Here is a 72,089-nt window from a genome sequence, read left to right on the forward strand (position 1 = left end):
GATCGAGCACTCCTCCTCCACCACCGTAGCATCTCTACAGCGACCAACCTCATAGCACCACCGACACACACGTCCGTCTCAGTTCCCGGCCGTGTTCTTACGTTGTTTTCTAGCAGTACGTTGCTCTATTTCATGGCACCGCCGACGCCACCTATTCTTGTTCTGATTGTTGACTCTGACGGAGGCATCAGGATTATCTGTATTCAAGATGAGGGCACGCAGTAGTAGCTGGTGCACATATCCTCTGCTATCTTTATATCCAAGCTGGAGCTCACTTTGCATGGTACGTGTGCAGATCGATGCGAGTAATTGATCGGTTGTTTCGTTTCCGTTGCCTTTGTTATGCTTTTGATCCGCCGAATATGCTTTCTGTAAGATGCATGGTTTGCTTACTTCAGTGGTTGTGAGCAAATGTGGAGGCTCGGTTTTGCGAAGTGGACTTACTTAGCATTTCCTTAATTAGAAGTTTCCTAGCAATTATTAGCCAGTCTGTGACCGGTTCTCTTTGATATGCTTGTTAGTTATTTCTACTAATTCATGTGGGTGCTTCACATTAGGGGAAATGTTCAAAGAATATTGTAACATAGTTTTCTTCTCTTTTGTAAGTGTGCTTACTGCTCAGTTTCATGTCCCTTTAATTATGGACTTTCAGTAATTCATGTTTGTTCTCTCTGAAGGTATGGAAACTTTCTACATGCCGCTGCTACACGATCGATACACATCGTACAGGGCAGCGCGGAGGTAAACGGGAGATTCTGTCCACCAAAAATCAGAGCCGTCGTTGCTACCGCAACCATATCGTCGACACTGCTGCCAGGGCGAGCACACATCTCATCGGTGGCTGCATATCCTGGCCAACTATCCTGCTGATCTGATGCCGAGGAGAGTTGTCTTGATGGTGTGTATCTTGGATTGTTGAACTAGCTGCAAGAAATTGACTTGTAAAATATGAACGGTTTTTCTTTTCTGTATTCTGTTTGTGACATATGAACTGCTTGTGAAGTCATCAGTTTGTGAAGCCATATTTACTTTGAAAGTTTTATATATATGCCAAGAATGGCACTATGACAACTATAGCTTACACATAGGTTTGCGTTTTCTTTCTCCAATACCTAGTAATATTTTTTTTTGGCAAAGATGGTAATGGTCATATATATTAATGCCTTTACGAGTGGAGGTCAACTTCCATTTCCACGACCACAAGAACCAAATGGTGTCTCGGAGCGCACATATCGTCTCGGTCATGCAGGTGTTTAAGTTCAATTTCTGTAACATCGCAACTTAAAAAAGCCTTGTCATTTCTTGAATAAAACTATAAAACCCTCACGGTAGCAACACATCTCTGAAAGGCTTGTGATGGCGTGCAACTTCCCATCGGGTAACAACAATCATAGGAAGCCGCTAGGCATCAGACTAATTACTAATTGCTCGTGAGAATTACAAATTATAGTACAATCACATGGTGAAGTCATCCATGCAACTGATTCCGTCAGCAGTCGGAGTAACTTCCTCCACAGGTAAGTATAAGGTGCAATACTACTTCTCTTTTTATTTACTCTACATGTTAGATGTACCCTAAGTTAAATTTTATAAAATTTGACCAAATATATACTATCAATGTAAACTAATATGATGTGAAAACAATACAAACATATACAATAACAATGTTGAAATTAGTGGTATTGGTTTGATATTGTAGATATTAATAAGTGGTTCTATAAACTTAGTTAAAATTGACATGGTTTTACTTTAGAAAAAACTGGAGTAATGTGCAAATTAAATAAAAGTGAGTAAGTACGTACGGTAGCCGCATGTCGGCTAGAAACTTCAAGTTACTTCTGATTTCCACATTAATACTCCCTCTGACCTGAATACTTGCCGCAGAAATGGATTGAAAACCTCATGTTGGCTAGAAACTTCCGAGTTACTTCTGATTTCCACATTAATACTCCTTCCGACTTGAATACTTGTCACAGAAATGGATTGAAAGCCTCATGTTGGCTAGAAACTTCCAAGTTGCTTCTGATTTCCAGGTTAATACTCCCTCCGACTTGAATACGTGTCGCAGAAATGGATTGAAAGCCTCATGTTGGCTAGAAACTTCCAAGTTGCTTCTGATTTCCACGTTAATACTCCCTCCGACCTGTAAACTTGTCGCGGAAATGGATAGAAATGGATGTACCTAGAAGTAAAAATACGTCTAAATACATCTATTTCTGATTTCTATCCATTTCAGAGACAGGTAATTCAGTACGGAGGGAGTACAAAGTACAACAACATTCGTAAATCTGTGTTTTTTAACTATGAACAAGAATTTCATGCGAATATATATACTAACAGCTTGATTAATTAAGATGAAGTAGACTGGTTACAGCCTAAGCGTTGGTTACCTGTTCATTTTCTAACAAAGTCACAAGATCTGACTACCGCGTGTGCCCGACCGCTGATGCTGCACGCCGCGGAGAACACGCGTCGGCATGTTGATCTCCCCACTCACGGCTCGCTGCTCCTTCCTGGAAGCGGCGGTCGCTCAGATCACGTCACCCCCGGCCGTCCCCCCGAGCAGGTCGATAAATCATGCTGTTTGACGTACGTCCACCTGCTGCACATGCTGGGCTGCTGCCGGTCATGGCGATGTACGTACGTATGGAACGTTGGTGCTGCTGCTTGGCCTGTGGCACCTACGATATATACCGGCACCGCCGACGGCTGACCCAGCACAAAACTTAGGGCATCTCCAGCCGCACCCCAACAGGCCCTTCCCAGGCAATTTTGCCGCGCCGGCGCCAAAAAAAGGCCTCAGTCGCGCCCTCAGTAGGCCGTTTTTTGCCGGCTCGGGCCAAAACTGGTGCCGGCGGACCCAGGCCGAACCCGGCGCCCTGAGGGGCGCTTGGGGAGCCAGCACAAGCGAAAAAGGCGCGTGGGCCCGCCCTGGAGGTGACCCGAGGGCCTTTTCCCGCCGTTTCTTGACGCTTTTCCCTCGCATCTCTCCCGCTCGCTCGCCTTCCTCCCGCCATTCTCCCCCTTTCTCCCGCCAAACCCCTCCCGCTCGCCTTCCAGTCGCCGCCATGCCGCCGAAGAAGTACGCCATGCCGCGCGCGGCGGCAAACGCGACTGGCGCCGTGGTCCAGCCGAAGCAGAGGAAGCCGAGGGCGCCGCCATCGAAGCCGTCGGGCCTGTCGAACGCCGAGTGGAGGGTGGAAGTTCAGCGGCGTGAAGCAGTCACCGCCGACAGGCGGAACAGGGCCATCGCCAAGAAGGCCCGCGATAACGCGGCGCGCGCGGGGGCGTCTTCCTCATCGGTCGACCAGGCGGGGATGAATCCACCCGTCGTCAGCCACGCCCAGTACGCGCCCTGGGGACAGCAAGGCGCCGGATCTCCATGGGGTTCATCGTCGCCCGGCTACGCCGACGGCGATGCGCACGGTGGGTTCAACCCAAACGTGGCCTTCCCTCATGGTCACCCTGCTACGCGCACGCCCTCACCCGCCTTCATCGACGTGCAGTACCCTCCATACAACTACTCGCCGCCCGCCTCCTACGCGTTCACACCGACGCCCCATCTCTAGCGTGGACCGCTGCCCTTCTCGCACCTCGGCGACGCCGACGACACGGGAGCCGACATGGACGACATCATCGCGACAGGATCGACCGCGGCCGCCGCCTCTCCCGGGTTCGCCACCCAGGACGAGGTAGTGGATCTCAGCGGCGACATGGAGGCCGAGCTCGGCTACGTCTACGGCGAGGACGCGCAGGAACCCGAGGAGGAGGAGGAGGAGCCGGCTCCTGTTCCGACGAAGGGGCGCCAGAAGAAAAAGAAGAGGGCGGCCAGGTCAGGCGAACCGCGCATCAAGTGGACGTCCAAGGAGGAGGAATGCCTCGTCGAAGCATGGAAAGTCGTCTACCTCGACCCGACCACCGGCGCGAACCAGAGCTTGAAGACGTACTGGGACCGCATCAAGGCCGAGTTCGACTAGCGGAAGCTCGTCGACCCCTACTACCAAGGCGTCTACATGCAGCGCAGCTCCAAGGCGATGGCGAACCATTGGGGGCGTGTCCAGTTGGCGTGCAACAAATGGCATGGAATCGTCGAGGAGGTCGCGGCTCACCCGGAGAGCGGCGCCAGCGTTGAGGATCAGTTGCTGCGTATGTTCGCCATGTATCGGGGCGACAACCAAGACGCCGACTTCAAACACCTCCACGTCTACAAGCGCATTGACAAGTGCGAGAAGTGGGCGGAAGTCCGACGTGCCCTCGACAAGGCCAAGGAGACATACAAGCCGGACGCGACTACTCCGGGCGCGTCAGAGGGGCGGCCGGACGGCCACAAGTTGGCGAAGAAGGGGAAAAACGCCGACGCGGCAACCGCGCGAGTGCAGGAGTCCATCGAGCATTGCCTCGCGGACGCGCAGGCCCGGGCCGTCCTGCGCGAAGAGAAGACCGAGGCGCGGTGGTCGTCGCTGATGAGGAACAACGCCATCAAACTCGACCTGCTCCGGACGAACGTCGCCGCGAAGAAGAGGAACACCGACATGGCTTTTCTGATGGGCGGGACGGACATGCTCCAGAGCAATGACGAGAAGCTCAAGGCGTGGTACCTGGTGCAGCGCGGCCTCATCCTGAACGAGCTGCTGACGGCAACGCCGACGACGCCCACGACGCCCACGACCACACGGACGCCAAGCCCGGACGACGCCTCTATGCCCAGCAGTGTTGAAGGCGCGCCGACACAGTCCAGCACCGAAGCAGCTCCGACACCGCCGAGCCCGCGCACGCCGACTCCGCCAACGCCTGGAGCCGACCCCGCCGAGTGAATCATTGCGCACGCGAACTTTCGGCAACGCCGCTCTATTTTTTGTAACGCCAGACTATGTCCGATCGCCGGATTTGCGGCGTCTTTTGTGACTGGGAACGCCCAAGTTTAAATTTCCCGCATCCTGGGGCCGGCGCGTGAGGGCGTGACTGGGCGCTAGGTCGCCCCTAGGGGCCGAACTAGCGCCGGTACGCCCCCAGGCCGCTCTATTTAGGCGCCCTGGTGGGCCGAACGGCTGGAGATTGTAGAAGTGCATGCTCTAGCCAATGCAACCAAAAGACCGATCTGAGAGAGAGGGCCGGACATAATACGTCAACACTCCCCCTCACGTCTATGCTCATTCAGAGCTATATGACGTGGGCAGCGGAAGCGGGGGCGGGCCGCAATTATTTATTGCGTTTACCGGGTTTTGAACCCTGGACCTCTTGGTTGTAAATTCATGCACCTAACCAGTTCATCCATCAGACCGATCTTATGGAAGAGACTAGGCAGCATATTATACGTCAACACTCCCCCTCACGTGTGGCTCCCTTAGGCCTAAACGTGGACCGAAAGTGGGCTGCAATTTAATTGCGCCAGCCGGGTCTTGAACTCAAGACAGATGCCCTTAGGCGTCAAGCATCGAACGTAACATCCCACCGGCACGACCATCACCTACGCATGCATGGGCAGGGGGGTCGTACCATCGTACGTCACGGAATGGAAAATGGAGATCTCGAATACGGGCTCCACGTCCACTCCGTGTCACCATACACGCGGCAACGGAGACCATGACCATGATCATCACAGGCAGACGAGAGAGAGCGAGGAGATAACTCACCGTCTCCTTGAGCTGGCTCCTATATATGCATTCCACCGTCCACATCCACACGGCAGCAAAACCAGATTGGAGACAAAAAAAAAAGATCTCGGCAAAACCTCGCAGCGGAAAAGAAAGCAGATTTATCATCATTACTTCACAAAGTCACAAGACCACATGTACCCAACCGCTGTTGATGCCGCGTAGCTCGGCACATTGCCACGTAGGTTGATCTCCCTAGCTCGCTCTGCCCTCCCTCCACGCGCCCGTTCCCCCGAGCAGATCCATCAAGCTCTTGGACGTCCATCTGCTAGCTGCATGCTGGCGTGCTGCCAGTCATGGCGACGACGTAAGTAACGTCGTTGGTGCCGCTGCTCCTGCTTACCCTGTGGCACGATATATAGCGCTGACCCAGCACGAAACTTACGGGCCAAGCAAGATCAACAGGCATCACCTACGCATGCACGGGCAGTACAGTCGTACGTCATGGAAGGAGGGAGATCTGAGATGCGTGTTCCACGTCCACACGGTGTCACCACATACACGCGGCATCGGAGACCATGACTCCATGAGCATCCCAGGCAGATAACTCCTTGAGCTGGCTAGCTGCCATGCGTTCGAGCGTCCACATCCACATCCACACGGCAGCAGCAGCAGCAGCAGCATGGAGCAAATCAACATCGGAAGCTTGCCGGGCGCGCCTCGTCCCGTCGTCAGCCCCACCGCCATTCACCAGATACTCGTCGCTATTACAAATAGGCAACCGCATCTCTTCATTCCGTCCATTCTCGATACTCCTCCCCCTACCCTACTACTCCCGGCTCCTCAATCTCCTCATCAGCCGCGCAGGGACGATCGACCTCCATACATAGGACGATCTCAGCCGTGCGGTGCAACGGTAATACGGTATTCTCCTAAGGATCCTTCCTTCTTCTGACTTCTTGTGTTCATGCGTGCTTTGCTCTGGTGCTTTATAGACGCGCTCTATATGGCGCCGCAAACGACGGGTCCTATCTACGACCCGGCGCCTATTGATCAAGTCTGGATTATTGTTGACAAGGATGGAGGGATCTATATTGGCAGCGATGACACCGAATAGCCGGTGATACTTTGATCTCTCGTCTCAATTCCTTTGCTATCTATTATGTTTTCATCTGCATACGGTATCGCTATAAGTAATCAGTTATTCCGTCTGTGTTTCCATTGCCTTGTTATGTTTTTATCCACTGGAATATATATGCTTCATGCATACACATATTTGCAGCCTATACAAGTTACAGTCAACTTGCTTGCTTAATTCCCCGAAAAAAAAACTTTCTTGCTTAATTATGAAGTTGACTATGAGCGCGAGTTGATTAGCCTGTGTGTGACTAGTCGTTGTCTCTAACATGCTTGTTAGTTTATTATCCTGTCGGCTGCTTGTTCCACAGGCGGGACCTACAGTTCAGATTACACAAATATTCAGTGAGTATTTCCGTTTCTTCTCTTTATATTAGGTGTGCTTTCCGCTCAATTTGGTCTCGTAACATCTATGTCCTTTCAGTAATTCGAATATTTTTCCTCTGAAGATATGGAAACTTTCGACACAGCGCTGCTACGCATACGACGACATACCAACCTCTCTCTGGTGCCCCCTCATCCTTTGTGGCCGATGAGGTTGCATCTCGCCAACCGGACCTGCACAAGGATTTGCGGTCCTCTGGAATGCCCACGAGCGTCCCAACTCCCAATCCTCATATTTTTCGTTCGTCGTCATTGCTGCCATGACCATGCTGTCATCGTCGTGGTCACCCCTTCAACCACGCATCTCATCATTGACTGTATCAGCTATTCACCTGTCCTCCTGTCATACCTGCTGATTTGAGGCCGAGGAGAGTTGTGGTGATTGTGTGTATATATCTTGGATTATTGAACTAGTGGCAAGAAATTGTCTTGTAACACATGTACTTGCTGTTTCTCTACTCTATTTGCGACATATGAACTGCTGGTGGAGCCATATGTACTCTGGAGTGCGTGCGTGCGTGTAAATAATATGGCATCATGGTATATCTACGAAATTTCGTTCTAGTTGTCCTCTCTATTCAGTGCTACTAGTAGTTGAATATGAGATACCTTCATTTCATATATAAGTCCTCAAAGAAAAACAAGAGATTTCTAAACATCTTCAGAACACATAGTTTTTTTTTTCGAATATCTTTAAGAATACACATAGTTGATATTAAACAAGCGAAATATAGTACTTTGCAATAAACGATGAAGACAAAATGTTCACACAACATTTGCAAATTAAGCAACCTAGATTGAGGAAGGAAGGTTCCTCGTAAGCTCCCTAGAGCTAGGGAGACGATACTTAACCACCAAGATTCACGGAAGGAGAGGATAACTCTTGGGAGCATCACCATTCATGAGAGCGTCCGTCACAGGCAGCCGCACGATAATACGTCATGGAACAAAAGGAGATAACTACTTCTAGAGCTGGTTGTATGAGGATGCCCGTATATACGTTCTCCTCGAATAATTGAATTTCTCTTGTGGAAGCAGTTTCCCACAGTTGAGTATGCGACCGGTTGCCTATGAAGATCCCTTCTTATTCACTTGTAAGGATATCCTTTATTTTTCTATATTCAGTATGAAAACGATGTGTATGACTGGGAGCATAAAAATAAGGGAACTATGTGCATATGTCTGGTATGATAGTAGCCTTGGATTTCTGATGTGTTTGTTTTTTTAATCTTGGAGCTGATCAAGAAGCAAACTTGTACTACTTCATATAACTAATCATATGCCAGTAGATGCTCCAAGAATAGTTTTAGATTTGGCCTTATATATATTTGCTGTCACCAGTGCGCGGTGATGTTCACTAATATTGGTAACCGTTTTGTTATTTTTGCGTCAATTGTGCTGCAACAACTTCTTATCTTTTGTGTGTGTGTTTGGTTAGTCTCATATGTGAGGTATGTTAATAATCTGATATACCGATGGCAGTTGTATGGACTGATGCTGACATGTAGGCACAGCTAATTGTATGTTTTCATGCTCACTTGCTCAGGAAAGGGCTCGGAGTTTTTCAACAATGTATATACTCAGGAAAGGCCTCAGAAAAGGGTTCATGGTGCAGACCGGACACCCACATGGTGTTCTCATGAATACGGTGTTGCTCTAAAGAGGGAGATCGGTCCGTGAAGTACTTAATTTGGTGCATCACAGCCGAAAATAAAGTAAAGCCAATACAATACAACTCTCCTATTATGAGGACATAATTTATCAAACATTTATGTTCAGTGGGGCCGCTGAAAATCTGGGATAAGGCCAACATGATTTGATCTGAAAATACAAGATCTCCTTGAATTTTGTTTTCCCTTTCTTTTTACGTCTGCTCCTTGCAAAGTTACTTATTTGTCACTCAGATACCAGAATGTGCCACTGCCTAACAAGTAAGGCTTGGCGAGCCAATTTTGTTTTTTGATTGAGGTGAGTGAGCTGGACGGAGCTCCTGCTCGACGCTCGCGAGCGTCAAGTTGAGGAGGTTTCGCTGATAGAGGTTGTTCGCAGGCTGGCTTGTTCGCGGAATCGCGGCCCGTTAACTAAGTTTCCCTCGTTTCGTACTTTGTCGTAGCTGTTTCCATAGTACTGCTTCGCGTACGTGTACGCTGCTTCCCTATTCTCAAAAAAAAAAAAAGTGTACGCTGCTTCCTGAACATTTTCACGGCTGTTTCCTGTACCTTTTCGTGGCTGTTTCCTGAACTTTTTCATGATTGTTTCGTGGCTGTTTTCAGTTGTTTAAAAAGTTGGTACTATAATTTTGTTTCTGAATTTGTACAGTGAGAAATGCAGACCTGAGAATAATAATAAGAATCAACAACTTTTAGTACAAGAATTTGTACTAAAAGGTGACTTTCATAGATTTTTATTTCTGAATTTGAAATAAAAGCAACTGTTTCATCAACTTTTAGTACAAGAATTTGTACTAATTGTTGTTTCTGAATTTGCAGCAATATATTTTCTAGTAATCTGAAGAGTAATCAGAATGAGAAAAAAAAACAAATATTCAGTGTATATATAAAATTGAAGAGTAAAGTGAACGGTAAATTCTTGTGTTGTTGAACAATATTCAGAGACAAAAAGAATCAGCAAAAACATTGTTTTGGCACAACTTGCTACAAAATGGAATAAATGTTCTAAAAAAACTAGTTTCACGAGTGGGCAGATATTTGTTTGTTCTCTTTGCAATCGTAATTCTGTCCACTCATACATCTGTTCATCCATGTCTCTATGCACCTGTAACAATTTAATTTATGTTTAGTTGTTGGAAAAGAACATTATCAAGTGCGAAGAAAAAAAGATTACTCGTAATATCAGCGCAAGTAGGCTTATGTACCACTACTGTATTTCCAATGAAAATATGTTCCTCGTGAGATTAACTTGAATATGTGGAATCCCTGAAGAATAGGAAGAAATTAAATAAAGTTAGGCCACAAAATCATATCTAACAACCCTCTGTTGCTGTAATTGTTGAATAAGATTAGTGTGTACATGTTCATGCATGAATGATTTCACCAGTGGCAGATGAATTTCATTGTCTTTACAATTGACTATGTGATATAAGAACTTCTCATGAATTTCTTTAATAATAAAAGTAGCTGAACCTTTTTAATGATCAAGTTTAAAAAAATGGAATGAACAAGAATTGGTTTAACAAATGTTGAGCCGATTGAAACAGGTTTAATAAACAATTGTTCAACCATAAATAAGTAGTTGAACATCTTTTTTGTTAACAAGTTGAACAAAAAATAGATATGTAAATATATTGAACAAAAGAGCCAGGCAATTAATAAAAATGTTTAACAAATGTTCGAATTTTTTTGTTTAACCTGCTAAAAACAAATGTTCAGTTTTTTTGTCAGAAACAAATGTTCCATTTTTCATACAAAAATGTTCATCCTATATTACAAAATTGTTCACGGTATATTTAGAAAATTTTAACAATGCATTATAAAAATATTCTCGAATATTAATAATATGTTCAACAAATACTACAAAAGTTCACTGTGAATTTGAATTTTTGTTCAGCGTATATTACACAAAAATGTTCAGTGTGTAGTTCAGCATCAAGTACACAAAATGTTCAATGTGTATTAAAAAAATGTTCAACATATAATAAAAATATTCAATGCCTACCAAAATTGAACAATAGATTTTAATAGGTTAAAAATATATGGAACAAATGAACTCTTAAGAATTGCCATTGTTCATTCTTTATGAATTTAGTTGGACAGAAAGTGAATACGTTTAATAGATGATGAACAAATGTTGGAATGTTAATAAACAAAAACAATTCCTTTTTACGCTGAAAGTTGATTAGTTAAGAGACAAATAGACAGAAGGACAAGTTAATTAGAACCATGCTTAAGTAGATGATATTCTGCAGGCAAACTCAGCAAAAGTCAATAAAAATTAGAATATCCAGCACAAAAGGAAACATCACTCTGTTTCACCCTTTCTCATAAATTTATGGGACCAAACTTCACTGCATATGGAAGACATATGTCATGTTCAGATTGAGAATGATTGAAAAAATAGCACCCATGCAGAATAAGGAAAATTGCTTAACAAAATAACACTATGAATCACCTTGCACATACTATTTGGGGACCAACCTTCACTAACTATGGAAGAACATCATCACATCAGAACTGCCAAATTTGTGAGAAACGAAACACATCCAAGCACCAATTAGTGTTCAGATTGAGAGGTTTTGCTTTTACATTTCACTTGATCTACTCTAATTCTAGACTCAGGTAACCAACCGGACCAGATTATTCTTCCATAGCGCATATGTCAACCATATCTCGGGCGATATGAATCACTTTGTTGTTGTGCTCGAAAATGCCTACTTAACCATAGTGCATATGCTTTGCTAACCATTGCAGCAAATCCATGGGCACAACCACATGTTCTCGCACATTCAGAAGATGTTTGAATTAGTCTGGCATAAAGCTTCTCTGCAAAGGAGACATCTTACTAACAGATTTGGCCATTGAAGAGTAGAAAACCGTGACTGGAAAGTCGCAGTGGACCATATAGGAACATTTTGTCCTAGAAAAAGAAATAGAGGGAGGTATAAAACTCGGAGTCATAAAACAACACCAAAAGTGAAGATAGTGCAAGAAAAACTGATAGATAATATACAAATGAATTGCTAACAAGTAACCTATTAAATAAGGAAAGTGATTACTTAAGAATCATATGAGTTCAGGTCAAACAACAAAAACAAAATATGTAAACCAAACACTATTTTTAACCTTTTTGTCACAGGAAAATTGTTCATAAGTCATGGACAGAGTGGATATACTTTTTCCTTAGGAAACCAACTACTGTAATGACCAATCCTTAAAAACACATGTAAGCACCAACTACTGGTATGAGCACCAAAGTATTTCCAAAAATCACACAAATCGACAACTGGTATGAGTAATCCCTACCAGAACGAAAAAAACAACAACTAGGATGAGCAATCCCTACCAAAATCGAGCAAAACAACTACTGTGATGAGCAATCCCTACCAGATCGAATGCACCAACTACTTGGATCACCAATCCTACAAAAAAGGAGCACGAGATTGATCTAGGGGTCAAGAAACAGGGACGCATTCCAACCAAAACAAAGCAATCCCTAGCAGATCGAACGACCAAAGCCGCATCAACCAGCTCCCCACTCCATACGTAACCCTAATCGTAGAACTAAATGGATCGAGATCAAAACAGCAACTACAACCTGCTTCTCAATTCTGCCATGGAAAAGATGGGAGATGAACAACGAACCTTTCGCAGCCATGGCGGCAACCAATTCCGCGAAGAGAAAACGCCGGCCTGGGAGTCTCGAAGATAAAGAGAAGAAGCAAACGAAGAGAGAAGAGATACGCTGGCCAGGGAAGCGAGACAAGAAAGAGAGAAAAAGAAGGAAGCGAAGAAGGGAGAAAAGGACTCGAAACAGTACAAGAGTCGAAAAGGGCCGCAGCCCGTCTAAACGCTGGCTTCAGCGAAGCCACAACGTTCTGACGCCTAATGAGCATCAAATAGGAATCCACCCCCCTCCTCCCCCCTCCTCCTCCTTGCGTGCTGCAGGTTCTGTGGGCTGGCCCAATTCGGCGTTTCAACCCCAACTGTATTTGGAAATGTTCTAGACCTTCCTTTAACCAGGTTTTTTCTATTTCTATTTTACAATTTTCTTTCTTTTCCTTTTTTTTTGTTTCTTGTTTTTCTTTTTTGTTCCTTTTTCTGGTATTTTTTATTTATTTACTTTTTTATTTTCATTTTTATTCTTTTTTTAATTTGAGAAAATATATTAAAGTCATGAATATTTTTTTAAAATCATGAACTTTTTATGAAATGATCAACATTTTCTAAATACACGAATATTTTTCAAAACCGTGATTTTATTTTTACAAATTCGTGACCATTCTCTTAAATCATGAATATTTTTTAAACCATTAGTTTTTTATAAAACTCACGAACATCGTTTTGAAATTGTGAACATTTTTCAAAATTCGTGAACATTTTTTAGAAATTTGTGAACATTCTCTTAAATCATGAATAAGTTTTCAAATTCGTGAGCCTTTTTTTGAATCATGAACATTTTTAAATTCAAGACCAATTGATTTGAAATCATGATCAATTTTTTAATTTTGATCATTTCTTACAAATTCATGAATATTTTACAATTTCGCAAACATTTTTTGAAATCATGAACATTTTTTAAATATGTAAACATTCTCTTAAACTCTGAACAGTCTGTTAAACCATGAATATTGTTTTTTGAAATATTGGAAAAAATGAATTCATGATTGTTTTATTAAAAATTTGAAAATGTTTTCTGAAATTTAGAACTTTTCATATCTGAATTATTGAAAAGGGAAAAATCCAAAAGAAAAAGGAAAAGAAGGAAACAAAATAGGCGGTGTCCCGGCCCATACATGGGCCAGTCGAGACGGCCGCCAAGCTAGGGGAGGGGGGGGGGTGCGCGCTCGCTTCATTCGCAACGCGTTATGAGTCCAATAGGAGGTGAAATTACTAACTAAGGAGCACTCTTTCAAAGGTCATACCCCCATGTTGCGACAAGTGACGCCCTGCATATACGCCGCTTGTCGTAACTTGTGAGTTTTCCCTTTTTTCGTAAATTCATTTATTCAAAACGTTTTGCCTCTTAAACAGTGTGTCCAAATATGAACCGTTTTCAACATTGGATATTTGCGTCAAGATCTTCAAAACTAGACCCCATGTTAATAGATTTTGACGAACTTTGTTTTCACGAAAAAAAAACTGGATGAAAAAACCTGCGCTCTCGCGAAAGCAAAGAAAAATGCACTTTTTCTGTTTTCGAGAGACACAACCGTGCCTCTCGCGAAAGCAAAAAAAGACAATATGCTTTTTCATGTAAATATTTTTTTAATTTTTTTATCCCAAAGCTAAAAAGACAACCGAAAAAATCTATCTAAAAGTTTGAAAATGCGTGCGAAAAAAAAACAGGAGGAAGCACCCAGAGCGCGACACGTGGCAGTGGCTGAGAGTGCACCAAGTGGCACGCTCTTAACCCACCCCCAGTGACCCTTGCGGGACCCTCGGCTTGTTTGCACCTTCGGTCAGGCCTGATGACTCTGATGGCGGCCCAGCACAATTCCCCAATTCACAGCCCATTAGCCCACCTCACTCTCTTTATTAGTCATTGCTCGAAGAGATAAGGTGATCCGAGACCATGTGCGCTTCTTGCCGCCGCCAGCTCGCCTCTGCTCCCTCTCGCGGGCTAAAACGCCGGTCACCGGTCCGGCCGCTACCCGCAGCACTGCAGCAGCGTAGCATTCGCCCCACACCTTACGTCTCCGGCCACCACGGAGCCTGCAGTCACGAGCCATGGGGAAAGGGGAAAAACACCGATGCGGATGACGCCCCCGGCCTCCATCGTCATCCCGGAGCCCGACGACCCTCACGGCCACTCTGACTGCGTCCTTCGCCGGCCAGAGCACCGCCATGCATCTTTGATTCTTCGCTGACAATTCGTGTTTATGCGCGCATGCATATTCGACCGATCTTGATGTTAGGTTGATTTCTTTTGGCGAGATTTGTGAAACTCATCCCGATTCGCGGCATACGCCGTGAAAGGATGCCGCTCCCCGAAGGGGGAATAGACACCGATTGCTATGGCTGACCCCAGCCGGACGCGATCCTTGTTAAGAATCGGGCCCGAGCTATGGATCGTGATGTACCTGGTCACTATGTTGGCAGTGGCGCAGGCGATCCGGTCTCATTCGCGACCCTCCTCTGGGTCGTGTTCCGGGTAAAGACAAAACTCTTCCTGATCTCTACTCACTCTGCCGTGCTCACGTGTGTGTATACACTGCAGATTACTTACAACGTTATAGAGACACTACATCAACATCAAACTAGGTAAAGCATATAGAAATATACACACAAGAAAGCTGTACTCGTCGTCGCCTAACTAAGAGTATCATCAGTGCATTGGCTCCCATAAGAACAATCGCTGATGATCCGATGATCCAGGTAGTATGAGAACAATAACTACAACAGCTACGAGTGCAAGCCGAAACTTCTTAAATTTCCTTCCTTGGCTTGCATCTCATTTCGGCTGACATCTTGATTTGAAATTGCTTTTCATTAATTTGAATTTGCTTCTCATTGTGCATCTCGGGTGTGCATTCTTGAACTTCTCTCTGAGTGATCGATAGTAGTAGTCTAACATTTGGTTTACATAAGACTTTACAAAATCAACCCATATCCATGTGTGTAATTGAATCCTCTATGCATGTGTAATGTTCTAAGCAACGAGATCTGCACACCTAATTGCAAACATAAAGGGATTTGGCTTAAACCTTGCTTTCGCAACCATCACAAGCAAAGAAGTTTCGCTTCGGATTCCTTTGTGTGTATGAGGCTTTTTGAACGACAACGAGGGTACTTGCAACTACAAATGAGCATGGAGGAGAGGGGACTCCCCAAAATTATGGCAACATCGTCGTTGGTGTTGTATGTTTGCGGGTGGATCTAATTGATGTGTTGCTACAACGCGGTGATTCGGTAAAATGCATAGGGTAGGGAGCTCAATGTTGAGCCAATTGAAACGACGGGGATCTCAGCCATAACAACGTTGACGAACGACCGTTCCGGCATTGCCGATCGGCGGGGGCTTGCAAGCTGTGCTTCATCCACTTCCCCAACCTCATGCGGCTTCAGTTTCAGAAACATCGGGCCTCATAAGAGATGAATTGAACCTCTGCAATGATGGCAGCGATGATGACCAAACCAATTGAATCTGATTCGACGACGAAGGAGAAAGAGGGGGAAAGGGTGCCAGCGTTAGAGAGGCACCAAGGGCGACAGAGTGGCCCCTAAGGCTGCCAGAGGCAGTGGCAGCGTCCTTGAGGCCATCACCCAAGTTATCCTAAGAGTTTCCCATGTTGAACTAAATTTAGTTCAAAGGACAGCTTTTTACGTGATGGACAGCTTTTTACCTAAGGGTTAAATCACTACACACACAAAACCCTTAAAAATAACTTTGAGAGGATCTGCTAGAGCTACTCTTACAATGGACTAAGGTGTCGGCTTACAATGTACTAAGGTGTCGGCACACAGAGCGCCGACTGTTCTGTCTGTTGAGTCCCACCACTACCTTGGGTAGATGCGCTGCTTGGAATAATTCTAAAGGATGGCATCCTGCAAATCAAACATCTCACATAAGGATACAACATTGTTTTTAACTTTGTAATCCTATGAAAATCCCATGAATCAAAGCAACCTAAAGTTGTCTAAGCTAGGAACTCCCTCCATTCCCTTATACAAGGCACTTCATATTTATATGTCTAACTTTGACCATTATATTTTTACCAATAAAATTGAGTTATATGCCATAAAAAGTATTTCATTGTATGCACATTTCAAAGAAATTATATTTTTATGACATTTAATTCATATTTTATTGGCCAAAATTATAAGTGAAAGTTTCACATGAAAAACGAAGTAGTCTTGTATACAAAAATGAAGAGAGTAATTTATATTGAATACAACAACACATTGTATACATAGTTAACAAAATCAAGGAGATACATGCCCGAAACCCCCTTCCTACCTCTGCCACCACCCACATCGCCCCTCCTTGTCCCTCGCTGCCACTGAAGGATGCCGTCGGGCTGAGCCCCAGCGGTGGACAGCGGTGTCGCTGTGGCAAGGAATACCGTGGGGTCGTCCGTCCCCCCCCCGCGGAATCAGGTCGGGCTCCTCCCTGTTGACGTCTGCTTTTCCTCATGTGTGGCTTCCGGCAGTGCGGTGTGCTGCTGCTACTTCGTCGGTGTCGTGGCAGCGTCTTGCGAGCTAGACGGGGCCAGCGGCCATGACGTCCTTCCTGCTCTTTTGTGGCTCCGACTTTCACGGCAACAGTGGATCCGCAATCTCATCCTACACCTGTTGCGCGCCTCATCCGGTTTTCAAACATGAAGGAGTAAATGTCAACCCCAAAAAGAGAAAGAGCCAGTGTAGACTTTTTGTAAATTTGAGGGACACAAATATACTTATTCTTTAAAACAATAGCAACCCAGGAGTAGGAGCACTAATTTGCGTTTGTAGGTGCTTCAGATCTAGTTAGCTTTGACTAGAACAATTGAACAAAGCCACCTTGCCTTCCCCGCAAATCTCACGCCTCGTGCGCCGAAATCTGATGTTCAGGATTTCCAGACGCTGGAGGATCGCCCAAGCGGGCCAAATAAGACACGAGCCGTACCTAACACCTAGTAGAAGCCAGGAAGAGAAACAAGATGAGAATAACCTGAAAGATGGCGAGGAATCATGCATGTGGTCATTGCATTAGCAACCATGTTACGGCTGTTACCAGTCGTCCTTGCATCTTGCTGACCAGCTCATGGTTTGGTAGTTAGCTGCACAATACTAAATTTGGAATCAGGGGATTGGCCGATGGGTAGATAAAATAGTCTCAAGCATGTGCCTATGGGGCAATGCCCCCATTCAGAGTGGAATAGTCAGGGCTGGATCTGGAGGCCAAGGCAAGGGGATAAGAAAAATGGCAGAATAGAGTTGTTAATTAACAAAACTCATTGATTGAATTATGATCTACCTAAGTCGAATGTGATTTTCTAAGAAGTGTTCTCTACAAATTAAATTATGATCTACCTAAGTCAAATGTGATTTTCTTGTTTCTAATTCAGGTGCTAACCATCTGATCGAATCTCGATCCTCATGATCTCTATCTGAATCCCGATATAAGTAATAACATTTCAGATATCATATATAAACAAGATATGCAACATTTCAAATTAGTCTTAGACTTAAATTATTTGTTAAACATTACAAAATTGCAACTACTAGTATCATCTGTATAACATTTCAAATGTTATATATTTATTGTAGCATAAGTAATTGCTTGCCAGAGCATTAGTTGAATTATTAGTTATACTAACCAAACTACAATAAGAGCACATATATTATTATCAAATTAAAGTACTAACCATAGCATAACAAGAGTTAATGACAGCTAAAAATTAACTACTAACCATAGCAAACACGTTAGCGGAAGTTTATTTCTATGAACGTGTCGAGAGGGCCCACGGCACTCCGGCGCCACTCGAGAAAACACCGGGAGTAGGTTGAGAACCTCCCTACCTCAGCCACTACCGCACCACCTTTGATCCCTATCACCGGAAGAGTGAAGGATGATGGACGTAGGATCCGCCATTGCAGCCACACAGTCAATGCCAAGTTGTGCTTATCGACCCCTGGGTCAGAAGCCCAGCTACAACCGACCTCGACCCTGGGACTACACACTACATTATCCACTTACCCGCACTAAACTGGAGAGGAGCACCACCACCAAATTGATCTGCTACAGAGCCGCCTCTTCGGTAATCACCACCATGCAGCCCGAGCCACGACAATTAGGGCCGCCACCTCACCGTGGGAGAGAACCAGCCTGAGCTACCACTGTTAACCGAGTGAGCTTTGCTTGGTGGCCTTCTCAGGTGGCGGCGAAGGGACCGAGGGAGGAGGATGGGGACATGGATGGCAGTGGCAGGGTATCGCCGATGCTGCTCGATCCCCTAAGGACGACGCGAGCAAGTTGCATCCACTTTCCTTACACATGATGGTAACATGCTTACAGGCATGACTTGATTGAATTATACTACATCATCTCTCTGGGCAACCGATGCTTGGTAGATGTATTCTGCCATAAGCCACACGATGGTGGTCAGCTCGCCACCACTGTTGAGCTTCTGGGCATGAGACTCCCTGCTGCACTTGTTGCTAGCGTAGACGAGAATGTCCATCCACACGTCAAGGACAAGGTTCAAGGAGTTGGCGGTGCCATCCTTCTCCTTCTCCAGCAGCTCCTTGGCGAGTCGAGCCATGTGAGTGAGACGAGGAGCAAGGAGGCTGAACTCTCGGTCCTCGTATGCATCGTACAAGTTGTTGGCGAGCTCCTCCCTCTCAGCAACCCTAGAAATGCTAGAGTGTGGGGCATCGCTCATCCGAAACAAATCCTTGACGACGCGTGCACGGCTCGGGTACCTAGGATCAGCAGATCGCATGGTGACCAGCCTCTCGCAGGTCCGTTGGTACAACCTTTTCTGGGGCTGGCCCGGCAGCATGTAGGGACGTTCCACCAGGAGGAACATGAGGTAGTCCGACATCACCCTAATGGCATGCACGGTAGGCATGGCGTCGATGGCCTTGGCCTTCTCGCTCTTGGTGAGGAAGACCTCGGTGGCGATGTGCCAGATGATGATGCCCTCTTGAAACTCTACGCCGAGGGAGTCCTTGAGGACGCCGCGGTAAAGACCGCGGCGGTCTAGTGGGTACTCACCCCACTTCTTCCCCAGCATGTCAGTGTTGAACCTCCCCTTGCTGTACAGGTGGCTCATGTACACAGCTATATGACGTCTGATCACATCCGTCATCTCGACGGTCGCCGAGTAGTGCTTCCTGTTCCACCACTCATCGAGTGTCAGCGCCCTGGCCAGCCTCCCGAGCAGGGGGCTGGTGAACGGCGTGTCGGCGGGGCGCGTGCAGAAGTGCAGCAAGTTGTACTGCCCGATGGTGTATGACCACCTTCGTGACTTGTACCTACTATGAGCGGCGATTCCTCCCTTGACGAGATGGTGAAGCCACACAACCACATGCCGGAACCTGTCCCATCTCTCGTTGCAGAGGGTGGTGTACCGGAGCCAGCTCCAGCTGGTGGTGCTCAGGAACGCGAAGGTCCACGACGATGCCAACGCGTTCAGGAGCGACGTCGTCTCCATGAACACGGCGCCACCCAGCAGGACGTAGGTGATGGCGACGTCGGCTCTGGTGTGGTCGTCCTTGGCGGTGAACCAGAACAGGAGCAGGGAGGTGGCGACGGTAAGCGGCGAGAGGACGCGGATTAGGTAGCCGGGGAAGGTGTGGACCACGGCCGCCTTGGTGTAGAGGACGTCGTACATGAGGGAGAGCTCGATCTCCATCAGCGTCCACAGCTCGACGCCTTGTATAAGCTTGCTGGTGTACTCTTCTAGGCCGTCCGTGGAGTCTAGGCTGTCCATGGAGTCCTCCTCGACCACCGAGGAATCGACCATGGTGCGCTTGCAGACGTGGAAGAGCGAGTGGGCTCGTCGCAGGTTGAACTCCTCCTCCGTGACTCTGTCCTGAGGGTGGTTATGCTTGTGGATGGCCGGGCGCTTCACCTTCAGGGAGGCGCCGATGCTCTCCAGGGTGCTGCACTTGAGCGACCACGTCCTCTCCACGTACTTTACCAAGCCAACGGCGAACATCAGGATGGAGGCGACCAGGAGAAAGTTCCTGTCATGTCCGCCAGCGACGGCGATGTGCTTTTTGAGGACGTAGCCCGCCCCGAGGACCTGCACGACGAGGACGGTGAGGTGGCGGAGCCAGAGCTGGTTGTCCTGGAGCGCATAGGCGGTGATGTTGTCCGGGCCGCCGAGGTGCAGCAGCAGGAACGGCGCCCAGAACGCGACGAGCTGGTGCCCGAGCACGGTGCTGCTGAAGGACAGGTGGCCGAGGGCGTACACGGCCGTGGAGTCGGCCATGAGGTACGCTAGCCAGAGGAGGAACCTCCGCACGGGGAGGTTTTGACGCCGCCGGATCCCGGCGAAGACGAAGAGGACGAGCTGCAGCCCCAGGCTGAGGAGGACCAGGATCTGTATCGACCGGTGGTTCCAGAGCACCAATGGCCCTCCAGCCATACTCTTGTTGATCCTCTCCTTTTGGCACTCTGCAATCTGCACTGCCTGGAATGGATGAATTTTCACGGTTTGTTTCAGGCACATACAATCAGGAATAAACCAAAAGGATCCACAACATTCATGGATAATAGTACATCAATATTATCATGTTCAATGAACAAACGGATTTGCTAATTCTCAGTTGCCTGAAAGTTTCCATAAGTCTGTATCATCTAAAATTGCATAATTGCACAATATACATGTGAATATTTACACGCACAGCTAGCCAAAAAAAACGGACTCCTAAAAAGTGGAGTACTTATGTAACTAATAATGCTCGTGATCAAATACAGTTGAACAAGGGATGGTGTATGCAAAATTACATACCGGACAGGCAGGAGCAGCGGCGCAGCTTCGAATTCCAAGACTAGTCGATCTTGTCGCTGAGACGAGGGGGCGGCGAAGCAGGAAATCAACAAACGGCGGAGAAAGGCACGGAGGAGCAGTGGCCAGTGGACGGCACTACACACTGACCAGTGACATGCCAAAGCCGATCAGAAGTTCGTTGGATCTGCTTCTTAAGGGATAAGGAAGCTTCGTGGTCTGTAGTTGTAGATGTAGATGGATCACTGAGTGCTAAGCTGGCAGGACACTTGTAGATGTATACTGGGCACACTGGTACATATCTTTTCTATTTTCGATTAGAATTATTACTAGGGCACACTTGTAGATTAGACTAAAGTTGCAGTTGCAAGTAGATTAGATTAAGGGAGCTACTACCCAGTGGCATGCCGGGGCTGCATCACGCCGCTCTTCACTCCAGGATCTCGCTTATTATAGAACTATAAGTGGATGTAAGTTTTGCTACACTTACGGACTAATCTTATGGGATTAAATTTATAGGATGGGGTGGCAACATCTGATTGGAAGGGTTAGTGGAGGGATTAGTCCGTAGGAGTAGCGTTCATGAATATAGGACTTTGCAATTTAGCGGAACCGCTTCGTCTGTATCAGTTCCCTGGTGTCATCTACTATTTTAAGGGGTGTTCTTCACCAGGTATTGGGTGGTAATTTACCTGACGATGGATGTCATATTTTGTTACTACTATAGAGTTTTTTCTAAAGTAAATTGCATCGATTATTATCATTTATTTTATTACCTTATGAACACCCATGATTCATATTCTTTACCTTACCTGGAGGGCAAAGAGGTTAGAACATAATTCAACGAATTCTGAGCTCTAATAGATGTGCTCAATTTTGAATATGGGCCTTCCCATCACCACATTTGTTAATTAAAAACTATAGTGATCAAACCGAAACAAGCCCCCAACTTTCCCTATACACAGACACAAAAGGCAATAACAAGACGCAAATGACCTGCTGCTGTTCAGTCCTTGGCACGAATCTTTAAGGCATTGGACGCACCGGATAACAGGGTGTGTCGGGGCACCCGGGTGCTATGGCACCTTTTCGCAATAACAATGGTGTCACTGAAGCTTGCCGCCTGCAATGGGAACTACAACTTCCACCTCCGCTCACTCTTTTGCTCTTTTGTATATAACGATCACATGGTGTTTCTCCTGGACGGCATAGGAAGCGAACCATATGTAGTACAAGAGCAAGCCGAAGTTTATCACAACAATATATGGGAACTTTATTCATAGCATGATTAGCTATTTTAATTTTTAAGTATTTAAAATATTAAATTCCTAACCAAGTTGAGAATGAAGTCCCAACTTATCTGGCTGGTAAAACATCAACTTGTGATTGCATCATTAGCACGACAAGAGAGGTTAGTAAAAGATAGTGATATTTTTATTTTCAAATTTTGATAGAGTAGATTAAGAGGGAATAAAAGATGAGGGATATAGGTAGTGGACATAGGCATGACAGCATTTAAATTGACATAGCCATGATCACGCTTGAATTAACTAATAGTTAGCCTATGCTTAACCTATAGCTAAATAAATTAATAAGAACCTAATCAACCTAAACCTAACTAATCTAATATAAAACAAAGCCATTGCATCTAGTTGAATCTAACTAACCATGGCAAAATTAGCACTACTAAGCGTAGCAAAAAAAAAACAATCGACACAAAGGTGGGTACCACGCAGATTATACCTCGTCATGGGAGGGCGGCAACAACGCAATGATCTTTCCGTGCGTAGAAATGGTGTCGGGGACTCCCCCCCCCCCCCTCCGAGCGGCCTACATGCATGGCATCATGTAGGGAAAGAAGAGGTGACGGCTACAACGGGGTCTAGTTCTCTAGAGACAATACATGACTTGTCGGTCTCGCCTGGCAAGCAGCCTCATCCACGACGAGGAAGCCATCCTGCCGATGGTGGACGTGAGGGGCTGTCTAAGGCCACATCAAGGGAGGGGGTGGAGAGTGGAAGGCCCGGTGGCGACGGCACGGAGGCTCGGACTAGCAACAATGCGGGCGGGATCCATATAAGGTGTCGGTGGAGGGTGGCACAAGCAGATCAAAGGAGGGCGACGCAAAGAGAAGGGCTTAAAGGTGGTGGCGCAACACTAGCAGTGTTCGGTAGCAGTGAATGGAGAGAGGGACGGGTCAAGATGAGGCTAGGCTTTGAATATGAGGAAGTTGTTTCCTTATAGTTGTGTTTTTTTCCTAGTATTATCCTTGGCGGTTGGATAGAAGAAACGACCTAAGTAATTTATGCATGTGTTTTTTTCTTTTTAGTTACGTTCTTTTTCCCGCTATCATCCGAGGTGGTTGGATAGAAGAGACGACCTAAGTAATTTATGCATGTGTTTTCTCTGCGGATCCTTTGAGTTTGGTTTCTTCTAAAACCGCCATATGTGGCTTTTATCGGTGCCAGCTGAAATTGGTACGCTGAAAACCGACTAGATGGGTCTGTTGGAGAACTTGAATTTCTACTAGTCAAAATTTCAAGCTTATATGTTGAGTTATTTGGGAGAACAAAAAAGAGAATTTCTAATAGTGAACTAGTATGATTCACAACACAAGAAGGGTGTTGGTGCATAGGTGTTCAGAAAACCCACTCTAAAGAAGAGTTGATAGCATGATGCATCTTGGAGCATATTCCAGTCAGATGATAGGTTTGTCTTGCTTTTATTTTCAGTCGCGGCTCCCTTTGGAGCCAACAATGGTTGTACCGGCAAGAGCCGTTACCTTGCTGGAGGTATCAGGATTGCATTTGTTGCCTTCTTACCCGAGATGCTCTAGGAGAAACTTTTTATCTGGTTTTTCTAGGATGGGACGATTGTGGCGCTCAACAATTTGTTACCTATTGGGGGCATAATTTTGGACATGGATCTGGCTAGAAGGTCCTATGGTTGGAGGTGTTTGTCGATGGGATGATCGAGATTGAGTCGTTGCAATGGTTTGGTTGTTGGATCTTTGGCATGCTTGTGGGTTCACTGTGGTCTGTTTGTTGCCATGGAATCAAAGTTGCAGTGATCATAGAGATAAAGATGATGACAAGCCAAGGTGGCCTGGTGGTGGCGAATCTAGGATGTAAACGCAGGGGTGGGCTCAACTTCAAGGATGCTTTTTTTTTTTGGCATGAAGACAACACACAACACGCGCACACGCCTTCAGGCAACCTCATCCGACGGTCTTACACAACACACACACAATGTACGACAATAAGAGTGGCCCTGGAGTGCAACAATAATCTGGATTCATATATAAGAGTGTATGACCAACTTAAATTCAGCATGGAAGAGACAAAGGGATACCTTGCTAATTTAAAACATCTTCTGATATCTATGTGCATTAGATGCTCCAATTCTGAAACGCCATGCCATCTGTCAAAAACTAGTTTATTTCCATTACATTGGACAATTGTCAGTAAAAAGATGGTCTAATATTAATATACAATAGATGACAGTTGGTCAACTAGTAGATTGTTTTGTTCCAACTTTGTCCTTCATTATGATCCAGCAATCCTTCCTTGTGTTGTGAATTAACACCTGTTTATTTGAATAGCTCGCTAGATGTCTGAATTTATAATAGCAGTAAGCAAATAGTGAGAATGCGATACACATATTCTGGATTAACCGAGAACAATCATGTCCTTGGATTAACAATCATAAGAAACACTCTAAAGCATAAAGACATATTTCAAGACAAACTTGTGTGTTAAAGCATGTGCATTTTGGATTAACCAAAAACTGTCCTGACTGCAGATTCACAAACGTAACGAACACTACAAAGTCCCCATTGCAATTTCAGGGAAAAAGCTGCTTGTTAAAGTAAATGTGGATGCATTACAAAAAGCCACACTGTTCAAATATGAAGGATGCAATTCACCGTTCCATTTCCTCCTGAACGCGCATATCCTTCCCTTCACCTGTATGCATTGCAACATTTACTCCGCGCGAATAAAGTTGAATCGCCTTTGCTAAATAAAATTACAAGTGAAGCAGCTTTTTTTACCTTTGTTGTTGGATCTTGGGATAACAAAGAGTGCTCCCAGTATAAGAAACACATGGTTACTGAATCTTTATCGTCTGAAAAGTAAATTTGAAGAGATATACTCCCTCTGTACCGTTTTATTTGTCGCTGGGGGATTCTAGTAGAAATTCCGTCACGTTATAAACTTTTTGTCGTTTCCGAAACTACCCTCCCACTCTCTCGCTCACTCAGTCGCTCACTCGCTCGCTCGCTCGCTCATGCCTCCCCCTCACTCTGCCGAATCCCTAGCTCGTCGTCGCCGGTGAAGAGCAGCGCCTCCGCCTCTCATCGCACACGTCGCCGGCGCCTCTACCCCACACGCTGCGCCTCCGCCTCTCTCTCTCGCGCCGTCGCCGCTTTTCCATGTTGACGTACGCCGTCACCTCTCCCTCTTCAAGATCTCAGTTTTACTCCACTCCGGCGGCTGGATCCGAAGCGCGGCGGCTCGATCCAGCAGCTGTGGTACGCCAGCCCCTCCTCTCCAACGCCAGCAGCTGCGGTACACCACCCCTCCTCTCTCTCCCTCGTTGTTGCTCATCCCCGATATGAGTAATCAGATTTAACTTGGCCGCAGGTGCCTAGCCGCATCAGAGCAGGTTCAAGCAGCAGCAGTAGCTTCAAATAAGGCGCCTCCCCGACGTGTGGCAACAGCAGTAGCTTCGCCTTGCTCTCTTCTTCTCCTCCTCACTTCAAGCAGTAGATCAGCGAAGCAGAGCAGGTTCCCCTCTTCTCCTCTCTTTCTCTGTTTGATGCAGGCGCCCCTGAACTTGATTTGATGTTTTTTTTGAATTGGACTTGTTTTTGATTTGGCAAGCCTTGTGTAGATGCCTCATCAACCTACTAGCTGCACCAACGAGAGGTGGGAGACGAGATGTAGCATCTCTGTACTGATGCTCACATTGCTCAAGTAAGTTAACATTGAAATTCAGTTCGCTTTCTTAAATTCAGTTTGGAGTAAAATTCAGTTGGGAGTAGGAGTAGTTATGCCACTGCTGCAGTACTGAAATTCAGTTTGGAGTAGGAGTGGTGTGTTGCACTGAAATAGGGAGTACAAATCTGCAGCTTTGCATGCTTAGTTAACTTCTGAAAAGATATGGCAGTAGTACTTGTATCTCTGCATGTTTGAGCACTCGAGGAGTACTTCAAAATGGAGTAGCTTAATTCACTGAATTTGGTTGTACTCCCTGTTTCACTGAAAAGATTCAGCAATGAGTTGAAAATGTGATGATTTAGCTCACTTTCTTAATGTGATGCTATTGCTGCTGTACTCCATAAATTACTGAACATTTGTTAACACTCCAAAAATGCAGTATTTGCTATTGGCCTATTAGTGTTAGCAGTATTTAGAGATTCAGTTTCCTACTCAAAATTTGCTGCTTGAGTATTTGCATCTTCCTACTGTCAGCATTGATGCTTTCGTCGAATTTATGAGAAATTAAGATGCATCATTAAATTAACTGAAACATTTTTTGTTAATTAAGATGCATCATTAAGCAGTAGGAGTACTGTATGTGTGTACTCATTTAGTTGGAGTACATCAACAATATACTCAGAAGTAATCTTGCATTTTCTTGATCTTTTTTTTTGAGTAAAATCATCTTGATCTGTTTTTGCTTCATGTTCCTTCTGTAGATGGATTATTTGTACTGCATGAGTAGATGGATTAGCTGTAGATGGAGTAGATGGATGTTTACTCCTATCAAATAAACTACTCCATGTCAAATAAACCCTGCTATGTGAATCTTTTCCACTAATTAAATTTAACTGAAACATTTAGGTTTTAGTGTAGGGCTTGCAAGTACTCCCCTTTTGCCCTCCATCATTTTCAGTTAATTAACTGAATTTTTTTTCAGTTATTCCTTGCTTGTAGGAGTGGCAGCACTACTTTCCTTGTTCTCTTCTCTTCTCTAAATTCACTCATCTCCTCTCCTACTACTCTCCTATCAGAGAATGATCATAAAAATGGAGTAAAAATATATGGATTAGAAATACACACATACAAATGGAGGAGTTTGGAGAAGTCATCTGATACTCCCTAGGTGTAAGCATGACAAGACTAATCTGTCATTCACACTTTTCACAATTTTCATTCTTATTTACTGTCAAGACTGTTGGCTTTTCTTATTGTTGGCATCATTCATCAGGATACACCTTTTTTATAAAGTTCTTTAAATATCCAAGTATTGATCTCAAATGGTGTATTGAATTTGTTTCCATTGACTCGCAGAAACTTTAGGCATGTTTGCAATTGGACAAATGGTGTATAACAATGATCATCATCTCTAAATTGGACAATCGGACAACATCAGCAGGAGGACAGCAACAACAACATTTTCTCATGCATTACAGGTTTCCCAATTGATCATTACACTCCAGTTATTTCTTCTGATGCCAATTGTGAGGGTGTGGTGATCTTGTCTGATTGCTATAATTATTGATCTTAACAAATTCTTCCTGATTGAATGTCTCCTGATCAATTTTACAGACTATTGTACCTAAAAGCATTGACAAATTCTCCCAATTCTGCTATAAATTTCAGTGCACCTGGCGAAAACTGATAAGAATTGGGAGCGGTGAGGACCAGGCGGGGGAGCAGCGAGGACCAGGCTGGGCAGTGCGGTTGAGAGGACCAGATTGGTGCAACGAGGACCAAATTGGGAGGAGCGGCGGCAGCGGCCAGGCTGGGGCGGCGGCGATCAAATTGGGAGCGGTGGCGACCAAACTGGGCAAGGACGACGGGGAAGAGACTGGCGAAGGAGGAGGAGGAGATGGCCGGACTAGCAGCTGGAGGAGGTGGAGGGCGGAGGAGGAGGTGGCCGGCCTGGGCGCCTGGAGGAGGAAGACTACGAGGAGGAGCCTGGCGGAGGAAGACGACGACTTGTTTACAAATCAGGGGTATTTTTGTACTTTTGCTCGTTTTCACCTGGTCGGAAAATACCCTCCAACGACAAATAAAACGGTACAGAGGGAGTACATGGTTAACTGCCTTACTGGGTAACTGTTCTAGGCTCCTGACAGGCTGGCGCTGGACGGCTGGACCTCCCGTCGGCTTGCTGGCGTGGGCGCCTTGCGGCGTGGCCTCCTCCTTCCGGCGGGCGGTGGCCCACTTCCCGTCTCCGACCTGCCGCAGCCGAGTCCGGGAGCGGCTGCTGTGGAAGAACGGCAAAACCCTATTTGAGGCCTACAGCGACGCCAGTTTGGCCGGCCCAGTCAGCGAATATCGCTCACAGTTGTAGGCTTGTAGCGTTTTCTCGTTGGTTTTTTATTCTGCTCAGATCAGATATTTCGTTCACTTTTTCCTTTTCCCATTTTAGTTTCTTATTTACTAGCAAAAGGGCCTGTGCAAAACAGAAAAAATTATAATCTTTAATGGTCATTAGCACATTTTGTTGCATCACCGAGATACTATTTGCAAATATTTCATTAAAATATTGTGAATATTTTTTAAAACAATTTTCTTGAATCGGCCAACATTTCCTGAATCGATGAACATTTTTTTGCAAATTGGTGGAACAAATTTTCTAATTTACGAATATTTTTCTGATTTAATGAACATTTTTAAAAATGCATGATCATTTTTTAATCGGCGAACATTTTATGAATGAATAAACTATTTAAAAGTCACGGAGAGTTTTTGAATTTTTAGGATATCTTTCCATTCATTAACATTTTTTGAATTGGCAAAATTATGTTCAATTTTTTAATATTTTTAATACACAAACTTTTTAAAGAATTCATGAACATGTTTTGATTTCCGAGAATTCATTTCAAAATTTCTAACCTATTTTTAATAAGAAAACATTATTTACAAATTGCGAACATTTTTTAAATCCAAAAAAATTTCATGATTTATTGAACATTATAATTTTAAAATTATCATTGTTTTTATTTTTTGAACTTCTCTAAATTTCCAAATTATTTTAAGTAAAATAAAAAAAAAGCAAAATAAGAAAATAGAAAATGAAATGTAAAAACAGGCTTCCCGGACATGGGCCGACCCAAATGTGTGTGTTGCATCTTCTCCCAGCATGCAGAGCGCAGTATAGGAGGATGTCCCTACTGTATGGGCCGGCCCAGGAGGGGGATATCTCTGTGTAAAATGTTTTTTTATCACTTATATGCTGCATTGCTATTTCTCAAAAATAAATTATATGTGGCATTGCTGTGTAATATTTTACAACTTTGTGGGCAACTTCTGTGCCGTACCAGAGAAGCAATAGCCCCTTTATTATTAGGTATGTACTCCCTCCGTCCCAAAATAAGTGTCTTAACTTTGTACTAACTGTAGTATAAAGTTGTACTAATCTTGAGACACTTATTTTGGGACGGAGGGAGTAGTTTTTTAGGTATTTATTTTTTTAATTTTTGTTTCATGTTTCCTTTGGGTATTTTCCTTTTTAAAATATATGGTGGACATTGTTTTAATACGAGATGAAATTTTTAAATGTAAATAAACTATTTTTAATATACGGTGAATAATTTTTAAATTCATAAGATTTTTTTAAACACACGCCAATTTATTTTTTGTTTTTGAAAAGATCCGAAAGGAAAATGTTAAAATTTACAACTGACAAAGGAGGAAAGAATGAATAGAAAAAAAAAAGACATACCGTTTAAGTGAGGTTGCCTGAGTGGGGTGAATTGGGCGTCTAACTAGGAGACCTCACATACGGTTAAAAAAAATAAGGAGATCTACCTGAAATGGGGTTGTGGTCTTGTGACTTCTGACTGTGGTACTAGTTTTCTGGGCTGGGCTATTTAGAGGCGCGGCGATTTTCTGGCTTTGGGCTGTTTCCAATTGGATCAAATTTCCCTGAAACTCTCAAACCGGTTAAATCACCCCCAACTCTAGCAAAACCATATCAATGTCCCCCTGGATGGTATTGGATAGGATTTGAAGTGATACTAGACAACAAAGTGCCCACCACCAACTCCTCCCCTACCTCCGTCTCTCTCATGTGTGGGGTGTGCATCGTGCACTTCCGCCACTCTAAATTTTGATTCAATTGGAAAGGAGAGAAGGGGGTGAGGGTATACTTTTCTCTAAATTTATACTTGTGATTTTGGAGGCCAGGCTCAAGGCCGTCCCTAGAATTCGCCACTGGCTAGTGATCCTTCCTATGTCGAAATTGCACGATTCTCCTTTATAGGTCGCCTTCACACTCGGAGCTGCCCCTTCGCCGACACCGACTATTTGGCAGTTATTAGTGTGGCTTGGAGTGTCTAGTGCAGTGATGGGCCGTCCGCGGTAAAGACGGAGTCGCTTGGTCGAGGAGTGATGCTGGAAAAACTTGTGTATATTTTCTTGTTCACGGTATGTCGTTTGTCTATTGTGAGCCAGGTCGCATGGGTATGTCCCGAATGTTGCCATTCTTCTTGACGGTAGGTTTATCCGCCAATTATAAGAGCACTTCTTTATTTCTAAGTCAATGGACTATGTACGGTGTCTGGTCTCCGTTTTGGAAAAAAGTACAAGCAGCTGTTCAATCCCAACAACCAACAATGATTGACCGAATCAAATAAGTGGTGATGCTCCAGCATCTAGCTAGTGTATATCCATACCACCTCCTCATCTCTCTCTCCTTCCTCTCCATTTCCCCAGTGGTGCCGATCGAACCCACCCCCTGCAGCCTCAAGCTCACAGCAGCAGCGACCGCCTCATGGGTCATCATGCGACGGACGTCCATCAGTGGTGATGCCTCGTTCTCGTCCATCAGTGGTGATGCGTTCCTATAGTACGTACAGCTTACTGAAGTTATGTGAAAATTGAAAAAAAAAATCTAACCCTGGAAGATTTGTGAATGTGAATACACCATACTTTAGAAACAAAATTACAAACATCGAATTGTAAATCATATAATCTTGCATTCGAATATAAACATATTGGAGAACCGTAAAATTACCATGTGATCGAGATGCACTTTAGAGCCACGAGTCCTAACTGAGAGCCCCAAGTATCAAATGTATGCGATTTACAATATTTTGTATATACTTTTAAGTCTCCATTGTAGTGGTATGACGAATCAAAGTTTGTTCTAGCAGAAAGAATAAACAATTTGTCTGCCTTTGAATGCAGATATTAGCTTTGTGTGGCTAAAGAAAATAAATAAATATAATAACGAGATTCAAAAATGAAATTGTGGGGTAGCATTTTTAAAGTGAATTTTAAGTGGAGGTAAGTTTCTGGAAATAGAATTGCAATTGACGGTCCATACTCGGCCCAGGCTGGGGCCGCATGCCGTGCCTTACTATAGCCCAAACTTGAGGTGCGGGCTGGATTCTTGGCCTGACGAGGCCCAGGCAGCGCGAGGGCCACTTCTTGCTGGCTGAACTGGCCCGATTAAGATAGTGCATCGTCTTCAGAAAGGCAACAATTGCCCCAGAATGAGGCGGCGCTGCTGGAGGTCGCCGGAGCTCCAGCACATGGCGGTACTGAGTCCGGGAACGTGCCCTACATGAAGGCACGGTAAATTCGTCCATGGGCTTATGGAAGCTAACCATATGTAGTGGAAGAACAAGCTGATATTTATCAAAATAATAAATGGAAACATTATTCGTACTTTTGTAGCATGGTTAGCTATTTTAATTCTGAAGTATTGAAAATACAAAAAATACCTAACAAAGTTCAGAATGAAGTCCCAACATATCTGCCTAGTAAAACATCAACTTGCTATTGCATCATTAGCACAACAAGAGAGGTTAGTAAAAGATAATTGTATTTCTCTTTTCAAACTTTGAAGGGAGATAAAGAAGATTTTTTTTAAGTATATATGAGGTGAGAAGTAGTACAAATGAGAGACAGATGGTGGACATATATAGGCATGACCGCATTTAAATTAACATATGCCTGACCACGCTCAAACTAGCAAATAAATATTGAACGCGTAGTATCTGCTCCCGAGCTCAAATGGTTCATGATGAATAGTAAAATCAACAAAAATAGAATGAAAATTATGAAATTTGTTTGTGGTAAACTTTGACAAATGTGTTTTGCACTTGCAAAAAGTTATCAGGAAATGACATTCATGGAAGCCGTGGCAAGAAAGAAAAAATCAATCTCTCCAAAAATACTATTTTTGAAAGCTTTTTGAAGTGCTGATTTTTTCCCATGACTTCCTCGAATGTCATTTCAAGTTGAAATTTGTCAAGCACGCCAAACATTTGCCAAAGTTTGCCACAAAGAAACTTCAGTTTTTTTATTTGTTTTGGATTTTACATTCATCCTGAGCTCATTTGAGATCGGGAGCAAAAGAGGACTTTCGATAAATATTAGCCTATTCTTAATATGTAGGTAAATAAATTAAGCACCTAATCAACCTAAATCTAACCCAGAATGTAACCATTGCAATCAGTTAAATATACTAACGTAGCAAAATTTGGCATAACTAAACATAGCAGAATATACGAGGGTCAATACCATGCGACAATATACCTTGCCGTGGCGTGCAGCGATTGCGCACAACTTTTCTCGTGCACGACCACCCTCGCCGAGCGTCCTGGGGCATAGGATAGGGAGGAGAAGAGGCTACATCGGCGACAGGGTCGGGTCCTCCTGAAACCGTGCGGAATCTGTCGACACCCCCAGTTATGCAGCCTCATCCACGGCGAGGAAGCCACCTTGTTGGTGGTGGGCTCCGTGGAGGGTAGTCGGCGAGGGGACCGGTGTTTTCTTCTTTGCGCTTTTCTTAGTGGATTCTTTGCGTTATTTGGTGTGTATATCTATTATGAGCCAGGTCTCGCGGCTATGTACCCAAATGTTGCCATCCTTGATGGTAGGTTTATCCGCCAATTATCGGAGCATTTTTTTATTTCTAAGTCAATGGACCGTGTATGGTGTTTGGTCTCCGTTTTGGAAAAAAGAAGTACAAGCAGCAGTTCAGCCCCAACAGCCTACAATGATCGACCGAATCAAATAAGTGGTGATGCTCCAGCATCTAGCTAGTGTATATCCATACCACCTCCTCCTCTCTCCTTCTTCTCCATTTCCCCTGGTGCCGACCTCACCCACCACCTGCAGCCTCGAGCGAGCTCGTCCACCTCAGCAGCGGCCGGCTCATGGCTCATCATGCGACGGACGTCCATCAGTGGTGATGCCTCCTTCTCCCCTAGCTAATTACTGTGCTTTGTGCCTCCGATTGAGCTTGATCGCCATGGCCGGGCGGAGCGAGCTTTGGATGAGGGGAATCTCCCGCCGTGATCGCCCGAGAAAACTACTTGTGGCTTCTTGCATCTTTACGTGCTTGTTGTTTTGTAGGCTCTCCGCCACGGGTGCGCTCCTGGATGAAGACACTTCGCTATGGCTGTCGCCGGGAGATAACCCGGCTGATGGTGGATTGCTCGTGGGTTCAAATGGAGACACGTATTATATGCCACCTGGTAATCATATTCCTCATCTCTCATCTTGCTTTATACTATATCATCTTCGTTTTTGCATCATCTAGATTCTAGATTGGGCAGTGTACGCTGCTGCTGGTAGTAAAGAGAAAGGAAAGAAATAGGAAATTCTTGTGATGTTGACTGTATTCTGAATGATTTCGTGACTATATTTTGGTGGAAATCCTTGACCATTGAGAGAGATTTTTCTGTTTACAAATTATAGCTTGCTACTATCATTATTAACCAATGGTTATTGTGTTTGGACAGACACGGCACGGAAGTTGGATGACACTGTAAAGGAGGAAAATCTTTCTGGACAAACTCTAGGGGAGAAACTTTGGAGTTTTCTTATGTGGTGGCGTCAAGAAAATCCGGTTGATGATGCTCCTGTGGCACCTGGACAATAGTTTGGTATAAATTATTTGTGTGATGTGCAGCTTAAATAAAAAGAGTTCTTTTACTATAATAAAGCCCTTTTCAGTATGAGGTATTTGTTATCTTGTTTTGCAACTTGTTTGCTAGACTATTTGGTCACGATATGATGTTGCATTGTCTGTTCTCACTTCTCAGTCTTTGGTCACTTCTCAATCCTGTTGTAGTAGGTAAAATTAGTTGCATCATATGGAAAGCAGAGATAAAATACAGGAGCCCAATAATATGTAGATGCTGGTGTCCTCGTTCATGTTTTGTCATTCTTCAAAATGTAACCAGTTATATGGATACCAAAGAATTGATTCGTAGACCTAGTGACGAGGACTTGGTGGTGTGCCCTTGCTGACCTGGCTTTAAATCTTGTGGGATCGAATTATGTTTGGCCAACTCTAGCCGATCCCCTAAAAATAGAGGAGCAAAATGGCGGAGTAAACTTTTACTCCACTAAGTTTTGGTCAGACCTAGTCGAATTCCTAAATTTAGAGGAGTAAAATGCAAATTTTCATAAGTTCAAGATCGATTCAATTTAAACAACCGAAATCCGACACAATGTACATAAGCATCCGCAGAAACGTAGTCTAGTTTAAACCTAAACATGAACGTGAACTTAAAAACTAAACATAATTTACATTATAAACCACCGAAGCATAGTCAAACTAAAAATTAATCGTCAGACTTATAGAAGTCAAGTTAGTCCGCCCGTGAAATCCCACCGCACATGGGGTCTGGCCTGTGTCGTCGTTGCCGCAGTGGGGGAAGATCCTCCACCATTCTTCAATGTCGAAGTCGTTGTCGCGCCACCATCCTTCTCTTGTGTCCGAGAGGACAATGACCTCCCCGTCGGCCGCACGCTCTGCCTCCATGAAGATCTTGCGTTCCGCCTCCACCAGCTCAGGGTACTGGCGGCGGAGATCTGCCATGTACTCCTCGGCGGTGGCCTCTGCCGCGATGTCCTCCCTTGCCTCCCGGTCCTCCCTATTCACCGCGGCACTCACCACCCCCCGCGGCAGCGGGTCGAGCTCGACGGGTGCTAACCCCCAGGGGAAGTTGAGGGGAATTCATAGATTGGTAGAGCCAATTAATGCTTGTGTCTCACATATTTGGACAAGAGGGAGCCAGCAGCCCGAATAAGTAAATTTACCGGTGCCGGGAGCTACCGACAACCTTGAGCCAATCATATCACGTCACCACATAGTGTAGTTTATACTACATGCAGTATAACACTGTTCGATCATGTTTACTAAATGGGTATTTGAACACTATGGCCCACCATGTGATGTCCTCCACAGGCTTGCACGGTCGGATTTTGACAGGTCTCATCTCTCTCTTCCTTTACACAATAAATCCACACTTTTATTTTATAGTTGCTAACTAAATCATATGTATCTTTTAAATCATAATTCTATTTTTGAATTTTTATATATATTTGAACTCATGACGTCTAGACCTTAAAACAAGATCAATCTTGAATATATTTCAAACACATTTAAGTTTTAATGTTTCAATCGATTTATTTCACTTCTACTATTTCATTCATTTGAAAATGCAGATTTCATTTCTTTCAAGAAACATTTTGAATTATTTCAAACAATCATATAAAAAAGGTGTGTAAATTATTTCACTCGAGTTCACATATTTGCACACCATGTTTCGATGGATTTCATTTGTTCTAGAAAAAGGTTTCCAATTATTACCAAAATACTAATTTCACTCATTTGAAGAAATTGATTTCAAGTCTTTTACAATCATATTTGAAGTATATTTCATTTGTTCCAGCAATTTTAGAGACCACAAAATATCAATTTCACATATTTGCACATCATGTTTCGATGGATTTCATTTGTTCTATAGAAAAGATTTCAATTACTATCAAAATACTAATTTCATTCATTTTGAAGAAACTGATTACAAGTCTTTTACGGAACATATTTCAATTGTGTTTTAGCAATTTCACTAATTTCAGAGATCACAAAATATCAATTTCACATATTTACATATCATGTTTCGATGTATTTCATTTGTTCTAGAAAAAAGATTTCTATTATTACCAAAATACTAATTTCACTCATTTGAAAAAACTGATTTCAAGTCTTTTACGGAACATATTTCAATTGTATTTTAGCTATTTCACTAATTTCAGATATCACAAAATATCAATTTCACATATTTACTCATCATGTTTTGATGTATTTCAGTTGTTCCAGAAAACAGATTTCAATTATTATCAAAATACTAATTTCACTCATTTGAAGAAACATATTTCAAGTCTTTTACGAAACATATTTCAATTGTATTTTAGCTATTTCATTATTTTCAGATATCACAAAATATCAATTTCACATACACATCATGTTTCGGTGTATTTCATTCATTCCGAAAAAAAGATTTCAGTTATTACCAAAATACTAATTTCACTCATTTGAAGAAATCGATTTCTAGTCATTTACAGAACATATTTCAATTGCATTTCAGTCATTTCACTAATTTCAAAGATCACAAAAAACCAATTACACATATTTCAATAGATTTCATTTGTACCAGAAAATAGGTTTAAATTATTACCAACTCATTTAGAAAAATGGTTGTTCGAAGAAAAACTAATTTCACAAAAAAAATCACTCTTGCAGGAATAAACAACATCACTGTAACAAATAATCTAAACTAAAAATTAATTTAAAATTCAAACTAGTCAAAATATATCCAAAATTGTTCTCTATTTGAAGATCGTGTTGACCTGAATTCAAATATGTAAAAAGTTTAAAAAGCATAAATGTGATTCAAAAGTTATGATCGAATCAAGATGCCACATTGTTTTGTACTTCCTGGTTCTCTTTGTGTGTGATTCAGGCTTGCTCATAGTATGAACTTTAATTAGGCCGGCGTTCTGCTTGAGGTCGTCAGTTTTGCTCCCTTGCCGTCGAGAGCGACGAGACGGTGACAAGTCCGACGGCGGCGGCAGTGCGTCGTCGGACGGCCGCGGCGTTGCCGGACGGCCGCGGCATCGCCGGACGTTCGACTATGCTCTGTTTTTCCTTTCTGCGTCAGCTCTGTTGCTCGGAAATACTCACAGAGTAGAAGGGAAGAGAGACTTGGCGCGCGCCCTGCGTGCGTGCGTGGACGGCGCTGTTTTGCTGTTCGTTGGATGCGCTTGATGAGATAAGAACGGCTGAGATTATTCTCCACGGCAGTTCTGCCGTGCCTTCTTCACGGCAGACGAGCCGCGTCCGTCGACCACGGCTATGATGCCCGAGAAGCCGTTTGCGCTGCTGCCGGATGGTCTGACTCAAATGGGGCACCTGCCCAGTCTATTCAAATCAAGTGCTCTTGGCTTACTGCCGGCTCATAATCTTTTTTTTTCGAGCAACCGGCAGGAGCTCTGCCTTTTCATTAAGAAGAAGAGAATCGACCAGTTTATAAGGAAAACTGGCCGAAAACCGATACATCTGCGATACATGCACACGCCAGCCCCGAGGCTGCGCACCACTCGAGTCGACGACACTGTCACCCAAGTGACCAGAGACGACACCCTACAACAGAACAATGGGCTCCGGAGCCGCCGCTCCGACATCCACACCGGCCCCAGTTGGTGCCTCCGCTGCCCTAGAGGCCAAAGCCAACACCCAACGCACACGAGATCTCCGGTGTCGCCGCACCGGCTTCCACTCCGGCCCCGAAGCCGCGAACCCACCTAGTCGATGACCATGTAGCCCTCGCGACCAAAGCCAACCACACGACGGAGATACCCGGAGCCGCCGCTCCGACTTCCACGCCGGCCCCGAAGCCGCGCACACGCCTAGCCGACGACGAAGTTGCAAAGCCACAGAGCCACCGCCAGCAGATGAAGGACCGGACCTCCAAAGGCGTCGCCCCCAAGAGGGAAGCGACGAGGAACGCCGCCGACGCCCACTTCGGCCAAGGCCGAAGTTTGGGTTTTCACCCGAAGAGCCCGTGGCTGAGATGACGAGGGAGGTGAAGGGGCTCCACGACGCCGCCTCCAACAAGGGAACGACATCCTAAGACGTCGTCGACGCCGGCATCGACCGAGGTCGAGCTAGGCTTTCACCCGGAGCTCACCAAACCCATCTTCACCACAACCAATCACCACCGGCAGCGGACGAGCACTCTACACCGATCACCACCGCCAACCACCTCTTACACGGCAAGCAAAACCACCACGGCACCACACGCCGTCATGGCAGCCCCGCACCCACCGCCAAGAGCGGCGCCGCCGCGCCGCCATCCACCCTCCTCGCTGCCGTAGTCAACGCCCCGCAGCGCCGCCCGCAGCCCGCCGAGCTCGAGGTTGACCACCACGCACCAGATCCGGCTCATAATCTGGCACAACCGCACAAGAGAGGATGAATGAATTCTGTGGTGCGGCGTTGCTCGAGCTGACAGACTTTTTCCGTAGTACTGCACTTTTTTAATGAGATTCATGTGGCACTTTAGCTGGTCTCCTGACTCGTCCGCCTCATCGATCCACGAAGGACAAAGACGGCAACGACGAACGAGATGTCCTCACCGCCTACGTCTAGCTTGTAGCCTCAGCACCCTGCCTTTGCTTGGGGAGGTTTACAATGGCTCTATCGTCGTCAAGGGAGGAACGGGCACATGTTGTAAAAAAGTTATTAAATTAAGTAAACCGTGTGGCTATGTCTCAGCCAACTGTGATTAACCAAGTGACCTAACATGTAAGATAAAAAAGAAAAAACTAAAAAGAAAAATTTACACGGATCTTAACATAAGATCTTACGAATATAGCATCGACTGATACATAGCCAAGTCTTGGTCGACTGACTTTTAGCACGACCATTGAGTAAAAGGTGTGGCTAAACATATAACCCGACCCGGTACATGTACACAATATACCACCTTAACATAGTTGTTCCGAGACATACCAAGACTTAGAGATGCGTGTGAAGGGCAAATGCGGGTCCAAACATTTGTAGGTTCACATTTTAGGATTTCACTAAAAATGTGACGTCATGGCATGGGAATTTCGTTCAGCGACTTTGCCATTAAAAACATTTAATTTGCCATGCTTAAAAATCTGATTTGAGATTTCTAACATTCTTGTATTACTTTGGTGTTTGACTCTGAGGGGCACAGAGTACTCTACTTTTTTACACAACACACATACACGTTGTGCCCGCTCATCTTGATAGAATAATGACACAAAATGAAGTGCCACAAAAAAACTAACATTATTTATTGTGTACATAGAAATTTATATAGAGAAAAAGTAGTCCAAAAACTCGTAACATTGATTTGTGCCACTCCAAAATCACTAACAAACACTAAAATTGGTAAAATATACTTGCTTCATGAAAGTGCGTTATATCGACTAGAGGGGGGGGGGGGTGAATAGGCGATTTTTATGAAATTCTTCACTGAGGAATTTGCCCGTGAGGAAATTCCTTAGCGAAGAACTAATTGCAGCGGAATAAGTACTCAGAAGTAAACATAACACGTTACGTGCATAGTCATCATGATGAAATGAAGACAAACATAGAGTACAGGAAGCGTAAGCACAGGATAACACTAGATGAAGACAAAACAGACTGAAGAAATTGAACTGAGGAAATTGAGAAAGTCTTCAGTCAAAGTCTTCAAGCACAGATATGAACAACAGATAACATGGTAATGAGGAAATGAAAGAGTTGAAGAAATGGAACCAGTAAGCTTAGTGAAGACAATGATTTGGTAGACCAGTTCCAACTGCTGTCTCAGTTGTACGTCTGGTTGGAGCGGCTGAGTATTTAAACTCGAGGACACTTAGTCCCGGACACACAGTCCTCACCGTATACTCCTTGAGCTAAGGACACACAGTCCTCGCCCAATCACTCGTGGTAAGTCTTCAGGTGACTTCCAAACCTTCACAGACTAGGTCACCCGGCAATCCACAATTCCTCTTGGATGCTCTAGACCAATGACGCCTAACCGTCTGGAAGAAGCACAGTCTTCAAAGGTAACAAGCGTCGGATCCACGCAGGATCAATTTCTTCAGTGATGCTCAATCACTTGGGTTTGTAGGTGTTTTGGGTTTGGGTTTGGATTTCCTCACTTGATGATTTTCACTCAAAGTCCTCGGAGGATGGGTTGCTCTTAAATGACAAGTGTCAAGTTCTCTCGGAGCAGCCAACCAGCTAGTGGTTGTAGGGGGCGGCTATTTATAGCCTAGGGAGCAGCCCGGCATGATAAGACATAAATGCCCTTCAATGATATGACCGTTGTATGGATAAGATATTTTGGAACAGCTGGCGCACGGCGCGGGCAACGGTCGGAAATTTGGGGTTCAAATTCTTCAGGGCTATCATGTTCCTCACTGTGTAGGCAATTCGCACTGGCGAATTCCTAACTCCTCAGTCAGAGCAAATTCATCAGTGACCAGAAGAACTGCGTCTCTGTCACTGAAGAAATCGACTGAACTGTATGAGATTTCCAATGGCTTCACTCGAAGGGATTGGTAGGTGTAGGATTTGAGTTGAGCATCACATGGAAATTTTCTCCTTAGTATTTCCTCGACCCCCTTTAACAGTACGGTGTTTCCTATGACTCAAGAAAGAGAAAATGAAACTACGAAAACAAAAGTCTTCACGCTTCATGTTCCTCGAATGAATATCAAGTCTTCAAGGTCACACCAATTTCTTCACTTTCAAAGTCTTCAGAAAGTCTTCAGAATATCAAAGTCTTCACTTGAAGAACTTCATTTTTAGGGGTCGACTTTCACTGTAAATATCAAACTCCTCATAGACTTATAGACCTGTGTACACTCATAAACGCATTAGATGCTTAACCTATAAGTCTTCAATACACCAAAATCACTAAGGGGCACTAGATGCACTTACAATCTCCCCCTTTTTGGTGATTGATGACAATATAGGTTAAGTTTTCAACGAGAATAAATATATGAAGTGTAGGAACCAATATTGAGGAATTTGATTGCAAGATATAGAAGAACTCCCCCTGAAGATGTGCATAGTGAGGAATTTGCTTTCGAAGCAATGCACACTTGAAGAGTTGAATCATGGAGATCTCCCCCTATATCTTGTAATTCGTACACGCATTTGACATATAATATGAGGAATTTGAAATGCATGATGAAATATGGTGCCTGATGCGATTCAGCATGCGTGCAATAACATGCATTAATGAGGAATAGCATGCATAAAAGCGCATCAAATGTATCATAGCTCATCCAGAATCAGAGCTCAAACATAATAAAGTAGTGCAACAAAGTATCAAAGCACCGAGCACCATAGAGTTTAAGATTACAACTCGATCCAATAAAGTTTCGGAAGAACGAGAGTTGCAACTTAAAAAAAAACGCCCTTATTATAGACCCGCTTGAAGACTAACTCAGATTTCTCCCCCTTTGTCATCAAATGACCAAAAGGATCGAAACTGAGGACTAACGCCCCTGAAGATAATCAAGTTGATGGAGGAGCGCCAGCGTTGTTGGGGTCGGTCGTTGAAGTAGGGCCTGCAGCCGTGTCGTTCAAGTCTTCATTCTCATCAGTGTCGCGTGATGAAGAATAAGAGCTGGCCACCAGGGAAGGAACCTTGACCTTCTTGTATTTCTTCGGCGGCGGTGCGGACCAGTCAAATTCTTCTTTGAGACCCATGGCCTCCAAATCTTCAGCGCTGTACACTTGAGACAGGACAGCCCAGGTGCGGTTGAAAGTTTCATGAATGAAATACTGATTTTTCTTCACAATGTTGTATGTAGCAGTCATGTTGTGAAGAATTGAGCCAAACTGACGCTTGACCCATTTGTGATTGCGATCAACTTTCTGATGGAGACTGAGGAGAAGCTCACGATCAGTCATCACCCTGGGTGCTGTGGCTTGAGGATTTTGCTTGACAGTATCGGCAGCAGTGTCATGTGTGGCAGAATCATCATTGGTGGAGTAAGATGCAGCCTTGCGAAACTGACCATCCAATGGACGAATGCCTTCATCGATCACAGCAGTGGACTTGCCTTTTTCTTCAGCTGAGGAAAATGTCCTTTTGAGGACTTCAATGGGAGGCAAGTAGCTGCAGTGGTTGAGAGTTTCAGCTTTGTAATTGAGTGAAGACCTTGCCCTGATGAATCTCATTATCCAAGGCGCGTAAGGCTTCAGCTCAAATGGGGACATAGCAACGTTGGCAAGAGTCCTCATGAAGAAATCATGGAAGTTGACGGGAACGCCATGACAGATGTTGAAAAGCATATTCTTCATGATGCCAACAATTTCTTATCTGAAGAATCATGTCCTTTGATTGGACTCATTGTCTTCGTCAGAATGCGATAGACAGTTCTTGGCACGTACAGCAGCTCTTTGACGAGGAATTTGGTACGAGGGGTTTGTCCTGGCTTCAATGGCTTCGTGAGCACTTGCATGTAGTGATTTGATAATTCAGGTTCATCATAGATACAACGCGCATCTTCAGTGGGTGGACTAAGTGAAAGGCAGCGAAGCAATTCTGTTGCTGGAGCCTTGTAGTGAGTGTTCTCGGTCATCCAGTCCAAAACCCATGAGTTAATATCAGCAGGGTTGCCAGTGATGTGCACAGTTGCATAGAATTGAAGAATTAGCTCTTCGTTCCAATCACAGATGTCGGTGCAGAAGTTGAGCAGTCCAGCGTCGTGAAGAACACTGAGGACTGGCGTGAAGCACGGCATGGACTCCATATCCACGTGAGGAATATGGGCATGATCGAAGACTTTGTCCTTATTAAACAGCACTGAGGAATAGAAGTTAGCTTGGCTTGCTGTCCAGAAGCGCCTCTTCCTTATGCGAGCCGAATCATACGGATTGTAGTCAGTGAAGAATACATGCTCAGCATAGAAATCTTCAGCTTTAAACTTCTGTTTCCTTGAGAATGGATCCTTTGGTCTTGGCAGTGGAGTGTCAGTGATTTGCATCACAATCTCTGGAATCACAATCTCAGGTTCTTCATGTTGAGGATTTTCAGGATTTTCCTCAGGCTCAGTTTCCTTCTCTGTTGCAGTAGCAGTTTCTTCAGCACCAGTGGCTGGTATTTCTTCATTGACAGAAGCTGTAGGTTGGGTGTCTCCAGAGCCTATTTGCACTGTGGGTGAAGGAGAGTGAGGAATTTGCTGCAACGGGGTGAACAGTGGGGAATTAGGATGCTGACTTTCCCAAAAGTCATCATTCATCACAGGAGTGGTGCAGCCTATGTCCACATCTTCATTGTCAATTTCTTCAACACCTGCCTCTTCAGCATCAAACTGAGGCTTTGGTGAGGAAGCTTGTGGAGGTGAAGGGATAATATCCGCTTCAATTTCTTCGTCAACCTGCTCTGAGGAAGCAGCAGATTGAGTTTCTTCATCGGATTCACTAGGAATCACATATTCTTCATCGAAGGGGACGAGGTCCTTGGATGGCATGGAGGTGATAGGAACAGCATCAATTGGATTGTCAATCGAACTTGTCATCGGCTTCATCTTCTTTGGGACTGAAGATTCTGAAGCGGCTGATGCTTTCCTTTTCTTCACAGCAGCCCGTTCTGCAGCTTTGGTTTTCTTCACATCAAGAGCGGATGGAAGAATTGGACTTGGAGTTGGTGCAGTTGGAGCTGAGGAATCTGGTTGAGTGACTTGAGGCGCAACTGATGCAGTTGCCCTGGTTACTTCAGTTTCTTCAGGCACATCACTAGTGGATGCCCCGGCAATTTCTTCAGTAGCGGGAGCAGAATCATCAGCCTTGGAGCTGGCATGATCTTCAGCATTGTGACTTTCATCAGCAGTGCTGGCATGTTCTTCAGTCGGCTGAATGGAAGCTTCAGCTTGAGGAATTTGAGGGGAAGCTTTTCCTTTGGTGAAGGAGTCAGTGAGCTTCACAAAGCGAACTTTGGCTCCTTGCCAATCAGCATAGTATGAATCAAATTTGGCGCTGAGTGATTTGATCTCAGCTTGCATCTTTAGTAATTCATCAGGATTCATTTTCACAACGTTTTGTTTCAGCAGCTTCTCCTTGCGATACTGAGATTTCTTGATGGATCTGGCTTGATCATATTTCCACTTCTCCTCTTGGATGAAGTGAGTCAGCATGTGACTTTGTCCAGGTGTGAGTTTGAAATCGGGCAAAGGAGTGTCAGGATCCTTGTGCCAGATGTCAATGTAGTTGAGGATCTCCTTGGGATCCAGTAGCATGGGCACAGGTGTGCCTTTGGCTTTGGCAGCCCTTTCTTGTCTGCTTCTGATGAGGTCAGCCAGTTCTTCTTCATCAGCCTCATCATCATCGTCATCAGACGGAACTGAGAATATCACTTGTTTCTTGGGGCTTGGACGAGTGCCACGACCAGCGGTGGCCTTTTTCTTCAAGAGTGACGGTCCAGCTGAGGACTTTGGTGCAGCTGAAGAACTCGCTGAAACACCAGTTGCAATTGAAATGCCAGTGGTTCTTTGGCAGGTTTCCAAATGCACAGGGGCTGAGGATTTTGTCGGAGGTGCTGAGGATTTTGATGGAGCAGGAGCAGTCTGAGGAATTTGCTGTGAGGATTTTGAAGCTCCGGGCCGTGAGGGCGTAGACGGTGAAGCACTTGGCTTATAAGCAGGCTTCTTCATCATTGATTTCCTCGGCTTAGCCGAAACCTCAGTGGCAGCAGCAGCAGATTCTTCATTAAATTTTCTTACTGCTTCTTGTGCCTGTTTTTGCAATTTGAGTTGGCGCTTAGCCCATTCCTTAGGGAATTCCTCACCTCTTCTGATGCTAGAGGGATCAGCAACTTGGCCAGGTGCCAGTGGAGGGCGGCGACATGGAGGATTTACAGCAAATTTCCTCATGTACTTTGGAGTTACATATTTGTACTCCTTCCATTCGCGTGCCCATCTCCTCTCTATCCTCTGGATACGGATTTTGCGCTGATTTCTATCTTCTTCAGGAGGTGTGCAATAGCCAGCATAAATGTCATCAGGTATCTCAAACGCTGTCATAACCTCAGGCCTCTTTCCACCTTTCTGTGGCCTTTTGCCATCAGCCATTTTCTTCAACTGAGGAATTTGAACAACCGAATTCTCTGAAGATGTATGTAACTTTTCTTCAAGGAACGCTGCAAATGAGTTAAGTTGATGAGAACCAAAAGATTCAGCAGTAGTCATGTGTACCTGTGAACAGAGTATAGGTGCGAAGAATTTGAAGAGGTCACATGCGTTCTCAGAGGGTTTTTCAAAAAGAACAAGTTTGAGGAATTTGACCAGATTCGTCTTGAGGAATTTCACTAAGCTTCATATTTATCTTAGGTTCCAGAGTTGTATAGACCATAGATCCACACAACTGAGGAATCTTGAAGAAATAAGACTTAGGAAAATGAATCAAGAGTAGAGAATATGTGAGGTGTTTAATTTGAGGGTTTGAAGAAAGAAACACCTTTGAAGATTTTGCAGTTAGATTTTGGATCAAAGAGGGCAGTAAAAATAGCTTTTAATTACCCTGAGTGAAGAACACGACGAACTGGAAGTGGTAACAGTGAAGTTCGTCAGTGCAGATCTTCCACGCCCTAACTTGGCGGAGGAAGACGACTACGGCGGCGGCGGAGGTGAAGATTTCCGCGGCCGGCGTGAGTTCGTCGGCGAGGAGGTCAAGGCAGTGAAGCTTTTCCTCTCCGGCGACGATGAGGTAGCGGTGGCGCTAGGGTTTTGAAGCTCGAGAGGGGAGGTGAGATTCGAACGTAGTAAATGAGTGAGGAAGGCAGTGGAGGGGTATTTATAGCCGCAGTAAAAACTGCCTGTCCGAAGATTTAGGACGAACGTGCCCTTGGCCGTTCTCCTTCGTTCGACGCGTGTCACCCACGTACTGTGTAGTGGTGATCGTGTAAGATCGTGGGTGAATAGAATAATCCATCGTGGGAAGCGGAACAGATTGAGCGGCAAATCCGAAAGTTTGGATAAGATCAGTTTTAAAATGCCGTTCGCAATTTCTTCAGCTGACAAGGACACAGTGAAGAATTTGAACAAGTTTCAAATAGAACGCATATGAAGAATTTGTGAAAAGACTGGATTGAGTATAGCATAGAGGGGAAAGGGTCCGATCACATTCACTTAGCAGAGAAAGATTCAACTTGAAGAAATAGCTATAAGTGAATGCTGTAGAGGACATAAACTCATATATATATATATATATATATATATATATATATATATATATATATATATATATATATATATATATATATATATATATATATATATATATATATATATATATATAGTCAATGAGGAAAAACGACGGCTAAAATGAAGAATTTGCAAAGTTGAAGAATTTGAACAACTGAGAAATTTCAAAAGTGAGGAAAAACTCAAATTGAAGATTTTCAACTTTTTGTGGTGGCGCGACCCACCGTGTAAGAATGATGATTTCAGACACCGCGTACAATTGTCGTAGGGTTCTGAGAATCAAATTCTTCATTGATTTCTTCACACTTAGAGTGTTATTCTTCATTGATTGAAGAAAAACGTTTCTTCATGTGTTGCACATCTAAGTCATCAATTTTGCATAAGTGTTAGGATGAGTGCAATATTCAAAGTACATTCGAAGATTCTAAGATATTTAGCTCACACCGCAACTTGCTAAATCTCTTCTCATCCAAGGGCTTTGTGAAGATATCAGCTAGCTGTTCTTCAGTCTTCACATGCTCAATAGAAATGTCGCCCTTCAACACACGATCGCGAAGAAAATGATGACGAATCTGAATGTGCTTTGTCTTCGAGTGCTGAACTGGGTTGTGAGCAATCTTGATGGCACTCTCATTGTCACAGAGGAGAGGCACATTCTTCACGTTGACGCCATAGTCCTTGAGGGTTTGCTTCATCCATAGCAGTTGAGCACAGCAAGAACCAGCAGCAATGTACTCAGCTTCAGCAGTAGACAGTGATACGCAGTTCTGTTTCTTCGAGGACCAGCAGACCAAGGATCGTCCGAGGAAATGACAAGTACCAGATGTTGACTTGCGATCCACACGGTCACCAGCATAGTCAGAATCAGAATATCCAATGAGTTCAAAATCCGAGCCCTTGGGGTACCATAATCCTAGTGTTGGTGTGTGAGCTAGATATCGAAGAATATGCTTCACAGCCGTATGGTGTGATTCCTTCGGTGCAGCTTACAATCGTGCACACATGCAAACACTAAGCATAATATCTGGCCTAGACACTACTAGAAAAAGGGCTACTAATGGCGCACCTAATTTGGCCATTAATGGCGCATTAGTGGTGCGCCATTAGTAGCACGCCATTAGTAATATTTACTAATGGCGCACCACTGGTGCGCCATTAGTATCTGGTATACTAATGGCGCACCACTGGTGCGCCATTAGTATAGGCCACGGTGCGCCATTAGTATGCCTCCCAGGGGCCATGTATACCCAGGTGCTTTGGCATACTAATGGCGCACCGCAACAAGATGCGCCATTAGTAATTTCGGCATACTAATGGCGCACTGTTTAATGATGCGCCATTAGTATCCTCGTTTTTTTTGAATCTGGATCTGGATCGTGATTTTTTTTCCATTTTTTGCTCGTTTTGTTTTGCTCATTTTTTGGCACGACATTATTTCAAATTTTGTTCCTGTTTTTGGATCTTGTACGTTCTTTTGCCGTGTTCTTTTGCCGGAGAGGAGTTCGCCGGAGAGGAGTTTGCCGGAGAGGAGGAGGAGGAGGTCACCGGAGAGGCACTCCCCTACATCGCCGGAGAGGAGGAGGAGGAGGTCGCCGGAGAGGAGTTCACCGGAGCATCGGAGAGGAGGAAGGAGAAACCATGAGGGGATGGGAGGAGAGGAGGGAGGAGGAGCTCACCGGATAGGAGGGAGGAGGAGCTCACCGGAGAGGAGGGAGGAGGAGCTCACTGGAGAGGAGGGAGGAGGAGCTCACCGGAGAGGAGGGAGGAGGTGCTCACCGGAGAGGAGGGAGGAGGAGCTCACCGAAGAGGAGGGAGGAGGAGGTCGCCGGAGAGGAGGAGGAGGTCGCCGGAGAGGAGGAGGGTAGTATGGTGGAGGAGAGAAGGAAAGATGGAGTGGAGGAGAGGAGGAGATGGAGTGTGGGAGAGGTGAAATGAAGAGATAAGGAGGAGAGGACCACGCCCAGCCATATATACGGCATACTAATGGCGCACCGCGGGCAGGTGCGCCATTAGTAACTTTTTTTTTATTTTTTTTATTTATTTTGAATTTTGAAGGCGGGAAGATACTAATGGCGCACCATGGGTAGGTGCGCCATTAGTAACTTTTTTTTTAATTTTTTGAATTATTTTGAATTTTGAAGGCGGGAAGATACTAATGGCGCACCATGGGTAGGTGCGCCATTAGTAACTTTTTTTTTAATTTTTTGAATTATTTTGAATTTTGAAGGCGGGAAGATACTAATGGCGCACCATGGGTAGGTGCGCCATTAGTAAGTTTAAATTTTTTTTGAATTTTTTGCCTATCCAGATCTTAAAAGCCCCGTATCTTTTTTTCTGTTAGGTTTTTGAGGATTTTAAAAATGTTTAACGGGGTTCCCCCGGTTAAATTTGGATGTAACTTTTCGAGTAGATGATTTTTCATATAAAAAACTTTTCCATCCGAGTTCGTATGCAAAAGTTACGCCCACTTTTACAAATTCTCGAGAGATTTTGCAAAAAAGTCGAAAATTCATGTTTGTAAATTTTCCCAACAACTAGACCACATATCACATGGAAAACTTATTTTATTTTATTTTTTTGACATTTCCATCATTTTCTTTTATTTTTTTTAAAACTGAAAAGGCGATCCACGGGGGGGGGGGTGCAGTAATGGCCAAGTTACTAATGGCGCACCGTGGGAGTGGTGCGCCATTAGTAGTTGAACTACTAATGGCGCACCACTCCCACGGTGCGCCATTAGTATTTTTTGAAAATAAAATTTAGAAAAAATAAAAACAAAATTTGAAAAAAAATTACTAATGGCGCACCGTGGATGTGGTGCGCCATTAGTAGTTCAACTACTAATGGCGCACTATCCACTGGTGCGCCATTAGTAGTTTTGAAAAAAAAATGAAAAAAAAAATTTGTTACTAATGGCGCACCACGTCAACGGTGCGCCATTAGTATTTGGATACTAATGGCGCACCAATACATGGTGCGCCATTAGTATATACTAATGGCGCACCACATGTCTGATGCGCCATTAGTGTCAATTCCATCTATAGCCCTTTTCCTAGTAGTGAGATGCACATAAGTACAATAAAGAGCCAATCATGGAGCGGTATACCTTATGATCGAAGTCAGTACCATTTTCATCAGTGGTTAGATGACCATTTGTGGGCATAGGAATTTTGAGACCTTTGCAATCTTGCATGCCGAATTTCTTCAGGACATCCTTGAGGTATTTCTCCTGAGAAATGAATATCCCATTGGGTTGTTGACGAATTTGAAGACCTAAGAAGAATTTCAACTCTCCCATCATGGACATCTGATATTCTTCTCTCATCATGTAGGCAAATTCATCACTATATCGTTGGTCAGTACAGCCAAAGATGATATCATCAACATATATTTGGCACACAAACAGTTCACCATCATATATCTTAGTAAAGAGAGTAGGATCGAGTGAACCAGGTGTGAAGCCTTTCTTCATGAAGAATCCCTTCAATGTATCATACCACGCCCGTGGGGCTTGCTTGAGGCCATAGAGAGCCTTGTTAAGTCTGAAGACTTTGTCGGGATGCTTTGGATCTTCAAAACCTGGGGGTTGAGCAACATATACTTCTTCCTCAATCTTACCATTGAGGAATGCACTTTTCACATCCATTTGGTATAAGATGATATCATGATGGTTAGCATAAGCAAGTAATATGCGAATAGCTTCAAGTCTAGCAACAGGTGCAAAAGTTTCATCGAAATCAATTCCTTCAACCTGTGTGTAGCCTTGAGCTACAAGTCATGCTTTATTCCTCACCACAACACCATTTTCATCTTGCTTGTTGCGATAGATCCATTTTGTACCTATGATGTTGTGCTTGCGAGGATCGGGGCGATCGACCAGTTCCCATACATTATTGATCTTGAACTGATGTAATTCTTCTTGCATGGCCTAAATCCACTCAGGCTCCAGAAATGCTTCATCTACCTTGGTGGGCTCTGTGGTAGAGACAAAAGCAAAGTGCCCACAAAAGTTAGATAAGTGTGAAGCTTTTGAGCGTGTGAGAGGACCTGGCGCTCTAATGTCGTCGATAATCTTCTCCACTTGCACTTGTTTTGCAACGCGAGGATGAGCTGGTTGTCGTTGAGGAATTTGATCAGCATTTTCTTCAGCATCAATTTCCTCAGCATTTTCCTCAGGCGCATCAGCTCGACGTTCTTCACGTTCAGGAATGAATTCTTCAGCAGATTCTTCAGTGGGGATGATATCTTCAGTAGCCTTGTGTTTGATCGACTCCTCAGGTGCTGGTTCATCTAACACAGAAGGTAGGTGCTCTCTTTGCGAGCCATTAGTTTCATCGAACCGCACATCTACAGTTTCAACAATCTTGTGAAGAACATTGTTGAAGACTCTGTAGGTGTGCGAGTCCTTTCCGTAACCAAGCATGAAACCTTCATGTGCTTTCGGTGCAAATTTAGAATTGTGATGAGGATTTCTAATCCAGCATTTAGCACCGAAGACTTTGAAATAACTCACATTGGGTTTCTTGTCAGTGAGGAGTTCATAGGCAGACTTCTTGAAGAATTTGTGAAGATATACTCTGTTGATGATGTGGCACGCAGTATCAATTGCATCAACCCAGAAACGATGAGGGGTTTTGTATTCATCAAGCATAGTGCGAGCCATCTCAGCAAGAGTTCTGTTTTTGCCCTCCACGACGCCATTTTGTTGAGGAGTATAAGGAGCAGATAGTTCATGAGTAATACCAAGTTCATCAAGATAGTCATCAAGACCCGAATTCTTGAACTCAGTGCCATTGTCACTTCTGATGTGCTTAATCTTCACACCAAAGTTGGTTGAAGCCCTTGATGAAAATCGTTTGAAGACTTCCTGCACTTCAGTTTTGTAAGAGATAAGGTGTACCCATGTGTAACAAGAGTAATCATCAACAATAACAAAACCATATTGAGATGCTTCATTAGAGACTGAAGAATAGTGATTAGGACCGAAGAGATCCATGTGAAGCAATTCGAATGGACGCGTAGTGGTCATGATAGTCTTCGTTGGATGCTTGGCCTTGGTCATTTTTCCAGCTTCACAGGCTCCTCATAAGTGATCTTTGAGGAATTTGACATTCTCAATGCCAATGACGTGCTTCTTCTTTGCAAGTGTGTGCAAATTCCTCATGCCTGCATGACCAAGTCGTCGATGCCATAGCCATCCTTCTGAAGTTTTTGCAAGTAGGCACACGGCAGGTTGTGAATCTGCAGAGAAATCAACAATATACAAGTCTCCTCTCCTAAAGCCTTCGAAGACTTTGGAATTGTCAGCTTCCATGATCACAACACAACGATACTTGCCAAAGACAACAACCATATCAAGATCACAAAGCATTGAGACAGACATAAGATTGTATCCTAAGGACTCAACCAACATGACTTTGTCCATGTGTCGATCCTTTGTGATAGCAACCTTACCTAGACCCAATACCTGACTTTTGCTCTTGTCTGCGAAGATGATATGCTTCATGTGTGACGCTGATAAGGGAGCATCCATCAACAGATTCTTGTCACTAGTCATGTGATTTGTACAACCACTATCAAGTACCCATTCAGTGGCTTTGGGTTGATCATCCTGCAGATGAATTAGTGCAACTTACGACCTCATATACTTCAGCGGTGAAGAATATGATTTCACAATTCATCAGCTCAATTTCATCAAACAGTAGCATAGATAAAACAGAGGTAGGACGTGTGAAATGAGAGTTCATTTCATCATGATTAGCCTGCGTCCTTTCAGGCAATTTCATCAGGTCCCCAGCAAATTCTTCAGACGTCACAGTACGTCTGGAGACCTGACCCTGCAGAAGAGATTAGTTCTTTTTCTTCACCACCCACATCTGAAGGGGTGGCAAAGAGTTCATCATTCTGCGAGCACCATATGAGAATGGTGGCAAAGCAGCCAAGCCATTTCGTTTCACATAAGAGGGGTTAGGATAAGCATATGCATAAGCAGAGAAATTCTTTGAGGACTTGTGAACATAATGATTTGAAGAGTAATGCTCATAATCATAGCCCTTGGCTCTTCCCTGCGAAACAGAGTTGTTAGCACGATGATGTTCATATGAGGATTTTGATTCATGTGAGGAATTTGATCCGTATGAGGATTTGGGTCCATATGAAGAATTAGGTCTGGAGTTCCTTTTCTTCACAGGTGGTGTCATGAGGACATTCACCTGAAGACTTTCAAGGCAACTTTTGGGAACCCAGATTTTCTTCATAGGAGAACCGTTCCTGCAGTTAGTGCCAACATATCTAGCAAATACTTCACCATTCTGATTTTTGAACAGTTTATAGTTGGAGTCAAAAGACTCATCAGAAGAATGATAAGATTCACAAGTATAGCCAGATAAATCAGATGGATCAATTGGAGGTCCCTTTGCAGCAACCCATGAGGTTTTGGGGTACTGCTCAGGCTTCCAATAAGTCCCATCTGCATTAAGTTTCCTCTCAAAGGCAATACCCTCTTTCCTAGGGTTTCTGATGAGGATCTGCTTTTTAAGCACATCACAAAGAGCCTGATGCCCTTTGAGGCTTTTGTACATGCCTGTCATGTACAATTCCTTCAGCCCTGCATCGTCAGTGATACTAGCAATATCCTCAGATGAGGAATTAGTGATAGCAGAGACAGATGAAGAATTTGTAACATTTGAAGCATTTGAACATTCAGGTGAGGAACTAGCAGATTCACGTTCAATGCATTTTAAGCATGGAGGAATAAATTCTTCCTGGGTAGCGCTGATTTGTTGAGCAAGTAATGAATCGCGCTCCTTCTGAAGATCTTCATAACTCTCTTTCATCTTCTCAAAGTCGGACAAGAGAGAGTTATGCTGACCTAGAAGGGAGTCATACTTGGAATACAGTCTCTGAAGACTTTCACCCAAGGCTTCTGACTGATCCATTTCTTTATCCAACATATCATTGCTCTTACTTAGCATATCATTAGCATTTTTTAACGCTTTTTGTTGTTTAGCTGCCAGAGAAGCAAGTTTGACATAGCTAGGTCCAAATTCATCACCAGATTCTTCATCACTCGACTCAGATAGGTAGCATTCAGTTACCTGTTCACCTTCTGCCATAAGGCACGGTGAAGAAGATGATGATTCTGGTTCGAATGTCATTGATTTGAGCGATTCCTTGAAATCCACAAACCACGGATCTTGGCGGGTTCGATGGCCTTCATAGACCTCAGAGAGACGGTCCCAGATAAGCTTCGCCTGATCGAGATGCATGATGTTTCTGAACTGGTTCCGAGACATACTGGAGCAGATGACGTCCTTCGCTGTGAGGTTGAGTAGAGTGTACTTGCGAATGTCATCAGCCTCCGCCGTCTTGCATAGGTCGGTCAGACCAATCTCAGTGACGGTCCACAGCTCGCTGTTCATCACCATGAGACGCTTTTTCATCATAGCCTTCCATTTTGGATACCCGTGACCGTCAAAGATGGGGCAAGGAACTTTCTTCATATCTGCGGTCGACATAACTAAAACTCCAGGTGGTTAAACCAAAATCACACAGAACAAGGGAGTACCTCGCTCTGATACCAATTGAAAGTGCGTTATATCGACTAGAGGGGGGGGGGGTGAATAGGCGATTTTTATGAAATTCTTCACTGAGGAATTTGCCCGTGAGGAAATTCCTTAGCGAAGAACTAATTGCAGCGGAATAAGTACTCAGAAGTAAACATAACACGTTACGTGCATAGTCATCATGATGAAATGAAGACAAACATAGAGTACAGGAAGCGTAAGCACAGGATAACACTAGATGAAGACAAAACAGACTGAAGAAATTGAACTGAGGAAATTGAGAAAGTCTTCAGTCAAAGTCTTCAAGCACAGATATGAACAACAGATAACATGGTAATGAGGAAATGAAAGAGTTGAAGAAATGGAACCAGTAAGCTTAGTGAAGACAATGATTTGGTAGACCAGTTCCAACTGCTGTCTCAGTTGTACGTCTGGTTGGAGCGGCTGAGTATTTAAACTCGAGGACACTTAGTCCCGGACACACAGTCCTCACCGTATACTCCTTGAGCTAAGGACACACAGTCCTCGCCCAATCACTCGTGGTAAGTCTTCAGGTGACTTCCAAACCTTCACAGACTAGGTCACCCGGCAATCCACAATTCCTCTTGGATGCTCTAGACCAATGACGCCTAACCGTCTGGAAGAAGCACAGTCTTCAAAGGTAACAAGCGTCGGATCCACGCAGGATCAATTTCTTCAGTGATGCTCAATCACTTGGGTTTGTAGGTGTTTTGGGTTTGGGTTTGGATTTCCTCACTTGATGATTTTCACTCAAAGTCCTCGGAGGATGGGTTGCTCTTAAATGACAAGTGTCAAGTTCTCTCGGAGCAGCCAACCAGCTAGTGGTTGTAGGGGGCGGCTATTTATAGCCTAGGGAGCAGCCCGGCATGATAAGACATAAATGCCCTTCAATGATATGACCGTTGTATGGATAAGATATTTTGGAACAGCTGGCGCACGGCGCGGGCAACGGTCGGAAATTTGGGGTTCAAATTCTTCAGGGCTATCATGTTCCTCACTGTGTAGGCAATTCGCACTGGCGAATTCCTAACTCCTCAGTCAGAGCAAATTCATCAGTGACCAGAAGAACTGCGTCTCTGTCACTGAAGAAATCGACTGAACTGTATGAGATTTCCAATGGCTTCACTCGAAGGGATTGGTAGGTGTAGGATTTGAGTTGAGCATCACATGGAAATTTTCTCCTTAGTATTTCCTCGACCCCCTTTAACAGTACGGTGTTTCCTATGACTCAAGAAAGAGAAAATGAAACTACGAAAACAAAAGTCTTCACGCTTCATGTTCCTCGAATGAATATCAAGTCTTCAAGGTCACACCAATTTCTTCACTTTCAAAGTCTTCAGAAAGTCTTCAGAATATCAAAGTCTTCACTTGAAGAACTTCATTTTTAGGGGTCGACTTTCACTGTAAATATCAAACTCCTCATAGAATTATAGACCTGTGTACACTCATAAACGCATTAGATGCTTAACCTATAAGTCTTCAATACACCAAAATCACTAAGGGGCACTAGATGCACTTACACTTCAGCAGTCATGCAAGCAGGCAGCAGCATCATCAACACTAATAAAATAACTCTTTCTGCTATCCCATTTTAGATCTGGAAGTCAAGAACGTAGGCAGGCAGTCTCGAAACAGGCTTTCGCCCGAGTGGCGGAGCCGGCTCGGCCAGTGAGCCGGGGCAAAGTCCACGACCCTCCTGCCTGTTGTTTGCCCCTGCAAAATGAAGGAAATATGCCCTAGAGGCAATAATAAAGTTATTATTTATTTCCTTATTTCATGATAAATGTTTATTATTCATGCTAGAATTGTATTAACCAGGAAACATAATACATGTGTGAATACATAGACAAACAGAGTGTCACTAGTATGCCTCTACTTGACTAGCTCGTTAATCAAAGATGGTTAAGTTTCCTAACCATAGACACAGGAGTTGTCATTTGATTAACGAGGTCACATCATTGGTTGAATGATCTGATTGACATGACCCATTTCTATTAGCTTAGCACCTGATCGTTTAGTGTGTTGCTATTGCTTTTATCCATGACTTATACATGTTCCTATGACTATGAGATTATGCAACTCCCATTTACCGGAGGAACACTTTGGGTGCTACCAAACGTCACAACGTAACTGGGTGATTATAAAGGAGTACTACAGGTGTCTCCAAAGGTAGATGTTGGGTTGGCGTATTTCGAGATTAGGATTTGTCACTCCGATAGTCGGAGAGGTATCTCTGGGCCCTCTCGGTAATGCACATCACATAATCCTTGCAAGCATTACAACTAATGAGTTAGTTGTGAGATGATGTATTACGGAACGAGTAAAGAGACTTACCGGTAACGAGATTGAACTAGGTATTGGATACCGACGATCGAATCTCGGGTAAGTAACATACCGATGACAAAGGGAACAAACGTATGTTGTTATGCGGTCTGACCGATAAAGATCTTCGTAGAATATGTAGGAGCCAATATGGGCATCCAGGTCCCGCTATTGGTTATTGACCGGAGACGTGTCTCGGTCATGTCTACATTGTTCTTGAACCGTAGGGTCCGCACGCTTAAAGTTTCGATGACGGTTATTATGAGTTTGTGTATTTTGATGTACCGAAGGAGTTCGGAGTCCCGGATGTGATCACGGACATGACGAGGAGTCTCGAAATGGTCGAGACATAAAGATTGATATATTGGACTGCTATGTTCGGACATCGGAATGGTTCCGAGTGGTTTCGGATAATACCGGAGTGCCGGAGGGGTGTAATGGGCCATAATGGGCCACGAGGGGAGAGAGAGGGCTGCGCCAGGAGGTGGCGCGCGCCCCCCCCATGAGGAGTCCGAATTGGACAAGGAGGGGGGGCGCGGCCCCCTTTCCCTCTCCCTCTCCCTCTCCTTTCCTTCCCCCTTCCCCAATCCTAGTTGGACTAGGAAAGGGGAGTCCTACTCCCACCGGGAGGAGGACTCCCCCTCCCTTTGGCGCGCCCCTCTAGGGCCGGCCGGCCTCCCCCTTGTTCCTTTATATTAGGGGGCAGGGGGGCACCCCAAGACACACAAGTTGATCCTTGAGATCGTTCCTTAGCCGTGTGCGGTGCCCCCCTCCACCATATTCCACCTCGGTCATATCGTTGCAGTGCTTAGGCGAAGCCCTGCGATGGTAGAACATCAAGATCGTCACCACGCCGTCGTGCTGACGGAACTCTCTCCCCGTAGCTTTGCTGGATCGGAGCCCGAGGAGCGTCACCGAGCTGTACGTGTGTCAAGAACTCGGGGGCGCCGGAGTAACGGCGCCGGGATCGGTTGGATCGCGAGGAGAACGTACGACTACTTCCTCTACGTTGTGATCGCTTCCGCTTCAGGTCTACAAGGGTATGTAGACGACACTCTCCCCCTCGTTGCTATGCATCACCATGATCTTGCATGTGCGTAGGAAATTTTTGAAATTACTACGTTCCCCAACAGTGGCATCCGAGCCAGGTTTTTTATGGTTTGATGTTATATGCACGAGTAGAACACAAGTGAGTTGTGTACGATACAAGTCATACTGCCTACCAGCATGTCATACTTTGGTTCAGCGGTATTGTTGGATGAGATGACCCGGACCAACCTTACGCGTACGCTTACGCGAGACCGATTCCCTCGACGTGCTTTGCACACAGATGGCTTGCGGGAGACATCTCACCAACTTTAGTTGAACCAAGTGTGGCTACGCCCGGTCCTTGAGAAGGTTAAAACGGAGTCTATTTGACGAACTATCGTTGTGGTTTTGATGCGTAGGTAAGATGAGTTCTTGCTTAAGCCCGTAGCAGCCACGTAAAACTTGCAACAAACAAAGTAGATGACGTCTAACTTGTTTTTGCAGGGCATGTTGTGATGTGATATGGTCAAGACATGATGCTAAATTTTATTGTATGAGATGATCATGTTTTGTAACCGAGTTATCGGCAACTGGCAGGAGCCATATGGTTGTCGCTTTATTGTATGCAATGCAATCGCCCTGTAATGCTTTACTTTATCACTAAGCGGTAGCTATAGTCGTAGAAGCATAAGATTGGCGAGACGACAACGATGCTACGATGGAGATCAAGGTGTCGCGCCGGTGACGATGGTGATCATGATGGTGCTGCAGAGATGGAGATCATGAAGCACAAGATGATGATGACCATATCATATCACTTATATTGATTTGCATGTGATGTTTATCTTTTTATGCTTCTTATCTTGCTTTGATTGACGGTAGCATTATAAGATGATCTCTCACTAAATTATCAAGAAGTGTTCTCCCCGAGTATGCACCGTTGCCAAAGTTCGTCGTGCCCAGACACCACGTGATGATCGGGTGTGATAAGCTCTACGTCCATCTACAACGGGTGCAAGCCAGTTTTGCACACGCAGAATACTCGGGTTATACTTGACGAGCCTAGCATATGCAGATATGGCCTCGGAACACGGATACCGAAAGGTCGAGCGTGAATCATATAGTAGATATGATCAACATGATGATGTTCACCATTGAGAACTAATCCATTTCACGTGATGATCGGTTATGGCTTAGTTTGATTTGGATCACGTGATCACTTAGATGATTAGAGGGATGTCTATCTAAGTGGGAGTTCTTAAGTAATATGATTAATTGAACTTAAATTTATCATGAACTTAGTCCCTGATAGTATCTTGCTTGTTTATGTTGATTGTAGATAGATGGCTCGTGCCGTTGTTCCGTTGAATTTTAATGCGTTCCTTGGGAAAGCAAAGTTGAAAGATGATGGTAGCAATTACACGGACTGGGTCCATAACTTGAGGATTATCCTCATTGCTGCACAGAAGAGTTACGTCCTGGATGCACCGCTAGGTGCCAGGCCTGCTACTGGAGCAACGCCAGATGTTATGAACGTCTGGCAGAGCAAAGCTGATGACTACTCGATAGTTCAGTGTGCCATGCTTTACGGCTTAGAACCGGGACTTCAACGTCGGTTTGAGAACCATGGAGCATATGAGATGTTCCAGGAGTTGAAGTTAATATTCCAACAGGATGCCCGGATTGAGAGATATGAAGTCTCCAATAAGTTCTACAGCTGCAAAATGGAGGAGAATGGGTCTGTCAGTGAGCACATACTCAGAATGTCTGGGTATTACAATCACTTGAGTCAGCTGGGAGTCAATCTTCCGGATGATTGTGTCATTGACAGAATTCTTCAATCACTGCCACCAAGCTATAAAGGCTTCGTGATGAACTATAATATGCAAGGGTTAGTAAAGACTATGCCCGAGCTCTTCGCAAGGCTAAAAGCTGCGGAGGTAGAAATCAAGAAGGAGCATCAAGTGTTGATGGTCAATAAGACCACTAGTTTCAAGAAAAAGGGCAAAGGGAAGAAGAAGGGGAACTTCAAGAAGAACAGCAAGCAAGTTGCTGCTCAGGAGAAGAAACCCAAGTCTGGACCTAAGCCTGAAACTGAGTGCTTCTACTGCAAGCAGACTGGTCACTGGAAGCGGAACTGCCCCAAGTATTTGGCGGATAAGAAGGATGGCAAGGTGAACAAAGGTATATGTGATATACATGTTATTGATGTGTACCTTACTAGAGCTCGCAGTAGCACCTGGGTATTTGATACTGGTTCTGTTGCTAATATTTGCAACTCGAAACAGGGACTACGGATTAAGCGGACACTAGCAAAGGACGAGGTGACGATGCGCGTGGGAAATGGTTCCAAAGTCGATGTGATCGCGGTCGGCACGCTACCTCTACATCTACCTTCGGGATTAGTTTTAGACCTAAATAATTGTTATTTGGTGCCAGCGTTGAGCATGAACATTATATCTGGATCTTGTTTGATGCGAGACGGTTATTCATTTAAATCAGAGAATAATGGTTGTTCTATTTATATGAGTAACATCTTTTATGGTCATGCACCCTTAAAGAGTGGTCTATTTTTGATGAATCAAGATAGTAGTGATACACATATTCATAATGTTGAAGCCAAAAGATGCAGAGTTGATAATGATAGTGCAACTTATTTGTGGCACTGCCGTTTAGGTCATATCGGTGTAAAGCGCATGAAGAAACTCCATACTGATGGACTTTTGGAGTCACTTGATTATGAATCACTTGGCACTTGCGAACCGTGCCTCATGGGCAAGATGAATAAAACACCGTTCTCCGGTACTATGGAGAGAGCAACAGATTTGTTGGAAATCATACATACAGATGTATGTGGTCCAATGAATGTTGAGGCTCATGGCGGATATCGTTATTTTCTCACCTTCACAGATGATTTGAGCATATATGGGTATATCTACTTAATGAAACACAAGTCTGAAACATTTGAAAAGTTCAAATAATTTCAGAGTGAAGTTGAAAATCATCGTAACAAGAAAATAAAGTTTCTACGATCTGATCGTGGAGGAGAATATTTGAGTTACGAGTTTGGTCTACATTTGAAACAATGCGGAATAGTTTCGCAACTCACGCCACCCGGAACACCACAGCGCAATGGTGTGTCCGAACGTCGTAATCGCACTTTACTAGATATGGTGCGATCTATGATGTCTCTTACAGATTTACCGCTATCATTTTGGGGTTATGCTCTTGAGACGGCCGCATTCACGTTGAATAGAACACCGTCAAAATCCGTTGAGACGACACCTTATGAACTATGGTTTAGCAAGAAACCAAAGTTGTCGTTTCTTAAAGTTTGGGGCTGCGATGCTTATGTGAAAAAGCTTCAACCTGATAAGCTCGAACCCAAATCGGAGAAGTGTGTCTTCATAGGATACCCAAAGGAGACAGTTGGGTACAACTTCTATCACAGATCCGAAGGCAAGACATTTGTTGCTAAAAATGGATCCTTTCTAGAGAAGGAGTTTCTCTCGAAAGAAGTGAGTGGGAGGAAAGTAGAACTTGATGAGGTAACTGTACCTTCTCCCTTATTGGAAAGTAGTTTATCTCAGAAACCGGTTTCTGAGACATCTACACCAAATAGAGAGGAAGTTGATGATGTTGATCATGAAGCTTCAGATCAAGTTACTACAGAACCTCGTAGATCAACCAGAGTAAGATCCGCACCAAAGTGGTACGGTAATCCTGTTCTGGAAGTCATGCTACTAGATCATGATGAACCTACGAACTATGAAGAAGCGATGGTGAGCCCAGATTCCGCAAAGTGGCTTGAGGCCATGAAATCTGAGATGGGATCCATGTATGAAAACAAAGTGTGGACTTTGGTTGACTTGCCCGAGGGTCGGCAAGCAATAGAGAACAAGTGGATCTTTAAGAAGAAGACCGACGCTGACGGTAATGCTACTGTCTACAAAGCTCGACTTGTCGCAAAGGGTTTTTGGCAAGTTCAAGGGATTGACTACGATGAGACCTTCTCACCCGTAGCGATGCTTAAGTCTGTCCGAATCATGTTAGCAATTGCCGCATTTTATGATTATGAAATTTGGCAAATGGATGTAAAAACTGCATTCCTGAATGGATTTCTGGAAGAAGAGTTGTATATGATGCAACCAGAAGGTTTTATCGATCCAAAGGGAGCTAACAAAGTGTGCAAGCTCCAGCGATCCATTTATGAACTGGTGCAAGCATCTCGGAGTTGGAATAAACGCTTTGATAGTGTGATCAAAGCATTTGGGTTTGTACAGACTTTTGGAGAAGCCTGTATTAACAAGAAAGTGAGTGGGAGCTCTGTAGCATTTCTGATATTATATGTGGACGACATATTGCTGATTGGAAATGATATAGAATTTCTGGATAGCATAAAGGGATGCTTGAATAAGAGTTTTTCAATGAAAGACCTCGGTGAAGCTGCTTACATATTGGGCATCAAGATCTATAGAGATAGATCAAGACGCTTAATTGGACTTTCACAAAGCACATACCTTGACAAAGTTTTGAAGAAGTTCAAAATGGATCAAGCAAAGAAAGGGTTCTTGCCTGTGTTACAAGGTGTGAATTTGAGTAAGACTCAATGCCCGACCACTGCAGAGGATAGAGAGAAAATGAAAGATGTTCCCTATGCTTCAGCCATAGGCTCTATCATGTATGCAATGTTGTGTACCAGACCTGATGTGTGCCTTGCTATTAGCTTAGCAGGGAGGTACCAAAGTAATCCAGGAGTGGATCACTGGACAGCGGTCAAGAATATCCTAAAGTACCTAAAAAGGACTAAGGAGATGTTTCTCGTATATGGAGGTGACAAAGAGCTCATCGTAAGTGGTTACGTTGATGCAAGCTTTGAAACTGATCCGGACGATTCGAAATCGCAAACCGGATACGTATTTACATTAAACGGTGGAGCTGTCAGTTGGTGCAGTTCTAAACAAAGCGTCGTAGCGGGATCTAGATGTGAAGCGGAGTACATAGCGGCTTCGGAAGCAGCTAATGAAGGAGTCTGGATGATGGAGTTCATATCCGATCTAGGTGTCATACCTAGTGCATCGGGTCCAATGAAAATCTTTTGTGACAATACTGGAGCAATTGCCTTGGCGAAGGAATCCAGATTTCACAAGAGAACCAAGCACATCAAGATACGCTTCAATTCCATCCGGGACTTGGTCCAGGTGGGAGACATAGAGATTTGCAAGATACATACGGATCTAAATATAGCAGACCCGTTGACTAAGCCTCTTCCACGAGCAAAACATGATCAGCACCAAAACTCCATGGGTGTTAGAATCATTACTGTGTAATCTAGATTATTGACTCTAGTGCAAGTGGGAGACTGAAGGAAATATGCCCTAGAGGCAATAATAAAGTTATTATTTATTTCCTTATTTCATGATAAATGTTTATTATTCATGCTAGAATTGTATTAACTAGGAAACATAATACATGTGTGAATACATAGACAAACAGAGTGTCACTAGTATGCCTCTACTTGACTAGCTCGTTAATCAAAGATGGTTAAGTTTCCTAACCATAGACAAAGGAGTTGTCACTTGATTAACGAGGTCACATCATTGGTTGAATGATCTGATTGACATGACCCATTTCTATTAGCTTAGCACCTGATCGTTTAGTGTGTTGCTATTGCTTTTATCCATGACTTATACATGTTCCTATGACTATGAGATTATGCAACTCCCGTTTACCGGAGGAACACTTTGGGTGCTACCAAACGTCACAACGTAACTGGGTGATTATAAAGGAGTACTACAGGTGTCTCCAAAGGTAGATGTTGGGTTGGCGTATTTCGAGATTAGTATTTGTCACTCCGATAGTCGGAGAGGTATCTCTGGGCCCTCTCGGTAATGCACATCACATAAGCCTTGCAAGCATTACAACTAATGAGTTAGTTGTGAGATGATGTATTGTGGAACGAGTAAAGAGACTTACCGGTAACGAGATTGAACTAGGTATTGGATACCGACGATCGAATCTCGGGTAAGTAACATACCGATGACAAAGGGAACAAACGTATGTTGTTATGCGGTCTGACCGATAAAGATCTTCGTAGAATATGTAGGAGCCAATATGGGTATCCAGGTCCCGCTAATGGTTATTGACCGGAGACGTGTCTCGGTCATGTCTACATTGTTCTCGAACCGTAGGGTCCGCACGCTTAAAGTTTCAATGACGGTTATTATGAGTTTGTGTATTTTGATGTACCGAAGGAGTACGGAGTCCCGGATGTGATCACGGACATGACGAGGAGTCTCGAAATGGTCGAGACATAAAGATTGATATATTGGACTGCTATGTTCGGACATCGGAATGGTTCCGAGTGGTTTCGGGTAATACCGGAGTGCCGGAGGGGTTACCGGAACCCCCCGGGGAAGTAATGGGCCATATTGGGCCACGAGGGGAGAGAGAGGGCTGCGCCAGGAGGTGGCGCGCGCCCCCTCCCATGAGGAGTCCGAATTGGACAAGGAGGGGGGCGCGGCCCCCTTTCCCTCTCCCTCTCCCTCTCCTTTCCTTCCCCCTTCCCCAATCCTAGTTGGACTAGGAAAGGGGAGTCCTCCTCCCGGTGGGCCCCTCTAGGGCCGGCCGGCCTCCCCCTTGCTCCTTTATATACGGGGGCAGGGGGGCACCCCAAGACACACAAGTTGATCCTTGAGATCGTTCCTTAGCCGTGTGCGGTGCCCCCCTCCACCATATTCCACCTCGGTCATATCGTTGTAGTGCTTAGGCGAAGCCCTGCGATAGTAGAACATCAAGATCGTCACCACGCCGTCGTGCTGACGGAACTCTCTCCCCGGAGCTTTGCTGGATCGGAGCCTGAGGAGCGTCACCGAGCTGTACGTGTGTCAAGAACTCGGGGGCGCCGGAGTAACGGCGTCGGGATCGGTTGGATCACGAGGAGAACGTACGACTACTTCCTCTACGTTGTGATCACTTCCGCTTCAGGTCTACAAGGGTATGTAGACGACACTCTCCCCCTCGTTGCTATGCATCACCATGATCTTGCGTGTGCGTAGGAAAATTTTGAAATTACTACGTTCCCCAACACAAGATGATGCTTGGCTCTCTATTAACTACTAGTGGTCAAAGGAGAATGTATGACACACCCGGGCAGCTGCCCCGGCTAGCCGGGAGGTGGCTCCGCCACTGTTTCGCCCGCTTTACATATAAAGCAATACCTGAAGAAGTAAACGGTTGAATGATACAAGATGTGGGGTAGCCCTCTTACAAAACCAATCCTGAGATAACCAACACATATGTAGAACGCACACGGGTATGCTATCACTAGTAGAAAAAGGGTCAAACGTGAAGCACATTAGTGCCGGTTTGCATTAGAGCCGACACTAATGTGTATATTAGTGCCGGTTCGTGGCGGAGATCAATAGTACCGGTTCGTGGCGAACCTGTAGTACCGGTTCGTACCACGAACCGGTACTAAAGAGGCTGTGTCAGCCTGCGGTCAGGCTATGGCCCCACCATCACCATTTAGTGCCGGTTCGTACCACGAACCGGTACTAATGACGTTGTGGCAGGCTGTTTTTAGTCCCACCTCGCTCCCCTAACAAGCCTTTTACCACCTTAAATATGTTATTTCTCAAACTATCACAAGCACTTGGTCTTCATTGAACTCTATGTGTAGAATTTGTGGCCGCAATATGAGTCTTCATCGGTTTATAAATCGTTGATGACTCATATTGACAATTCAGATTGTACACACAAAGATCATTGATGATCAAAGTATTTTTTATGTTATAAGATCATATTGACAATTTAGACTGTAAAGAAATATAATATCATGATGTAAATGCTCTTATATTTTTTGCGTTCAGTATGCACCATTCAAAGCGACGCCATCAACTTTCAACCATTTCTGCCTTCATTTGCTATTTTTCATGCATACAATGATTTGTTTTGAGAACTAAATGACCTGAAAATTGAAAAGCACTACAAATGAACTCTGAAAAAGTTGAAACTTGGCATGGTATCATCATTTCACCCACATAGCATGTGCAAGAAAGTAGAGAGGCTTACGGCTAAAACTAGATGCACTTCGTTTACAAACTGAACAATCTCTTTCGAAGTAGTCAGGTTTCTAACGAAATTAAACTCATCTGTTACAAAGACATTTCATTTTTTTAAACTATTACAGCTCCAGAATTTTTGTGCATTCAGTATGCACCATTCAAAGCGACGCCATCAACTTTCAACCATTTCTGCCTTCATTTGCTATTTTTCATGCATTCAATGATTTGTTTTGAACTAAATGACACTAAATTTTATGCAGGCATAGCACCACCTTTAGTACCGGTTGGTGGCTCCAACCGGTAATACAGAGTGACCAGTACTACAGTTTCTTAGTAAGCTGTTTTTTAGTCCCACCTCGCCAAAAGAGAGGGACTAGGAGCGGTTTATAAGCCCTGAGTGCAGAAACAATGAAGAAGAGGCTTAATGCTCACGTTGCTTAGCTTCAAGCCTTCAGGATTATGGTAGATTGCACGGAGCTACGCGCACTGCAGTTTACACTATTCCGAAAGGCTTGAAGTAAATTAACGAAGCATTGCACCTCTTTTTTATTTTTAATAACTTATTACAACTCCGGACTTATTACACTACACGTCGGCATTTTATTTTTTTAAACTTTGGTTATAACTCCAGACTTTGACCATCAAGTTTTGCAGAAAAGAAAAAATAGTAGAAAAGAAAAAAAATTATGTAAAAAAACTACTCAGAAATAAATAGAAAAAAATAAATATAGCAGAAAAGATAAAATACTCAGAAATAAATAGAAGAAAAAATAAAGCAGAAAAGAAAAAAAATTATATTTGCTATTTTTCAATCGTTCACAAAATGACCGTGAAATTGAAAATCACTACAAAATGAACTCTGAAAATGTTGAATTTTGGCAAACTAGATGAAAAACTACTCACAAATAAATATAACAGAAAAGAAAAAACTATACAAAAAACTACGAAGAAATAAATAGAAGAAACAGAAAAGCAAAAAATATAAAAAAAATTGGGGCGCTGCCCTGTGGGCCTGCTACGCCACAGGCATGCAATTACAGGCCCTAAAGGCCCAGCAGACTCACAGGACAGCGCGCAGAAATTAGGCCCACAAGCCTGCTATATAGAGGAGTTCAAAGAGGCAGCCGCGGCTGGGCTTATAAACCAGTGCGGCTGCCCTTCACCCGGCGAGGTGGGACTAAACTTTGCGAACTGCGGGGTGGCAGCGCAAGGCATTTAGTACCGGTTGGTGGCTCCAACCGGTACTAATGACCAACCTTTAGTACCGGTTGGAGCCACCAACCGGTACTAAAGGCCTGCTCTTCCCGCCTCTTGGCCTGGCCAAAATTGGCCTTTAGTACCGGTTGGTGGCTCCAACCGGTACTAAAGGCCACTCCTATATATACAACACTTACGAAAATTTCAGTTACATCTCCCCACTTCTTCGCGTCTCCAACCTCTCGCGCGCCTCTCCCGTCGTAGCCGCCCGTCCCCCGTCGTCGTCGTCCCCGCCGCCGCCCCTAACGCCGCGCACCGCCGTCCGTCGTCGTCCCGCGCCGCGGTCCCGTATACGTACGTATCTCGCTCTCCTCGCATACCCGCCGCGCCGCGCGCCGTCCGTCGTCTCGTCGCGCGCACCCGGCCGGCCGGCCCGTACGCCGGCGCCCCCGCCCCGTACGCCGCCGTGCCCGCTTGTACGTACGGGGCGGCGGCGTACGGGGCCGCACACACACACACATACCACACACGCATACACACACGCATACACACACACATACGTACACACATAATATACGTATATATACACACACATACACACACACACACATTTTTTTACTTATTTTCTGTTTTTTAGAAAAGTTAATTAGATGATCGAATATTAGATTAATGTCGAATGTTAGATGAATTAGCTAGCTAGATAGAAAAATTGTCGAACTAGAAATTAGAACTATAGTTGAATAATTAGTTTATTTTTAGTTAGAAAATTGTCGAACTAGTTTATTTAGGTATATGAGATTTGAACTAGTTCAATAATTAATACAACTAGTTTATTTTTAGTAAGAAAATTTAGGTATCTGAGATTTGATGATCTAATTAAAATATTATTTATTAATGAGTTTTTCTGTTTATTTAATTTTTTTATATATTTTGAGTTTATATAAATGTTAGATTAATGTGAATGTTAGATGAATTAGATAGAAAAGTTAAATATATAGTAATGTCAATTGTTAGAGATGAATATAGTTAGATATATTAATGTCAAATGTTAGATGAATATATATTTGGCTAGATATAGGTGTTTAATGTTTCACCTATATGAACATAGGAAATGTCATCTGACGACAAAAAAGATTTCATTATGTGCGAATACTGTGAAGACCAGCGCGGCCTGTGCGACAAAAATTTCCTTGTTGATGGTAGGCGCTTCAGCATCAAGCTGGATGAGACATTCGAAGTTGATACAGTAAGTCACTTTGTCAATTATTATTTGAATGCAAAACTTATGCTTCATTTGCTTCAACTTGTAATTTTAAATTTTCACTATTCTACTAGCGCATCCCCCGCCATGCAAGAATTTTTGTCTTGGATAAGACAGGTTTTAGTGCTATAAATGATATGGAGGTAAAGAGAGTTTACTTGAAGACGGAGCATGGGTATACTTTCAACGTCAAATTATATAATGGAGACACATACACCCATTTTGAATGCAAAACTTGGCAAGCACTATGCAAGGCTTATGCATTTGAGCCTGATATGGTTATCACCTTTGATATTCGTCCGGAAGATGATATTAAAGGTAATATAGACATCTGGGTCGATGTGCAAACGCCTCCAGTTCTACCATTTGGTGAGTTTTTCTCAACCATGCATGCATATGTTTATGTCTTTGATACAGTTTATTCAAAAATAGTTGACAACTAATTTGTATTGTCAGCTTATTTCGGTTCAAGCAAACATGTCCGACGCTTGGTAGACAGGACCTACCACTGCCCCGGGGCTCAACTAAACTGCGAGGAGATAAGTCATTACGTTTCATGGCTTGAGGATCTTAATACTGTCAAGACAAATTTTTTTCCTGAACTCAGAAATGTTAGTACTCAAAACGTGCGACCAATGGTGATCGTATTGAACTACGGTCACATCTATAATCGAAAGATGGTAAGATTTTAAATATTTGTCCTTAATTAGTGCATCTTTTGCATACATTATTTTTGAAGCTAAACTTTCATTGCTTAGCAAATTAATTACTATACGATGTTCTTCAACAAGGACTTCCGATGACAGTTGTGCCTTAGTGGATCGAGACAAAAGGTCGCATGTCAATGGTTAGCTTACGACCAAGATTTCCTACATTGCACATGAGTGCATTCATGATTTCTGAAAGCGAAGAATGCTTAATAGTGAAAGATTGGGGCAAAATTGTTAACGATCGCAGAGAAGTACTAGGGGGCAGCAAGGAGAAGCGCAACCCAAGATTAGGAGACAGATTCCTCTGCATGCTCCAGTATGATGAATCATGAGAGCTATACATGTTCTATGCTATTCTACCTGAGAGGGAGCAGCAGGAGTAGCTACTAGTTCATGCTCTTAATTAGTACTTGTCTCATGTCCGTGTCCTGAACTTCGATGTTGGTGATGATTATGTTGAACTTGATGATATCTTTGCTTCTGTTACAAAGTGAATGTTTCCTCTTTAAGCTAGCCAGCGTTGGTGATGATTAGATAGCTAGCGGTAATGACTATGATGATTAAATAGTGGTAATTAGACGACTATGATGATTTTTAGCTAGCTAGAGTTTATTTATTTATTAATATGCGATGATGATGATGATGATGATGATGATGACGACTACAACTCATTATAACGTAAAACAATCCTAAATTAAATTGATAACACAAATTTAATTGAAAAATACAAAATAAAACAAAAACTCACAAACATTTAGTACCGGTTGGTGTTACCAACCGGTACTAAAGGGCTCCCGGCCCCCGGAGCTGGCTCGTGCCACGTGGTTTCCCTTTAGCAAAAGGGGAGGGGGCCTTTAGTGCCCACACTTTAGTGCCGGTTCCTAAACCGGCACTAAAGGGCCTTCCGAACCGGTGCTATTGTCCGGTTCTGCACTAGTGTATCATCAAAGAGCACCGGGAGAACTAAACACACCCGACGCTACGATATTGTTGGGGAACGTAGTAATTTCAAAAAATTTCCTACGCACACGCAAGATCATGGTGATGCATAGCAACGAGTGGGAGAGTGTTGTCTACATACCCTTGTAGACCTGAAGCGGAAGCGATCAAAACGTAGAGGAAGTAGTCGTACGTTCTCCTCGCGATCCAACCGATCCCGGCGCCGTTACTCCGGCGCCCCCGAGTTCTTGGCACACGTACAGCTCGGTGACGCTCCTCGGGCTCCGATCCAGCAAAGCTCCGGGGAGAGAGTTCCGTCAGCACGACGGCGTGGTGACGATCTTGATGTTCTACTATCGCAGGGCTTCGCCTAAGCACTGCAACGGTACGACCGAGGTGGAATATGGTGGAGGGGGGCACCGCACACGGCTAAGGAACGATCTCAAGGATCAACTTGTGTGTCTAGAGGTGCCCCCCTGCCCCCGTATATAAAGGAGCCAAGAGGGAGGGGTGCGCCGGCCATGAGAGGCGCGCCAGGGAGTCCTACTCCCTCCGGGAGTAGGATTCCCCCCCCAATCCTATTCCAACTAGGATTCCCAAGGGGGAAAGAGAGAGAGAGGGGGGCCGGCCACCTTTCCTAGTCCTACTAGGACTAGGGGAAGGGGGAGGCGCGCGGCCACCTATGGCGCCCCTTTTCTCCTTTCCACTAAGGCCCATGAAGGCCCATATGGTTCCCGGGGGGTTCCGGTAACCTCCCGGTAATCCGGTAAAATTCCCGATTTCACCCGGAACAGTTCCGATATCCAAATATAGGCTTCCAATATATCAATCTTTATGTCTCGACCATTTCGAGACTCCTCGTCATGTCCGTGATCACATCCGGGACTCCGAACTCCTTCGGTACATCAAAATACATAAACTCATAATAACCGTCATCGAAACCTTAAGCGTGCGGACCCTACGGTTCGAGAACAATGTAGACATGACCGAGACACGTCTCCGGTCAATAACCAATAGCGGGACCTGGATGCCCATATTGGTTCCTACATATTCTACGAAGATCTTTATCGGTCAGACCGCATAACAACATACGTTTGTTCCCTTTGTCATCGGTATGTTACTTACCCGAGATTCGATCGTCGGTATCCAATACCTAGTTCAATCTCGTTACCGGTAAGTCTCTTTACTCATTCCATAATACATCATCTCACAACTAACTCATTAGTTGTAATGCTTGCAAGGCTTATGTGATGTGCATTACCGAGAGGGCCCAGAGATACCTCTCCAACTATCGGAGTGACAAATACTAATCTCGAAATATGCCAACCCAACATCTACCTTTGGAGACACCTGTAGTACTCCTTTATAATCACCCAGTTACGTTGTGACGTTTGGTAGCACCCAAAGTGTTCCTCCGGTAAACGGGAGTTGCATAATCTCATAGTCATAGGAACATGTATAAGTTATGGATGAAAGCAATAGCAACACACTAAACGATCAGGTGCTAAGCTAATAGAAATGGGTCATGTCAATCAGATCATTCAACCAATGATGTGACCTCGTTAATCAAATGACAACTCCTTTGTCTATGGTTAGGAAACTTAACCATCTTTGATTAACGAGCTAGTCAAGTAGAGGCATACTAGTGACACTCTGTTTGTCTATGTATTCACACATGTATTATGTTTCCGGTTAATACAATTCTAGCATGAATAATAAACATTTATCATGAAATAAGGAAAAAAATAATAACTTTATTATTGCCTCTAGGTCATATTTCCTTCAGTCTCCCACTTGCACTAGAGTCAATAATCTAGATTACACAGTAATGATTCTAACACCCATGGAGTTTTGGTGCTGATCATGTTTTGCTCGTGGAAGAGGCTTAGTCAACGGGTCTGCTACATTCAGATCCGTATGTATCTTGCAAATCTCTATGTCTCCCACCTGGACCAAGTCCCGGATGGAATTGAAGCGTCTCTTGATGTGCTTGGTTCTCTTGTGAAATCTGGATTCCTTCGCCAAGGCAATCGCTCCAGTATTGTCACAAATGTTTTTCATTGGACTCGATGCATTAGGTATGACACCTAGATCGGATATGAACTCCTTCATCCAGACTCCTTCATTAGCTGCTTCCGAAGCTGCTATGTACTCCGCTTCACATGTAGATCCCGCTACGACGCTTTGTTTAGAACTGCACCAACTGACAGCTCCACCGTTTAATGTAAATACGTATCCGGTTTGCGATTTCGAATCGTCCGGATCAGTGTCAAAGCTTGCATCAACGTAACCACTTACGATGAGCTCTTTGTCACCTCCATATACGAGAAACATCTCCTTAGTCCTTTTCAGGTACTTCAGGATATTCTTGACCGCTGTCCAGTGATCCACTCCTGGATTACTTTGGTACCTCCCTGCTAAGCTAATAGCAAGGCACACATCAGGTCTGGTACACAGCATTACATACATGATAGAGCCTATGGCTGAAGCATAGGGAACATCTTTCATTTTCTCTCTATCCTCTGCAGTGGTCGGGCATTGAGTCTTACTCAACTTCACACTTTGTAACACAGGCAAGAACCCTTTCTTTGCCTGATCCATTTTGAACTTCTTCAAAACTTTGTCAAGGTATGTTCTCTGTGAAAGTCCAATCAAGCATCTTGATCTATCTCTATAGATCTTGATGCCCAATATGTAAGCAGCTTCACCGAGGTCTTTCATTGAAAAACTCTTATTCAAGTATCCCTTTA

General features: G+C 44.2%; 2 protein-coding genes and 1 long non-coding RNA gene across 8 annotated transcripts; 2 read left to right on the top strand and 1 right to left on the bottom strand.

Moving 5' to 3' along the window:
* Positions 1 to 5,728: 5,728 nt before the first annotated feature.
* Positions 5,729 to 7,664, top strand: LOC123184345 (uncharacterized). 4 transcript variants are annotated; one of them, XM_044596493.1, is made up of 4 exons: positions 5,747 to 6,510; positions 6,590 to 6,714; positions 7,043 to 7,076; positions 7,181 to 7,664. In XM_044596493.1, exons 1-4 carry the CDS (start codon positions 6,277 to 6,279, stop codon positions 7,265 to 7,267), a joined length of 480 nt encoding a protein of 159 aa, XP_044452428.1. In that variant the 5' UTR covers positions 5,747 to 6,276; the 3' UTR covers positions 7,268 to 7,664. The 4 variants fall into 4 exon arrangements, 2 of the variants coding, with proteins under 2 accessions (XP_044452428.1, XP_044452427.1); XM_044596492.1 differs by having other exon boundaries at positions 5,761 to 6,510; positions 7,012 to 7,076; XR_006492949.1 differs by having other exon boundaries at positions 5,729 to 6,518; positions 7,012 to 7,664.
* An 11,140-nt stretch (positions 7,665 to 18,804) lies between these two features.
* On the bottom strand, positions 18,805 to 20,902 carry LOC123184346 (uncharacterized). Its single transcript, XM_044596495.1, has one exon. The coding sequence runs from the start codon at positions 20,866 to 20,868 to the stop codon at positions 18,805 to 18,807; it is 2,064 nt and encodes a 687-aa protein (XP_044452430.1). The 5' UTR covers positions 20,869 to 20,902.
* A 4,564-nt stretch (positions 20,903 to 25,466) lies between these two features.
* On the top strand, positions 25,467 to 28,697 carry LOC123187079 (uncharacterized). Of its 3 annotated transcripts, XR_006493804.1 has the most exons (6): positions 25,467 to 25,799; positions 25,875 to 26,018; positions 26,125 to 26,207; positions 27,528 to 27,649; positions 27,840 to 28,195; positions 28,308 to 28,697. It is a non-coding gene; the product is annotated as an uncharacterized lncRNA (long non-coding RNA). The 3 variants fall into 3 exon arrangements; XR_006493805.1 differs by having other exon boundaries at positions 26,115 to 26,207; positions 27,840 to 28,697; XR_006493803.1 differs by having other exon boundaries at positions 27,840 to 28,697.
* The last annotated feature ends 43,392 nt before the right edge of the window (positions 28,698 to 72,089 follow it).

The sequence above is a fragment of the Triticum aestivum genome, chromosome 2A (genome assembly GCF_018294505.1).
Source record: "Triticum aestivum cultivar Chinese Spring chromosome 2A, IWGSC CS RefSeq v2.1, whole genome shotgun sequence".
NCBI lineage: Eukaryota > Viridiplantae > Streptophyta > Magnoliopsida > Poales > Poaceae > Triticum > Triticum aestivum.

Coding starts and splice junctions, on each gene's coding strand:
- LOC123184346 (XM_044596495.1), bottom strand. CDS start 20,868: ATGGCTGGAGGGCCATTGGTGCTCTGGAACCACCGGTCGATACAGATC.
- LOC123184345 (XM_044596492.1), top strand. CDS start 6,277: ATGGAGCAAATCAACATCGGAAGCTTGCCGGGCGCGCCTCGTCCCGTC. Junction 6,511..6,589: donor CTCAGCCGTGCGGTGCAACG/GTAATACGGTAT, acceptor GGTGCTTTATAG/ACGCGCTCTATATGGCGCCG. Junction 7,077..7,180: donor TCAGATTACACAAATATTCA/GTGAGTATTTCC, acceptor TTTCCTCTGAAG/ATATGGAAACTTTCGACACA.